The sequence below is a fragment of the Carettochelys insculpta genome, chromosome 2 (genome assembly GCF_033958435.1).
Source record: "Carettochelys insculpta isolate YL-2023 chromosome 2, ASM3395843v1, whole genome shotgun sequence".
In the NCBI taxonomy this organism is placed as follows: Eukaryota; Metazoa; Chordata; order Testudines; family Carettochelyidae; genus Carettochelys; species Carettochelys insculpta.
In genome coordinates this window covers 73,444,568-73,516,656 of record NC_134138.1, presented here as the reverse complement: position 1 = coordinate 73,516,656, position 72,089 = coordinate 73,444,568, and the positions used below count along the sequence as shown (strand labels likewise).

The window sequence follows — 72,089 nt, the reverse complement described above, 5'->3', positions numbered from 1 at the left end:
TTCCTATGCAGCGGGATAGCTTGCTTTTGGGCCCTTAATAATGTCCCTTGGAAAAACTGCCAACTCTCCTCTGTTGTTTTCCCCTCAAACTTGCTTCCCATGGGACGCAAACTACCAGATCTCTGAGTGTACCAAAATCCCCCTTCCTGAAATCCATTGTCTCTATTTTGCTGTTATCCCTTTTACCCTTCCTTAAGATTGTAAACTCTATGATTTCATGATCGCTTTCACCCAAGCTGCCTTCCACTTTCAGATTCTCAATCAGTTCCTCCCTATTTGTTAAAATCAAATCTAGGACAGCTTTCCCCCTGTAGGTTTTTCAACCTTCTGAAATAAAAAGGTGTCTCCAATGCAGTCTGAGAACTTATTGGATAGTCTATATGTTGCTGTGTTAGTTTCCCAACATATATCTGGATAGTTGGAATCCCCCATCACCACCAAATCCAGGGCTCTGCATGACTTTGTTAGTTGTTTAAAAAAAGCCTCATCCACCTCTTCCACCTGGGTAGGTGGCCTGTAGTAGACTCCTAGCAGGACATCACCCTTGTTTTTTACCTCATTTAGCTTAATCCAGAGGCTCTCAACACATCTGTTTCCTATGTCCATCTCCACCTCAGTCCAAGTGTGTACATTTTTAATACATAAGGGAATACCTCCTTCCTTTTTCCTCATCTATCCTTCCTGAGCAAGCTGTACCCTTCCATACCAACATTCCAATCGTGTATTATCCCACCAAGTTTCTGTGGTGCCAACAATGTCATAGTTGTATTTATTTATTAGCACTTCATGTTCTTCCTGCTTATTATCCATACTTCTTGCATTTGTATATAGGCATCTAAGATATTGATTTGATCTTGCCTCCCAGTTTTGCCCTGACCCTCCTTTTTCTCTGCCATTATAGCCCCTGCTCCCTCCCATTTCCAACCCATCCCCCAGGTCTCCATCTTTTCTACTTACCCATGGGCTTTGCTCCCCTGTCACCATCGAGCCTAGTTGAAAGCCCTCCTCACTAGGGTAGCCAGTTTGTGTCCAAATAAGGTCTTCCCTCTCCTCAAAAGGTGAATGCCATCTCTGCCTAGCAGTCCCTCCTGGAATAGCATCCCATGGTAGAGGAAGCCAAAGCCCTCCTGGAGACACCATTTACACAGTCAGGCATTCACCTCCAGGATGCACCTGTCTCTGCCTGGGCACCTACCTTTGACAGGAAGGATTGAAAAGAATACCACCAGCGCCCCAAACTCCTTCACCTGTACTCCCAGAGCCCAGTAGTCACTCTTGATCTGCTCAGCGTCACACCTCGCAGTATCATTAGTGCACACATGGATGAGTAGCATGGGATAGTAGTCAGAGGGTTGGATAATCCTCGACAACACCTCCATAACATCTCGGATTCGGGCCCCTGGCAGGCAGCACACCTCCCGAGATGAAATATCAGGGCGACAGATGGGAGCCTCTGCCCCCCGTCAGAAGAGAATCGCCAACCACCACCACTCTGTTTCCTCCTCACAGTGGTGGCACGAGCCTTCTTCTGTGCTGTACGGGGTGATTCCTTGTCTCCTGCATCAAGTACAGCATAACGGTTTCCTAGTACCAAGCTGGGAGGGTTAGGAGCAGGGGTGGAGCACTGGCTGCTGCCAGAAGTAACCAGCTGCCAGTGTAAATCTTGAGCCATCTCCTCCTCCACCAGACAGGAAAAATAAAATGTATATATTTATTGTGTACCACTACTCAGTTTGTCAAGTATTTTACTGTGTTACTGAATCATTGAGGACTAGAAACTAATATATATTTTTGCAGAATTAATGTGATTTGTAAAACAACATGTATTGGCAGCTGGCTGGAGATGCCACATATCCAGTTGAACATTTTTGGCTAAAAGCAGTAACTATAAAGGGGATAACTCGTAGTCCTCATCTTCTTGATATTTTAAACTGGGTAAGAAAAGTGACCCATATAGAACTTCCTTTGCCCCTACTCTTTTCTCACCCTTCCATTAGGAAATACTTTTCATAGCAGATTATATTGTAAATATTTCTTACTCAAAACACTACTATTTAAAAATCCCAGAGTGTCACATTCAAATACTATTAGCAATACCACAATATGCATTAGTAGGCCAGTGGGACTGTAAAACTGATTGTCTAAAAAGCCTTCAAACTCCCAGTTACTGAGCATATGAACAGACACTTCTGTGTTATACTGTGATGAAATATTTTTTATTAATTTATTATGATTTTGGTTCATGCATTTATTACAAATTTTAATCTATGATGCATTAAGTACGTTAAACTAAAGATCTATAATATTTTAAAATGTGTCCCACATATGGAAACAATATGATAACAAAACTCTCTATCAATGAGAAAATACTTCAAGTTTGAAGCTTCAAGCTTGCCTAGACTCTCACTTTACTAGTAAATCCAATTGTGTTAGAGAATGAAATCCATGAAATTTATTGCCTACTGGTCAGTGTGAAATGCGACATTCCAGAGGAAATAATCTCTGTTGTACTGAGAAGAAAAGTTGACTTTAAATGGAAACTGCTGGTGCTTTGCACCTCTCAGAAAAGCAATCAGGCTATGAATGACTTCTCAAGGTCACATGGCCATATCGGAGGAAATAAAAAATAGAACTAACATCAAAACCATTGCATGGAGTCTGGTTCCCAGTACCCACTGTGACACAGTGAGACTAGGGGAGCAACTCACAAGAAGAAAAGCAGCTCAGTGCAGCCCAGGCAGTCAGGCTTAGTGGGAACAGCTGGGGAAGAGGCTGCCCTAGATCAATTAGGGTCAGCTATTTCCACTTAAGGCTACCTTAAAAAACCCTCCCCTCAGTAGGGCCAGGGGAGAGAATGTAGGAGATGGGTAAGGAAGTTGGAGAGTCAAAAAAAGCAAGGAGGGAGTTAGAGCATGGTCCAAAGACTGGATATTTACCCCAGAGACAGTACAGGCAGGGAGTGGCTCCTTCAGGTACCCTAAGGGTTCAGTCAAAGGTTGAGGGGACTGAGGACTGAGCCTGTTCCAGCCAGGTGAGGCTGTTACCTGCTTCACTTTGGGACTTGCTACCAAAGCCCAGGTCCCTGGGTGGGGCAACTGGCCTCCAAGCTGTGGGACCATGGCCTGACCAGAGGACTGGGGCCCAGGAATTACCTGGATCCTGCTACTTGTAGTGTCAGGAGTGCTATCTTCCCCGCTGTGAGACCCATCACAAGGGACCCACTAGTGCAAATTAAGCCACCTCTGTGAGAAGGAGGGAAGACAGAATGGAGGATGTAGTAAAAGTGCTCATACAGGACAGTACAGCGCAGCAGGAGGCTACCAGGGCTCAGTGGGAAACTAACAAGCTGCTGCTAAGCCAGGCTGCCCAGGACAGAGCCACCCTTCGGGGGTAATGACGGAGTTGCAGGTTTTGGCTGCCCAGGGGCAGGGTCAAGATGGGACACACTGCTGGTGGGCCAGCAGTTACCTCCAGAGGATGACAGGGGAAGGTTATGGGGAAGCAGACCTCCTGGCCTTTGAGAGGACAGCCATTTGGGAAGGCTGGCTCCGAGCCCAGTGGGCCAGTATCCTGGTCCCATTCCCGTCCGTGTCCATGGAGGCACAGAAGGCCTAATTTGACATGCCCAAGGAGGCTGCCAATAAATATCCCCAGCTGAAGGCCAAGGCCCGCAGCAGATCTGGAGTAACTGCCACCATCTGAACCCAGAGATTCTACAAGTGCGAGTACTGGGAGGGCAGAGTTTCAAAGTCCCAGTTATTCAACGTGATCCACCTGGCCCAGAAGTGGCTGCAGTCTGGCTCCCATGATCCAGAGAAGATTGTGGAAATGATTGTCCTTGACAGGTGTAAGAGGGGGCTGCTGTCTGACCTGTGAGGGTGGATCAGCCAGAATGACCCCACTTCATATGATGGCATAATGGCTCTAGTAAAGAGACAGTTAATGGCTAAGGGTCTCTCAGGACACCTTGTATGTGAAACCCGGTGGGGTAAGAAGCTGGCCCCAGCTCCAAGTGTCTGCATCCCTGGGCCCCCAGGCAAGACTTGGCATGGGAGAAAGGAAATGGAAGAGCAGCACAAGGCACTGAAAAGACTTGGGGAGTGGGGAAAGGAAGGGAAGGGGGTAAGATCCAAAGGCTAGAGGGATGCCCCAGCGGGTACTGGGGTTCTGCATGCAGGGAGATGGAGCATATAGCAGCACAATGCCCCAATATGGAGGAGCCTATGCAGTGTGACCCCAGCCTGATAAATCTGGTAGGCATAGCAACAAACCCGCCCCCCCCCCCACCAATAGCTACACAAGACCTGTCAAGATGAACAGCAGAGAGACCACTGCCCTGATAGACTCAGGGAGTGCCATCACTTTGGTCTTAGGGCAGCTGGTGGGGCAAGACCAGCTTTCCCAGGCCGAGTGCACAGGGATCTCCTGGGTGCGTGGAGATGTGAGATACTATCTGGTCATCCCTGTCCAGACAGATACAGGGGAGTGTATCAAGGACAGCAGCAGGAGCAATCACAACTCTCCTATACCCAGTTGTAAGTGGGTGGAACTTCCCCAGCTTTAGGGACCTACTTCCTTCAGGCAAGGGGGGGGCGGGAGAGGGGCCACACCCAGCCTTCTACGAGCTTTCATTGCATCTGTTAATTGAGCCTGGAAAGCCCCAGAAGTCCAGGCATGAGAGTAGGGCAGCCAAGACACTGGGCACTTGAATTCTAGCCCAGAACTGAAGAAAAGCCCTAGCTGGGAGGAGGGCAGAGCTGGCTGATGGATGGGGTGGCACAGAAGGTAGGAGAGCCCAAGGCGGGCCCAGCTTAGCAGGGTCCTCTGAGATGAGAAAGGCCCCCCCTTGAGCTCAGGCCTCTAGGGACCTCGCTTGCTAATTTTGGGCAGGACCAAGCCAAAGACACAGTGTACCAGAACATCCAGGAGATAGCTGAGGTGAATGGGGTCCCCATGGAGGGGAAGACCAAGAGCCCTAGACCATATTACATGATCAGTGGTGACCTGCTGTACTGAGTAGTGACAGTCCTGAACAAGGAGGCAGAACAACTCTTGGTGCCCCAGAAACATGAGAGCTGTGCTTGACTTGGCCCATGGCCATTTGTTTGAGGGCCACCTAGGGGCTGATAAGACCCCGGACCAGGTCATACAAAGGTTCTATGGTCCCCGGGTGTATGTGGAAGTATGACGATATTGCATCTGCTATCCTAAGTGTCAATTACATGGACTCCGACCACACCTGAGGGCCACGCTAGTACTCCTGCCAATCATTGAAGTTTCTTTCAAATGGCTTGCTATGGACCTGGTTGGCCCACTGGAGAAATCAGCTTGGGGCCATCAGACCATATTAATAGTCCTGGACTATGCCACCTAGTACCCAGAGGCAGTGCCGCTGTGGAATACCCAATCAAAGATGATTGTATGGGAGTTCATAAAGATCTTTTCAAGGTTAGGCATACCCAAGGAGATTTTAACAGATCAAGGGACTCCCTTTGTTTCTAAATTGATGAAAGGTCTGTGGGCTTTGCTCCACATACAGGCCCTGAGGATGTCAGTCTACCATCCACAGATGGATGGCCATGTCAAGAGGTTCAACTGCACTCTCAAGAATATGAGCTGGAAAGTGGTAAGAGGGGTGGGAAAGACTGGGATACCCTACTCTCGTACCTCATGTTTGCTGTCCAAGAAGTTCCTCGGGCATCCACCGGGTTTTCTCCATTTGAATTGCTGTATGGGCATAACACTTGGGGTATCCTGGCCCTCACCAAGCGATGGTTTGGAAGTTTCAGGACAGAGATCGGGTGATGATGTTGGTCCTGGCAGCAGAGAGCAAGCTTCTTGCCCGTTCGTTGGCAGGGGACCTATGAAATGATTGAAGTCCTAGGTGAGGTGGATTGTAAGGTATGACAACCAGGCCACTGGAAACCTGGACAAATCTACATCAACCTGTTGAAAACCTGGTGGGACCAGGAGGTGCAACTGGAGGCCCTGGGGATGACGACACCAGAAGGGCTAGAGAAGCAAGTGGGGATCTCCCCAGAAACAACCCTGGACCAGCAGACAGAATTTGTTAATGTGCTGGAGCGACGTGCAGACGTGTTCTTGTCAAGACTCAGCAGGACCACCATGGTTGAATGCCACATTGTCACAGACTCAGGAGTAAGGGTGAACATGAGGCCCGACCAGATCCCGAAGGCAAAACGGAAGGAGGTTCAGAAGCAAGTGAGGAAGATGCTGGAGCTGGGGACCACTGAAGAATCTCATGGTCCAGCCCAGTTGTTCTGGTGCAAAAGTCCAATGGCAGCATCAGATTCTGCATTGATTTCAGGAAACTGAATGAGGTATCCAAATTAAATGTTTACCCCATGCCCTGCATAGATGAACTAATTGATCGGTTGGGTAAGGCCTGATTTTTTTAAATCAACCCTCTACCTGACTAAGGGATACTGTCAGATCCCCTTGGCCAGCGATGCCAGAGAGAAAATGGTCTTCTCCATGCCGGCGGACTTATATCAGTACAAGTTCCTCCTGTGTTCACTGCTTGGAGCCCTTGCCGCATTCCAGCGGCTCATGGATAAGCTACCGTGAACATACAAGGCATACAAAGTGGCTTATCTGGATGACCTTGTCATACATAGCCCAAATTGGGACAGGCACCTAGAAAGATGGAGGCCACGTTGGACACTCTGAGGATGGTTGGCCTCACTGCACACCCTGCAAAATGTGCGATGGGGTTAGTGAAAGCCAAATACTGTGGGTACATCATGAGACAAGGCTTAGTAAGGCCCCAGCTGAACAAAGTGGCAGCGATACAGAATTGGCCACGGCCCACCTGAAATAGATTCAGGCATTCCTGGGATCAGTGGTGTACTACCAGAGGTTTATTCCCCACTTTGCCTCCGGGGCATGTCCCCTGACAGACCTGATGGGAGCCAATGTCCTAGACATAGTGAAATGGACCCCTGAAGCAGAGGCAGTATTTACCAACCTGGAAACAGCTCTGTGCAGCAATCCAGTGCTCATCATGCTGGCCTTTAAGAGGGACTTCCTGCTCCAGACTGATGCCTCAGCAGTTGGATTGGATGCCATAGTGTCCCAAATGACTGGGGACAAAGAACATGATAGTGGAGACAGTGCCTTGCAGCAAAGTGAGCCATGGGGAGTCTGCCATATTACCTTCTAGGGTGACAATTCATCCTTATTACAGATCATTCACCCCTGCAGTGGATGCACCAGAAGGAGAACAGGAACACAAGAGTAATACGATGGTTCCTGTTGCTTCAACTGTTCAACTTCCACGTGTAACATAGGGCCAGAACCCAACATAGTAATGCAGATGGCCTGCTGCAGGTGCACTGTCTACCATCCCAAGTAGCTCAACCACAAAGTGTTGAGCAGGGGAAGGGGACATGTGACAGGGTGAGACCTGGGGAGCAACTTACAAGAGGAAGAGCAGCTTGACACAGCCTTGGCAATCAGGCTGAGTGGGAGCAGATGGGGAAGAGGCCACCCTAAATCAATTAGGGTCAGGTGGTTCCACTTAAAAGCTGCCTTTAGAAACCCTCCTGCCATAGGGCAGGGGAGAGAACGTAGGAGGAGATGGGTAAGGAGGTTGGAGATTCAAAAAAGCAAAGAGGGAGTTCGAGTGCATTCCAGAGACCAGGTATTCACCCCAAAGACAGTGCAGGTAGGGAGTGGCTCCTGCAGGCACCCTGAGGGTTCGGCCAAAGACTGAGCTTGTTTGAGCCAGGGGAGGCTCTTACCTGCTGCACTTTTGGACTTGGAACCAAACCCCGGACCTGTAGCAGGGGCAACTGGGCTCCACGCTGCTGGGCAGCGGCCTGACCAGAGGAAGGGGGCCAGGAGTTACATGGACCCTGCCACACCAGCCATCACCGCACCAAAGCAGCTGCTTTTTCCCTCATTTGCCCTCTTAGTCTGAGGGGGAGACGCATGCTTGAAGTGAGTGCACCGAACAGCTGGTTTCGAGAGCACTGGGGTCCAAGAGAAATGGAGTGATTTGCCACATCCCCCCACCCCAAGACTACTCACAGGAGCTGCCGCTGCGTGGCTGGAGCTGCACCGCAGCTGGAGTTGTCATTGCACAAGCTGTGTGGGGCTGCAGGAGTCTGCAGCTTGAAGCCACCACTGTCACCACACGCTTGTCACAAGTGGTGGAACGCGTGCACAGAGCGGTGCTCCATGTAGGTGGCACTCGAGCTGCATTTTGCTACACCACGTGGCCCCATTCACCACCTGTGCAGATTTGAGCGTACTGGACACTCTAACGAGTGCAATTTATGTTCCAAAGCGTGTTTCAAGGCTCCCGTTACAAAAACAAAATTGTGTCACTGCTACGATATTCAAGCCAGCTCCATTGGACAGGACAGCAATCACAATGATTCTCAGCTTAATTCACCATTAAGGATCACACATGCAGCTCTGATACACACATATATTGTGTGGATGCAGCTCACATACTACCGGTATGGCCCCAAAGATGTCACATGGGCCACATGTCTGCTGATTAGGCCATAAACTGCAAGAACCACCATGCTGTAGGATCACTACGAGAAATTTGGTCCATATTAATCGTAAGAGAAAACAGAAGGATCCAGTGAACAATTTAAACTGAAGCCCAATACAGAGCATTTCTGGCTACCTTGCGTGTCAGGCTGTGGAGTGCCCTTCAAACCTGAAGCCCCTGAACAGAGGCCTGTAGAAGTTTCTTTTGACTCTCATGACAGAGAGTGGTGTATGTGTAATGCTGACACAGGTGGGGTTCCCAGCCCCAGGGATAGAACCAGGGAGCATAGGATCTAAATCCCTGCACTCTACCACATGAGCTAAAGGCCAGCTGGCTCTCAGCCAATGTTGTAGAGCAGAGACTTCACTCACCCCAGATGAGGTCTCAGTACCTCTGGGTACTACATGGCTTCCCTAGGCTGAGGAAGTGCATCCTGAGTTTGAGACCTTCCAGCAATTCTTCCAAGCCAGTGCACCAATTGTGATGCCAACAGACACAGGTTACCAGCCCCTGAGATAGAACCTGTGACTAGAGGGTCTAAAGCCCTGCACTCTACCACATGAGCTAAAGGCCAGCTGGCTCTCAGCCAAGCTTGTAGAGGAAGGACTTTACTCACCCCAGATGAGGTCTCAGTATGTCTCAGTACTGCATATGCATAAGGAGAAAAAAAATTAAAGAGCTGCAGAAAGAGGCAGTACCATAGTTCAAAGTATACCCTGGCCTTAGTTTGACCACATCAGTTTGCCAGAAGAAAGGTGAAGAACCCATTGCAACCAGAGCCATCCCCTCTGCAGACAGAAGATCAGGGTGCTACTAAGCCACAGACTGGGCTGCAACAGCTCAATACGAACTGAAATGGCAGAAAGACAATGTGTTTTAATCCAAATATTGTTGTGCTCCAGGTGCCATTTGTATGAAAGGCTAGCAAGCCAATATCAGTTGAGCAGGCAACAGAAAAGTGGGCCAAGGAGCCCCAAGAGTCTGAAAAGCAGCTAGCTGAGCTGGAAACTGAAAAAGGGGCTTTGAGAAGAGGCCAGACAGCAGGAAGCAGAGTGGGAGAAGGAAGAAAGTGCGAGACAAGAACTGATACATCAGGAAATCCTTGGTGAGCTTAAACTCAAAAGGGATGCATATAAAAAGTGGAAACTTGGACAGATGAGTAAGGAGGAGTATGAATATGCCTGGTGAGTGCTAGGGAGTAATCAGGAAAGTGAAAGCACCATTGGAATTGCAGCTAGCAAGGAATGTGAAGGGCAACAAGGGTTTCTACAGGCATGTTAACAGTAAGAGGATTACCAGGGAGGGTGTGAGGCTGCTACTGGATGAGGGAAGTAACCTGATGACAGATAATGTGGGAAAGGCTGAAGTACTCAATGCTTTTTTTGCCTCAGTCTTCACGGGCATGGTCAGCTCCCAGACTACAGCACTAGGCAATGCAGCATGGGAAGGAGGTGGACAGCCTTCGGTGGGGAAAGAGCTGGTTAAGAGCTATTTAGAAAAGCTAGACCCACAAATCCATGGGTCCAGATTTACTGAATCCAAGGGTACTGAGGGAATTGGCAGATGTCATTGCAGAGCCGTTGGCTACTCATCTTTGAAAACTTTTGGAGACTGGGAGAGGTACCAGATGATTGGAAAAAGGCAAATGTAGTTGCCATATTTAGAAAAAATGAAAGGAGGACAATCTAGGGACCTATAGACCAATCAGCCTTACCTCAGTCCCCAGAAAAATCATGGAGGGGATCCTTAAGGAATCCACTTTGAAGCACTTGGAAGAGGGGAAAGTAATTGTGTAGTCAACATAGATTTACCAAGGGCTAGTCACGCCTGACCAATCTGATTAGCTTCTATGATGAGGTAACTGGCTCTGTGGACACGGGGAAGTCAATGGATGTGATATACTTTTAGCAAAACTTTTGATACAGTGTCCCACAACATTCTTGCCCATAAGTTAAAGAAGCATGTATCGGATACATGGATTCTAAGATGGATAGAAAACTGGCTAGATGGTCAGGCCCAACGGGGAGTGATTAATGGCTCAATATCAGTTGGCAGTGTTTCAAATGGGGTGCCCAAGGATTGGTTCTAGGGCCAGTGTTGTTCAACATCTTTATTGGTGACCAGGATGAGGAGACTGATTGCACCCTCAGCAAATTTGCAGATGACACTAAGATGGGGGGGAAGGTAGATACACTGGAGGGTGGGGATAGAGTCCAGAGTGATCTAGATAAATTGGAGGATTGGGCCAAAAGAAATCTGATGAAGTTCAGAGTCCTGCACTTGGTATGGAAGGCCAAAAGAAATCTGATGAAGTTCAGAGTCCTGCACTTGGTATGGAAGAATCCCAAGCATTGTTACAGGGTGGGGACTGACTGCCTAAGTAGCAGTGCAGCAGAAAAGGACCTAGGAATTATAGTAGATGAGAGCTTGGATATGAGTTAACAGTGTGCTCTTGTAGCCAAGAAGGCTAATGTTATATTCCAGTTCTTCAAGAGAAGCATTTCTAGCAGATCTAGAGAAGTTATTATTCCCCTCTATGCGGGTCTGGTGAGGCCTCATCTGGAGTACTGCATCCAGCTCTGGGCACCCCTGTATAGAAAGGATGTGGATGCATTGGAGCAGGTCCAGCAGACGGCAAAGAAAATGATTGGGGTGCTGAAGCACATGACCCATGAGAAGCTGAGGGACTTGGAGTTATTTAGTTTGCAGAAGAGAAGAGTGAGGGGAAATTTGATAGCAGCCTTCAACTTCCTGAAGGAGGGCTCTAAAGCGGCTGTTCTCAGTAGTGATGGATGGCAGACCAAGCAGCAATGGTCTGACATTACAGAGGGAGAGGTGTAGCTTGGATATTAGGAAAAACTGTTTCACTAGGAGAGTGGTGAAGCACTGGAATGCTTTACCTTGAAAGGTGGTGGAATCTCCATCCCTAGAGGATTTTAAGTCCTGACTTGACAAATTCCTGGCTGGCTGATTTAGTTAGTGTTCATCCTGCTTTATGCAAAGGGCTGGACTAGTTGACCTCCTAAGATCCCTTCCAGCCCTAGGATTCTATTAAGGCCAACCTGGTTCACAAGTACCACAGTCTGGAGGTGACCAGACTCTGACCATGCCGAAGTGTCTCCACTTCACAGATTTTGATGCTGATATGCACTGATGTGTAGGAGCCACAGCCTCTTTCTCCAGGCTCATGGGTGTAGAGGCGATTCCCCTCCCCCTTTAACTTGGGACTCTGTCAGCTACCATTTTTGTATGTTGAGTAGTGTTAACAATGTCATGGAGGCAAATAGCTGAAAAGTGCTATGCCTGAACACGTGCCCCACCCCCACACCTGTACACATTAGCTTCCCCTTTTAGACGCACAGCATATGCCCAGGGCACTCCAGGGACCATGGACACATGCCACCCTTATCCCATTCATTCTCCTCCCCTGGAATGGGCACTGCATCATTCAGCCACTCCATGGCACCTTCAGTTTAAAGCTTCCTCAACTCAGTCAGCTCAATCCTCTGCTCCTGGCTCACTATCTCCTGTCCAATCCCACCCACCCACCACCACCACAAATACCTCATCCCTCCACATATGCAGCACCCTCCTCTCATCAGGGACCCAGAACAAGTGGAGGAAGGCCATAGAGAGCTCATCTTCCTAGCCCCAAAACCTGAACACCCACCGGAAAGATAACTTTTGACTAACCATAACCAGAGTGTCCAGGGTGCCAATGTAGGGCTTCATGAGCCAAAGGAACAAGGGGTAAGCAGGGTCTCCCACAACCACTATGAACATTTCCACTCCCACACTGTAGTATCACTTTTCTCCCTATACCTTCCACTCTTCCTTTAGTGCTCCCTAAATAAAAACATTTTGGAAAAAGTTTCATTTATTGGTTAACATGCTTCAGGGTATGATGGGTAGATATGATTGTGCTGTGGGTTATGGGGGGGGGGTTCATAAAGGGCAAGAAAGCAGCATGGGGGGGTACCAGTTAACACTCTTCATGCTCATTCACAAACATGGTTTTCAAGACATGCTGATTTTCAGTGCGTCTTTCGTAGCTTTCCTGTTTTCTCTTGGGGTCGGCTTCTGATAATTTCTTGATAGAACCTCTACTTTAGCCCTGCCCTCTCCACCCCCACGCATGAAACTGTCCCTCGTCATCTTGAAGAATACAGCAGTCTTTAATGAAAATGTTAGCATTCACTTCATTGAGGTCTAAGCGGGTGAGAAGGCACCTACACCTCACTTTTAAATGGCCAAAGCCACATTCTACTACCATTCTGCACCTGCTTATCCTGTAGTCAAAGCGCTTCTTATTGGAGTCCAGGGTGCCAATGTAGGGCTTCATAAGCCAAAGGAACAAGGGGTAAGCAGGGTCTCCCACAATCACTGTGAGCATTTCCACTCCCACACTGTTAATTTTCTGGTCTGGGAAGAAAGTACCACTGTGGAGCCTTCTAAACAGACCAGAATTCCTAAAGATTCGCATGTCATGCACCCTTCTCCACCACCCTACATTGATATCAGTGAAATGACCTTTGTGATCCACCACCTCCTGCAACACCATAAAGAAGTACCCTTATGCTTTATGTACTCCGAGACCTGGTGACAGGATGGGGGATGTGTGTTCTATCACTGTCCCCACCGCAGATAGGGAACTGCCTAGCAGCAAATTCATCCACTACCTCCTGCACATTCCCCAGAGTCACTGTCTTGCACAGGAGAAGCATGATGAGTGCCTTGGCTACCTGTATTAGAGCCGCCCCCGTAGATCTGCCCACTCCAAATTGACTGCCCACTGCAATATCAGACAGCTATAGGTCAAACATCTAAAGAGCAGTTACAATGTGCTGCTCAACTGTTAAAGCAGGTCTCATTCTGATATCACTGCGCTTCAGGGAGGGGCACAGCAGTTCAAACTTCCCTGAAAGGTGCCTTACGCATGAGGAAGTTTTGCAGCCACTGCTGGTCATCCCATGACTGCAAAACAATACAATCTCACCAATCGGTGCTGGTTTTGCTGCTCCAGAACCTCCACTCCATGCTATACAGTGACTCTACTGCTGCCAGAATATCCACAGTTCTTCTCCCCAGAGATTCATGTCTGTCAATGGCCCCAGCAATAAGGATCTAGTTATGCATGGGCATTATTTTCAGAAGATACTTCAAAGTATGTGAACTGAACACAAAACACTGCATCAAACTTTTAAATATATTGGGATCCATGTTAGTGTTTGTAATGGTAGCTGGCAGTAAAGACAAAAAGCATATCAAAATGCATTTTTTTTCCTAGGAGGAAGCAGGTGGTGAGGAAAATCTTCTGGGATGATATCAGAAACCAAGAAACGTTCAGGGCAGCGGGATGGGGGGGACAAGACATTATCTATAAGAAACTTGTTACTTTCAGCCCTGACCAGCAGTGTGTATAAGAAAAGCCCTCTGTGCATCAACTTTTATAAAATATGTTAAACCAAATGCCTTTTTGTAAGTATAACATTTAACCCTTTTATTTATTTAGAACTATCTGGCATTCAAGGAATGCAAATTAGAATTTTTGGTACAATGCTACGTAGCATTTATGCCACCTTTTACTGCCTACTAAAGTTTTGATTAAAACAGTATATTATAAATCAGGGTATTCTAAAGCTTTAATCACCTGCACTGAACTGGAAAGTTAAAATAAAAACCAGTGCCAAAAATAAAACATTAGCCTGGGCTTCCCTCCTAGTACCTATGGAAAAAATTGTTGTACATTTAAAACTTAGAGGTGCTACTGAAGACCCCAACTGTATTATAAAGGTTATGTTTCAGCAGCATGCCTGAAGATTGTACAGTAGGGTCGCCACATTCGGTGTTGAGAACCCTCACGAATGTTAAATTTCCAGAATATCCTTTCGCCCTGGCTGGGAGAGAAGAACTTGGCAGGCTGCTGGGCAGCTCTGGGCAGCAGCGGGGCTATGGGGAGCCAGTCAGTGGCCGTGCCGTGTCCTGGCTGGCTTTCAGAGCCCTGTCAAAGCGGCAGCCACCGGCGCTTTCAGCCCCAGAGAATTGCATACACGAACATTAAACTCGTGAATGTTGTGACCTTGCTGTATTACCACTATATCACATGGCTCGGTTCATCTGGGAGAGACTAAAATCTGTAAATCAGTGTAAGGTTGTATCCAGCCCTTGTGGAAGATAGCGCTACAGTATGATCCCTTGATATGCTGAGCACATGATTTAGTCTCTACCACATGGGGAATATCAAACGTTACCTCCGGGCTGGGCATGTTTAGGAACAGTGTGAAACTATGATACAATGGAGTATGTAGACTGCACCTTAGTTCTATCATAAATACCCATATGTGCACTGTCCAAATACTTTTAGATACCAGTTGGTCTGTGCAAAAGGCATACTTTAATATGAAAGCATTAGAAAGCTTGCTGTTAACCCAGGGCACAATTCTGCCAGTTTCAGATGCCTCTTTGGGCTAGACTGTGAGAATTTAGGTATAAACTCTGCGTAAGAGGCGTTTTGAGAACTGGTAACTCAGGCGGCACTAAGAGTCACTGTGACTCAGGCATGCCTCAATCATTATTCTTCAATGGCCTTCTCTGTAGACCTAGAGGGAGAAATTTACTGCTGGCCTAAACCCACAATAAGGACTTGATCCTGCCATGTGTTGAATACCCTGGACCTGTAATCACATAGCAGTTTCATTATTTAAAGGCAAGTCACTGAGTTCAGCAAATCAAGGGAGTGAAGATGTAAATTTGCTCATTTCTTGTCACCTGCTCTGGGGAGAGATTAAGCAGGTGAATATCTCCCCTTTCACTCCCTGATCTGAGGTCTATGTAGGGATAAAAAGTGGAGTTACCACCCCTTTTTACTTCCTTGCATAAGCTGCCATCTATGTCCTCTGACCACAAGTTAGTCCGGAGCACAGTTAAGTTGGCAGAAGCAGTTCCAAAGAAATAACTACTTACATACTTACTGGGAAAAGTCTTCATGGTCTCCCAATCCAAACCTTCAGAATTAGTGTTTGCCTTAGTACTGTGCAACCTTATGCCCTCTCCCTATGACACATTCAGCTTTTATGAATATGTTAACTACTCCTATTTCTAGAATCGAGCTCAACCCATGTTCTTTAATTAGTAGTAGAAAAGCTGTGTTTTTCTCAAGCCTTAAGTAGTTGTAACATAGCCAGATAGGGTTGGTGTAGGGAAGGGGGAAAATGCATTACCTTGCTGCAAAATAGTTGATACTAGCTCTTCAGCGACATTTATAATTTTAATTGCCCAGTATAATTCTGCCCACTGAAAAGGAGAATATTTGTTTTATTTTGCAAGAAGTCACTAATGTATTTTATGCTTCTGATTTAAGACGAACTTTAATTTTGTAGTCTGTATAACCTGTCTTACCATATGGATGGTTACTGGAGTGGAGATTAAATTTCTTATCCAGAGAATATAAATTTTGTGTAATTGGCTTTTACTTGTATTGAATAAACTTAGAACTGAAAGGACTTTTGTTTAAATGAAAATTTTAGCTTCCTTATAAAGATGAGAGACTTACTCATAGGTGATAAAAAAAGTAAGTTTTAACTTGCTTTATTAAATATTGTTCTTCCGTCTCCCTGAGATGAATCTCAGACAGCGAGCTACATTTTCAAAGAGAAAGGCCCGCAGATTTTAGTGGTACTGCAATTTTTTAATCTGACCTCAAAGGACTAATGTTTTGCCACATATGAACTGAGCTAAAAGGCTGAAGTGGAGTTCATCGAAAAGTTCCCCCTTTCAGACTGAGGTATAGCAATGCCATATATCTTCAAATATTTCCCCACCTAATTTTTGACTATGAGAAAAATGTAATTTAATGCAGACCTAAATTCCACAGAGAACTTACATGGTGAATGTGGCCACAACTACAGTGAAAGAAAGAATACATCTTTCAAAGGGAATTCAACCTTTAAAGGGAAGAAGCCAGCAAGTTAATTTTGGAATTCTGACAAGACCCTCTAGTTTGAATCCATATTGTAAGCTAAACCACCTATGTGCTATAGTCAAAAAATTGTCGTATGTGTTTATCTGGTATCTTATTAAATCAAAGGATATTAAAAGGAAAGGAGGCGGCTTCTACAAGGACAGACACTGAACTAATTCCACATTAGATAAAAATCTACCACTCACCTTTAGAATTGCACATGGAAATCAAGGACAACAGCTAAACTGGTAAAATCATTCAAGGAGTCACTTTTTTTAAAAAAAAGATATGCAGAAGTAACAAAATTACCAATAAACCACCAATATTCATTTTTCTCATTTGAATTAAACCAGTTTAAGTTTTCAAGAAAAAAGAATTAGCACACCAGTACAGAACATGTCTCATTCAAAAAAAAAATATACTATTCTGTTAAAGATGAACTGTTGAAAGCAGACAAATGTGTATACAACTTGTGCTTTTTATCCAAGGGAATACAGAACTCACAGTCCTAGGTTTCCTGTTAGGTGGATTACAGGGTTATCAAGTGACTTCATAAATCAATCCTGTCTTCTACCTGATTCAGGATGGAGCAGCTACAACACTGTGTGACGTGTTCCAAGAATCCAGATCAAAAGTACCACCTATAATAAACTAAGTACCCAGCTAGATTTTCTTTTCATTTTGGTTATATTCACAAATATATAATGTATATGCACCTGGAGGATACCTGGATGAAAAAGTCACTGAAGATCCAACACAGAATGAGGAAGTTCAGTCACCTTCCTAATTCTGAATTTGTAACCACCACCAATGAAGAATCCTGATGCTATATGTAGTTTCCCCCCCACCCCCACAAAAAGCCACTGAGTTGGCTTGGTTCTCAGAGTCCAGTCCCTGAGCAGGCTTTTTTCATACCTGCTTCCTTAGGCTAAACATTTCAAGGCTGCAGAAGCATTTTGTACTCAGCAGCAGTTACGTTTGTTTGTGTGATGCCTTCTCCAGATCTGGGAGTTTGTTAATCAACTCTTGATGATTCACATCAATACTGGCTAGGAGTCCCCCCTCGTTGCCATCTGAACCAGTATAACTGATTTCTTCACCCGTCAGAGTAGTCATGTGACCACCCAATGCTTTTAGCACAGCATTCCCAGCGCATATATCCCATTTCTTGATGTACGTCACATGAATATACACATCAGCTTTTTCTTGTTTCTTGTCTGGCACATCAAGGAGGGCTAAAACTTTATAGCCTAGAATAAAAAAGGTAATACCAGTTAATGACAACAATTTTCCTAATTCATCACAAAATGACATTTATGATGATTACATGTTTCTTTAGAGTAAAAGGTAAATTATTTTCGTAACTCTGCCATGTTAGTTGAAATTATAATGGTGAGTACAGCAGAAGCCTTTACCTTCTGTTACACTTCCCGCAAGGGGTGGAAATCAAGATTTTTCTACTACATCTCACTCTTGATCACGTTCAAAATGGGTTTGTTAGTTTAACTTCCTCTGCACCATCCACCACTGGTTTGTCATATACGTAACACATCATCAAGAGATGCACCAAGAGAAGCAGACCCAGATGCAGTTAACTGAAGGAAAGGGTTTCATCCTTGGGCTTGTGGGCTATACCACAATTTTATAGCTCATCTCCCTTCTCCTCTCAAATGCACTATTTTGTTAATTCTAGCTGGCATACGTATCAAACATTTCCAGTTCATAAAAATCTCTGAAATTGGATTTTGTCATTTTATTGATTGACTTCATGATTGTACAAAGCCCCCCTATTCACCCATTTCAGAGTAGAGTAATCCTCTTCATTCATGCTAATCTTCTCCCCACCTTACATGCAGCTAAGTGGAATGGACTACATATCATGTCAATTAAACTTTCATCTCTGCTACCAACCACAACCCAACCTCATTAGACTCATTCTCTTACTCACGACTGCTCATCAACATGAGACATTATGAACTGCATCCTTTAAAAACAGATACGGCTGTCCATACAAAGAAATTGGAAGAAGCTCTTTTATGACGTTCAGAATTTACCTCCATTTAGCTGGACCTTAAGGTACATCACTACTTCACATTTGTGCTTCCCCTTCATATAGGCACACACTGCCTACAATATGAACCAATTTTGCAATGACATTCAATATAAAAAAGCCTCCAAGCAATTTGCTTGCTGACAGTTTGATCACTCCTGGGACTATTAGGTTCTTAAATCACTGAACTCCTTCGACTTCAATTTTAAATATTTGGCATAGAGCAAAGCCACCAAAATGCCCCTCTCTCATGTAGCCAGTATTCTGTTTCCTATTGTGCCTAATATTTGGGTACTTAATCCTTTTCCTACCAACTAACCAGTGCTTTTAGTCACTCAGTTCCCACCCCACAATCTGAAATAGGTTTAAATTGGGTTCTGGATGCATGAACTACAATACTGCTACTCCAAGTAACTCCGCTGGTAACATTTTCAATTTAATGATTTCCTTACTATGTAATCCACAAGCAATAAAAACGTCTGGGATGCTTAAAAGTAACAAACCTGCTCCACCTGCTGGGATGATCACAGTTTTATTTCCAAATGTTTGCTGTGCAACCTGCTCTACTTTTCCCGCATGAGAGCGGGACACAATAATTCTTGGAGTTCTCTCATTGTAGGAGGAACGAGCTTTTACGTTTGACCCACCGTCCACCATTGCCCAGGCTACAAAAGAAATACACATTCATTATTGAAACAAAAAGAAGTCAAGTAGCACTTTAAAGACTATAAAAATAATTCACTAGGTGATGAGCTTTCATGGGACAGATCCACTTCTTCAGACCATAGCCATACCAGAACAGACTGGTTTCGGAGGCATCTGCTCTTTTAGAGATACAATTACAGATAAGGGAAAAACAAAACAAAAACAGTGCTTCTTCCTGATTTTTTTCACCTACAAGGTGAACCTGTCTGATCAGGAACTCTTTTGTCCAGCAGCATCCGGTATGAGTTTAGTTAGCCAGACAATGAACGATCATGGGTGCGGCTAAGTTTCCCATGGTCCTATAAAGTTGTTTACAGCCACCACTCCTGGCTCTCAGTGGTCTGTGCTGTTATTTAGCTATAATTTACCCCAAATGACTTCTAAGAGCCCAGTAGGCAGTGGAAGTGTTGGTTGCTGTTGACAATATTGACCTTCCAGCAAATCCTGTCATCCAGCACCAGTCAGGTCCTGAGCATGCTGGACAACAGGGGTGCAACCTATATTAATTGTTAGAAGGAAACAAATAGAAGATTACTATAACAGACCTTATATAGAAGCAAAAATATATTTTTAGAATTTCTGTATTTAGTGCATTTTATAAAACTTTGCCTAGTTAGGTTCAACTGCAGTCTTTCATAAGAAGTAAAATGCTTTAAAAATGGAAAAAAGTGATTGCAAAATTCACAGGTAGATTCAAGGGTGGATGTCAAGGAAAAGATGCATTCTTTTAAATTACTATATTTCAAACAGATAATGAAATTTTACTTCTTTTTCCTTTCCCCCAGTCAAAAAAAATCCATCATATTTCAGAGAGAAAAGAATATGAAAATGTTTATTTTCTGAAAAATATTCACTCAGGGGACTGAATTCAAGATGCTCATCCTTCCACATCTAGATCACCAATTCAAAACCACCCCTTGATAGACTGTCCAAAAACCATTACAATTTGATATTTATGTGGTGGTTCTAGCTGGTGATTTTAGCACAGTAGACAAGGTGATACTATGTGACCAGTAATTATTAAATACATCTCTCCCTTATGGGTTTATATCTATATGGTAGAGCAGAATCATGAACAAAAAAGCATTTTTGGTTTGGAAAGTTACCTCCCTCCTCCCAACACTTAAGTTTCAGTAACAGGATACCTCTATTTTATATGTTAAAAAGTCTTATTTGGATGCCATTCCTGAAGATTTCTGAAGAGTTATCCTTGCAGGTTATTTCTTTAGAGTGGGGTGGGTGCAACAATGTGGCAAATTCCCAGTTGCTATGACAACAGGATTTTTGTTGGAAAGAAAATCAGCTGTTCGACAATAGGTTTGGCAGGTGCTTTAGAAAAAAGCCAAAATACATATAAATGTGAAATTAAAGTGCTAATTATAAAGAACTGGAATGAAAATTTACATTATAAATGCTCAGGGGGCAAATATCACAATACTGAATACTCAGCTAAAGTAGAAAACCTAGTTCGTTTGAAAAAGCTTAGTTGTGGCAGTCAGACCTACTGCATAACTTTGTTGGACTCTAGAGGTCAGTAAGGCTTCAGGGAAACATGTTATTGGCCTCTGTTTTAACTATCCAGGAATATAACACACATTTTCATCAAATATACTCAACACTTGCTTTGTTGTTTGAGCCCTTCAGAAGTTATCAGCAATGAAGTCCTTGAACATGTCTGTTTAAATTCACATCTATTCTCATCAGTGCTTTAACAGACACAAAAGATTCTGTACGCAAGTACTGCATGTTTGGAATACACATTCCTGCCGCCCCCAGGAATGACTTGTGTTTAAAATAATGGTGAAAGATGGATATATAATTATTAACAGTGGCACTTGCAGTCAAAGACACATTAGACAGGGCTCGTGCCAGGGACTATCATGAGCAGTACTGGCCACCCCACTGCCCGTTCATGTTTGGTCATGATGATGGACAGACTGCAGGGCCAAAATTGAATGTGTGGCATTGTAACTGCTATATCTGGGCAGGGCAGCTCTTTGGACGGAACAAGTGCTGCAAGGACTAACCTTTGGGTCAGAAATACCTTACTAATAAGCACAGTCTATAAAAAATTGGCTCTTATGTTTTAATTTAACCTGCAACCTGATGCTTCCAAAAGCTTACTCTTACTTTTATTTGAATCTTTATCTCAAGCTCTGTTAAATAAACTTTGGTGTGGTTTTACTAAAAGCCTATCTAAACACCCTGGGCTAAGAAATTTGTTGAGCTAATGTGAAACCAGTGAATTAAAGTGTACTGCTTTTCCAGAGGCAATGAACTTGTATATGTTGGGGGTGTCCAGCAGATAAGCAACTGGGAACTTGAATGCAACAGTGGATGGCGTCAACTGTTGGCCTGCACTGGGACAAAGCAGGGCTTCTGGTGCTCAAAACAGGGAATCTATAGTGCCTGTAGCAGGTGGTCTTCCAGGGGTGGGCACTGACATGGTTCCTTCTGCTATCAGCTGGAGATAGTGACTCACCACAGCCATCTTGGGTAAACTGTCAGGACGCTATACCTGGACAGTTTGGGTCAGATGGCACAGACTTTGTCAAGTGAGGTACAGAGGCCACAGTGGATACAACAACAAACATTTCTGCAGGTGCCTTGGCCAATGTCCTGATTTTGCTAGCCTTACTGATAAGAAATAATGTGCTCATGGGAGCAGTCACATCAGTTTCACTGAGACTCCTTGTGTGAGCAAGAGGCTGCTCAGTGAAAGGGTGAAAGAACAGAGGCCCATATATTCAATGTTATTTTGCTCTTCATGAAAGAGCTTCATCAACAGCTGTATTTTTGATTAATGTTTCTGCCATATATCCGCCACGTTTTCCTGTGTTTTGTGGGTGTCCTAATCTTAAGAGCTTTGGATAGTATCACAATTTAAATAAGAAACTAAAGGACTTCAGATTTTCCTTCAAGTACAAAACTAACTGTACATCAGTGAAAATGGCAGGGGGAAAAAACATGCATATTGATACCTGTATATGCTGAGAAGGGCTTGTGTATTACTCCTATCACCGGCTCACCATTCACAGCCACACATACCATAGTAGTGACATATTGTCGAAGATCCTCTAAAAGGGAGGACAGGAGAGGCCAGACAAATCATACAAATGAATTAGCTCAGCATCACTTATGTTACGAACATAAATAAACAAATAAGGAGCCAACTTTATAGACATACAGAAATTGCCACACAATAGCTTGAAGCGGCATTATAAATTAATAGATTTATACTGTCATCTTACCCTTCAAGCTTGAAAGCAGCCTGCATTTGAAATTCAAACTTTAAAAAAAGATACAACTTTGTTTTAGCTTGATTTAAGCTATTCCACAGTTACTAAAAGGAGTGAAACACCTGCCCAGTTTTCTCACACCTTCTATTGTTCAGGAGACATGCAATCTGATCATACTGGGACACCTTTTCATTATGCAAAAGAGTCTTAAATGAGGGTAGCAGATTTTGGGCCTATCACAGAACAAATTCCTCCCTCTCTCCACTTCATTTTATACTCTGGTTGCTTTAGAACTGAATATTCTTCCTATTTTTTTAATTTTCATGTACAATTACCATAATAGCAGTGCAATATTGTCAAGGAAAAGAAAGAAACAGGAGTTTTGTTATGTGATAATTACTTAATTAAATTTATACAGGTTAGGTTTTTAAGCGTACTATTATTATATTTTAAATTGTTTGTGCAGCCTCACAAGTCTTTGGAGCATTTTTAGATTCATGTCTACTTCTTAATTCAATCTCAGGAACAAGTCAGAGACATATGAGCAGATACTAGTAATTCCAACGCAATGTAAAATATGTGGTTAAGAATACTGTAGAAGCGCTGTTAAAGCATCAGAAATGGATATTAGTGAACTGCACCCATAAGTGACACATATCCTATGTATTTTAGTGTCACCTACCTGGACAATTAGCAGAGAACTAGGCTTTGAAAACAGTAGCCAAGATATCTACCCGGGCTCTCATTTTTAGGAGGAGTTCAACTAATTCATGACACTTGTGATACGCAATAGATATTGTACATAAATTCTTTTGGAAAAAATTAAATTTGTCTATCTGAAGAAAAAGGTTATAATTAAATATTTATCTTTTTTTTTTTTTTTTTTTTTTAAATATACCTGTGTATTCCTGTGTAGCATCTAATGGATCAATCCACACTGTAACACTTTCTGCAGGGACCATTTTAGGCTGTATTTTTTTCTTTATGTCTTCAGGAATACTGCGATCCCAGAAAACTGCGTCTTTATCAGGTGCATCAACATGTTCTTCAGTATTTATCTATATTAAAAATGACACAGGTAAACACGTTAACCCAGAGTATAATATTAAGATAATCCTTTCTCTTTTAGAAAACAAAAAAGCAGTCCAGTAGCACTTTAAAGACGAACAAAGTAATTTATTAGGTGGTGTGCTTTCATGGGATAGGCCCACTTCTTCAGACCACAGATAGTATATAGACTGACATGGCTATCTCTCTCTGTTACTTTCTCCTTGAGGAATTTTATTTCTGATTTGGAGCTGGGGGGAGGGGGAAGGCAGCTGCACATGTAATGAGTTTGAAAACAAAACAATAACTCTGAACCTTCAGATCTGCCCATGGGCAACCACGTATGTGACAAGTGACTAAAATACAGAATTCCGGTGTTTTGCTGTAAGCCATCCACATTTTCAGATCATGGTGTTTATAAACCCTGTTCTCATGGAAATTTTCATCATGGTGTCAATTAAACAAGCTGCTTTTTTTTTTTTAAAAAGTCAACTGTAGCTACAAAATTCTACTGTGAGTAGCCACAAGGACCTCTCATAAGCGTCATAGCAGGGTTTGAACCCCAAGCCTTACCTCCACTGTGCAGATTTCACCCACTTAAGGATAACTGGAATAAAAGTTATCCAACGGATCAGTTGCTAGGTGAAGAGTCGACACATGCACTTTTTCATTGGATCATATAAATATTTCCCAGACAGCTAAAGAGTGTAGCAGAGCAGGAATCCTGGCTCTGTGAAGGAAGCATTGTCTAGTAATTTGAGCAGTTGTTGGAGATGTGCTCTCTGATGTGGAGTACCCACACTCTTAGGTTTAGTATAGTCCAGTGGTTCCCAAACTTTACAGCATTGATTTCTGAGAAGCCCTCAAGCCACCCCACCTCTTCTTTACCATCATCCAATCCCCCTTTTAACAAAAGATTCATTATATAATTTAAAATAATCACAAAGCTTGACATCAAATGTTATATAAAATTAAAAATAAGCACAAGTAGTTTTTCTTGGCTCGTTGAAGGTGCCTGGTACAGCCCCCGCTGGCCAGGTACCTGAGCCCCATGCTAGCTGCCAGAACTGACCATAAACAGCCAACCATCTGCCTGAGACCTGCGCTGCTAGAGCCCCACGCCACAGGGGTCAGCCACCCACTCACCCGCCAGCTGCCTGCCTGGGCCCCATACTGGGGGGCAGCTGCTCGCCTTCCAGCTGCTTGGCCCAGCTGCTTGGCCCAGCTGCAGGCCAGCTGCCTGAGCCACCCGCCCGAGCCTCATGCTGCCAGGGCCAGCTGCCCACCTGCCATCCCAAGCAGCCCAAGCCCTATGTTGCTGGGTCCAGCCACCTTCCTGCAAGCCCAAGCCACCCAAGTCCCATGCTGCTGGGGCCAGCTGCCCACCTGCCAGGCTGAGCCCCCTGAGCCCCATGCTGCTGGGCCCAGCTGCCAGCCCAAGCCGCCTGAACCCTGCAATGCTGGGGCCTGCCGCCCAAGCACCATGAATCCCACAAGCCAGCTGACCGCCCAAGCCCCCTGCCTGAGCGCCTCCCATCCCACGAAGCCAGGCACCACCAGCCCCCTGTTCTTACCCCATCCCCATCCCACTCACCCAAGCCAGGCACCTGCAGCCCCCATCTAACTCCATTCTCCTCCTCCCCCCACACCACAACCCACATTCACTCATCTTTGCAGAAGGCAGGTAGGTCCACATGCATCTTTGCCACCTGCCTGCTTTTCTACAGTGGCTGTGCCAGGTCACCCACATAAAATGGCAGGGACTGGGAGCTGGAACCAAAGGCCAGCTCTTTCTTGAGGTGGGGTGAAATGATGGCAGAGGAAGGGGGGACTAGGTCACCTCACGACCCCCCCCCCGCCGGAATTTCTTCACACCACCCCAGAGGGGCACGGCCCCCAGTTTGTGAAACTATCATATAAGCATTCTGAAAGTCAGAATGGCTAAGTGGACTTGGATCTGCCATCTAAGAAAATGGATTCTACACCATACTCCTCCTGAAGTGACCTTATAGAACATCTCAGCTAATATTTACAGAATTGGTCAATACCTGGTTGCCCTTGGGGTTCGTTAGTTGAACAAAGAAAAGACTAAAGTGTAGCTTAATAATAATGTTCCTCCTTGGGGAACAAATATAATGATGAGCTCTTCACCCTAAAAGAAAAGAATATAACACAATCCAATATCTGGAAGATGAAGCTAGGCAAATTCATACGGAAAATAAGATTGAAACTGTTAGGACACAGTGGTTAATTACTGCTAAAGGCTGTAATGCTTTGCCATCACTGTCCATTTTTAAATCACTGAGTTTTTTTTTTCCTAAAACTTTAAGAGCTATTGGTAGGGTGTGGGGAATTCTATGTTCTATGTTTTACAAGAGATCACACTAGATGATCACAAAGGTTTCTTCTGGCCTTGGAATCTATGCATCTAACAGGGCTCCGAAATACACTGAAATATAAACAGCACTAGAAGCAATCACATTTTTGACCTTAATAGTAACAGAGAGAAAGCCATGCTAGTCTATATACTACCAAAACAAAAAAAGCACACAAGTAGCATTTTAAAGACTAACAGAATGAATTTGTTAGGTTAGGTCCAGCGATGATAAACCAGGTTATTCACAGAATCACGGGCACATTCTCATGTTCCTCAACTAACATCATATATGCCATCATGTGCCAACAATGCCCAGATGCTTTGTATATTGAACAGACTTCAAACTCTTAGACAAAGAGTTAATGAGCACAAAACAGACATAAAAAAACACTGCTGATCCATATACCGGTCAGCCAGCATTTTACTGGAGTGGGCCATTCTGTTAATGACGTAAAAGTCTGCATTTTACTGAAGAGGAATTTTCACAACCATCTTGAAAGAGAGGCTGCTGAACTCTCTTTTATATTCGAATTCGACACATTAACACATGGCTTGAACTGGGATGGGAATTTTCTGGGTCATTATAAGGGCTCGTTTGCATACTTGGCTTAATCTAATTCTTGACCCCCACTCCGCCCTTCTGCCCCTCTACTCTCTGATTTGCTCAGCTTGATAATTTTTTTTTCTGATTTGTCCACCTTGATTACTATTTTTGGTTTTCTGTGCCTTAAATATTAATCTGTTCTGGTATGGCTACGGTCTGAAGAAGTGGGTCTGTCCCACGAAAACTCATCACCTAATAAATTATTCTGTTAGTCTTTAAAGTGCTACTTGACTGCTTTTTTATTTTTGACCTTATAAGCCCTTTCTCCTAGGCTGGAGAATACTTGAATGGGGAACCTCCATGTCATTCTATGGAACATTGTCTTACTTGGCCCTGCAATGGGACAGGCAATGCATTTCTGCTGACATGAGAATTCTACAAAATTCAGTGTCCCTGACTGTTCTGCTGCAGACTGTAGGTTAAGTGGTACCCAGACAAGGGCCACAGTAGCCACTTGCCAGGAGTGAGACACAAAAATGGAACATAACACAATACCATCACATTTTCTCTGAAAGCATGTGCAGCGAACAATACACATCTCATCACGGATTTAGATGGAACACTTTATGAGCTGTCACACTGCCAGGTAGGAGACACAGCTAAGACCACCAATCTCAGCTCAGACTGCCAAAAAGCAAGACATGTACCTCAAACTGTGGTTTATACTGCTGTAACCAAGATTTGAGGGACCATACTCACTGATTACATAAGGGGAACTGCAAAGAACAGCGTAGACAATCTCCAAAATTACCAAAAACACTGCCCTTTAGTAGGTCTCGAAAGGTTGAATTTGAGTCAGGTAGCCTGCTAGTTTAATTTTTTTTTTTCCGTCTCAGTCTTCAGTGAAATTTAATTTCACTATACCAGTAATAAGTGTGTGCTTCGAAAGCATTGTGCTGGCTATCATGAAGCCACAGACAGTCGTTTTTCAGCCCTCTGATCCCTCACGCAACACCCAGAGAAAACAAATGTATGTGGGAAATGATTTATTCAAATCAGACAAATACATATATTAGGTTCTTCCAATTCAAAAAAAACAAGAGACACCTTGACATTAAAAATATACTTTAGAACCTGCCCAAAAAAAAAAATCACACTGGTAGCCAATCCCTTTTGCAACAAAACCTAAAGGTTTAATAATACACAATATATCATAAAACATGTAAAAAAGAAGAACATTATTGAGAGGTTAAACCAATCAATACACATTACAGTTGATTTCAAAGTTTGTAGATCAGGATAATGGTAGTGATGTTCAATCTGTTAGCTTACAGTAACGTCAGTCCCAGGAGGAATTCTGCAACTTTACTATGGCTTCAAATGTAACAATTAAAGAATTCCCCTAGGGCTATAGATTAAAACTACCACATCTAGCATATTCTTGTCTGGCAACATCCATCATCTGGCAGGGTTGGGAGAAGAAGAGGCCAGTCATACCAGCAGAGGGAGCCAAGGGCAGGGCAGCCACAGCAAAGGGAGTTGGGGGGGAGGGGGGGCAGCGCCCAGGGAGCTGGGCCAGGAGGAGCAGCGGCCCAGGCTCACCGCAGCTCACCTGGCCAGGAGTGGTGGCTCACAGCAGGTCATCCCCTGGGCCAGGCAGGAAGCTGTGACCAGGGCTGTGCGCAAAGCCACGGCTCTGGGAAACTGTGGATGGGAAGGAAGCTGTGACCTGGAGACAGGCGGCTGAGGAGGTTGTGGAGCCCCAGCAACAGTGGGGAGGGGAGACCAGGAACAGAAGCTGAGGCTGGAGGCAGGGACAAAATTGACCACCCCTGGTCTGGCAAAATCCCTCGCTCAGGACTGCTCAGGTCCTGAGGACACTGAACGAGGGAGGAAGAACGTGGGGTAAAATGTCTCTGGATCATCACAAATATTGGGGACCATTAGACATTTGTTCAAAGCTTCCTTTCCTTGAAGCTCTAGTCCAAAGATGAGGTACAGGAATGAAGGCCAAGAATGATATCTAAATCGGTAATTTCAACTGGGTCTGGATGCAATGACAGTTACTGGTTCAAATATGGAGTCCTGAGTCATTTGTCCCTTACTGAGTTATGAGGCATTCATTGCTTACATGCTGCCTGGATAGACTTGGAGAGGGGTCACAGGAAGAGCTGATTTTCCTTAATGGGGCATCAACCAGGTAGATAAGTCGAGTTAAATCTGTCTTGTGGTTTTTCAATTGGAAGTACAACAGGTTTGAGATACAAACCCAGCAGACATACAAATATTGAGAGAGACAACAATACATTAATTGAAATGGGGTAAGAACACTCGGACTAACTTTTCTACTGATACCTTAACATGCCATACATTTTAAACAGCAGTATCAATTATGCAAGGTTGGTGATATTTTACTGCACACAGTCATCTTTCACTCTACACAGTGTCACATACGGACCTGTGATTTGTAAAAGATGAACCTCCCTAAACAAAGATGCTATCAATCATTGTTCCATCATAAAATTGTGTTGGAAACGCTCATCCTCAATGGATTCTGGCCAACTTTACCGATCATCACACAAACTTTTGGGTGTAACTAATGGGTTTAACAAACAAAAAAAGCCCAACACTCTTCAGGGCAGTGAACTCTGATAGAGCTGTGATACAAATGGACACAAGAGTGCCAATGGGCATTTAGCCCGGTAAAAGATATTACCTCATCCAGATTCTGTCTAATATCCTGTAACCAACAAAGCTACACCAATGGCACAATGAAGTGTGCAACTGAAACTGAAAATTGACTGTCTAGACATGAACGCTGCAAATTCTCTCCCTGAAGGACTAACATCCAGCTTTAGCTGGATAAGCCTTTAAAATTTTCATTTCATTATTTGTCCTTGTGTTTCTGTACCATTAAAGACTTCTCTTTAATGGTGATCATGAAAACAAAATTCATAATAATTTCTAGATTATGGTAGTTAAAGTCTTTCCTCCTCTTTATTGGGGTTTCAGATATTGACTAAATAAGGGTCTTCAAAACACATCTGGAAGAAAGTGACCAACTCAAAGTCTGGAAAACCCAAATCTAATTAATGAAAGGTGCTAGCTAGGTTTTCCTTCATGTGACATTTACTTTCCTCAACACTCTTGACAGCAGGCCTACTAAAATTAAAATTGACAAAAATCACTTATCCTAAATTAAAATTAAAGATAAACTGCACTGACACTATTTGTATAACAATCTTCAGCTATGCCAGATGGTATGCCACAAGAGTTTCAATTTACTTCTAATTTGCAGTCATTTGTGGAACAAATAGAGGAAAAATAGCTTATTTACTGATAAGCAGGTAGAGAAGCCTGGAAGCTGTTAACTATTAACTTTGCTGTTTCTCATTTATGGACAAGAAGTCAGCTTTAAAAGCCTCTGTTTGGCTATGGTTTTTCACTCTCACACACACACAAAACTGAAATAGTTTTAAATAAATTTGAAAAGATAATCACAGAATATATTCCACAATAATGTAAAGGGTCTGAATTAAAGCTGATTTAATATATTTTATTCAATGGGAAATTCACTTCAGGGCAGAAGGCCTGCATGAATTCCTAACGCATGGTAAAGGTTTCATTCCCAAAACTATCTGTCAGCAGAATATTGGGTTTATGTTTCAGCTCTTAGTCTCCTTTTTTTGGCAATCTCTAGCAAGTAGCTAAGTAGAACAATGTCACAAAAGTATTGCAACAACTTAACTGCCAAATCAAGGACAGTTCTTCCCATTAAAAAGTTGCCCTGATCTTGGTTTGCATAGTGTAGTGACAGGCTACAGAATGACAGAGGGATGCCTGTAGGGTTTTAATAGCATTTGGCTCTTTGAAACTTCTTCCTTAATATGTACTCATCTTTTCATTGTTGAACTGGTATTAAAAGCATGACTTGCTATCTCAAACTAAACTCCAGTTACATCTTATAATCACTTTTCATGATGTCTGTCTCTGCAAATAGCAGGTTTGGATACAGCAAGCATAACAATAAAAGGATTTCACAAGTTGTGTGTGTAGCAAACTGCTCTGTGACACAGAACTTCAGAAAAAGGAACTGAGCAATACAAACTTGCAAGAAGACAGTTCCTTATTTGTATGTATTGAAGTTAAGTTCTCAGCTCTCATTCAAAAAACTTAAGTTTAGTTTCAATGGCACCAATTACCAGCTATGCCATTATGCATGTACTTAAAAAAACTCGTTTCACAGTGACCTTAATGCTCTACCCATCTTTCTGAGTTTTCTTCTTTCTGTGTCACACAGATGAAACCAAACTCCTTTTCAAGTTAAAATTTGGTTGAACCACCAAAAAAATCCAACAGATAACTGTCAAAATTCAACAATGACTTGCAATTTCTTTTACATAAGGCCCAGGATTGCAAGAGTGGGGTGGATACAGCTAATGTTTGAGCCAAGGATGTTAAAACAGTTAACTAGTAAGCATAAGGGTAAGTATGAAAACTGTACATGCAATGAAGCAAATTATTGGCACGTAAGAGACCACCTACAGAGTGGGGATTTGGCCAGGAAGAGAAGCGGAGAGCAAGGAAGAAACTGTGGAACTACTGGTGCCACTACTACCTGGTTCTATTAGCTGTGTGTCTTACACAAGTAAAAATTTCAGAGTGGTAGCTGGCTCAGGCCAGCAAAAACATTAAGGAGTCCTGTGGCACCTTAAAGACTAACATTTATTTGGGTGTAATATATACTCATCTGTCGGTTAATGAGCACTTGACTTATGAGTACTCGCTAAAACGAGGGATATAAATACATACCTTTGTTCACTAGAAGAGTGAACTTCCCTCATTTATACAAGCCAGCTGTGGGGTCCCTGGCCAGGGCGCGGGGAGACCCGCAGCCCTGCCCAACCTGCTACCAACACCCCTGGCCTGCCATTTTCCCTACACACCCCACAGCCCCGTCCGCTCCCAACACCCACCCAGCCCTGAAACCCCCCAGCCCACCCCCTCCCCCAAAAGGTACTGCACTTTTCCAACATCCCTGCCCCCATAAGGTTCACTTACCTTTCAAGCTGCATGCTGCCACTCCTTCCCTCAATTAGGAGTACTAGGAATCAGAGACTTTTACATGTATTTTACTGGGAATTTAGTGTCCCTCTTACAAGTTTTTGCCTATGAGCAGACAGTTGGGAACCAAGTGTGCTCATATAGTGAGGGATGAGAGTGCACATGTAAAAGTACAAGAATGAGGCTGTCTTGCTACTAGTACTTGGTCTACACTAGACCTTACAACTCACTGCAGATACATAATTCTAGCTATAGCAATTGCATTGCTAAATGTTTACCAGATGTGCGAGGTCAATCTCCTCTTAAGTGTAGACACACCCTAGATCAAGGCTAACTCCCATTCATGTGCACCAGGATCAGGATTTGATCCTAAAGCAATACACACCTTGTTGTTTGACGCTCTGCAGATTACAGAAAGCAAAATTACACTGGGATTTACATTTAGAAGCATATTCAGTATGTTTTCTGTGCTACAAGGAGGACTAAAATTTTTGTTGCTGTTTAAGATTGATCTGAAATACACAAATCCCACTCCTCAAGGGAAGTTCTCTACTTGCCATCGGCAAGTACCTTTGTCAAACCCTACATCTGGTTATGCTAATATGCTCCACAAGAAATAAATGTGTCTATAGAAACAGAACTGATTTAAATGAACATATGACTAAAAATAAATGTAGATTCACAAAAATGTATTTCAACATTAATAGATTTCTTTGGTGTTGGGGGAAGGAAAAAAACCACATCTGTATCCAATGTATCTTAATACAGAATGAGTTCCTGGAAATCATCTCTACTAAAGTAGATTTCATAAAGTCTACCATCTGTTCATTAACATGTGAGAGACATTAAGGATCTGTCTACACAGAAAAACAAACAAAAAACCCTTGTCATGCCTGTGCTAGTCAATTTGGGCTCACATAGTTGGTAGGGTAGACTATTCCTAATGTGTAGACTTCCAGTCTCAACCTCTTCAGTCTCTTTCAGGGGTCTGCAACCTGTGGCTCCAGAGTCACACACAATTTTTTTAAGGACTTCTTTGTGGCTCCTGATGCTATAACTGCAAAGTGAAAAAAACTCTACAACCCTCCTGGTAATTTATGATGAACAGTGATCATCTAAAACCCAAAAAATGAATAACTCATCTAAACAGCAAATGATCTAAAAACTTTGGGTAACTCCCCCTAGCATCCTCCAGAGAGGGAAAGAAAGTCAGGAAGACAATGGAACAAACACACACAAAGTGTGAGGAAATAGAATATATAAAAAGTTTGTGAACATCCTGCAGTAAACATGTATTGTGTTACAGATCATTGCGTGTGCACTGTTCCGAAAATAGGGGTGACAAAAAGTATGGTTTGACATTATCTGTTAAGGACCATCTCATTGACATGCATTGCAGCTCTTGAATTATTGAATTTTTTAACAAACTGGAAAAAAATGGCTCTTCTTGTTATTTTGGTTGCCCACCTGTGCTCTAGTTGCTGTGCAGACATAGTCTAAGTTATATAAGCTATTTCAAGCTGTTGAATTCGCCAAAGGTTAGTAAATCAGCCACACCAGACTCCACTTTTCAGTATGAAGCTTTCACCAGTGAGGAAGGCTTAAGTTATGAGTGGTACAAAACAGTCACTTCATTTAAACTAATTTTGCTTTCATCTTGTCAAAGACGAGCATAAAACAGTTTTATGCAGTAATACACTTTTCGGCTTTATAGAACTTTCCATCAGAGAGGTTCAAATAGCTGTTGTTTATCGAGAAGGAAATGGGAGGGAGGGGAGAAAAAAAAGAGGGGGTTTCTGATTTTGGATGCTCAAAACTAAGGCAAGATTTTCCAAAGTCTGTGATACTAAAACATCCAAGCCTAAGGTATCTCAATTTGCACTCCAAAGTTCATGCAGACCAAAAATAATTCCTCAGTTTATTTACAAACACAAATTGTGTGTAAGTACCAGATCAGACCCCAGATCTCACAATACCCCATCCTGTCTCAATCACAAATTAAATCTTCCTCCTCTGCATAACGAACCCAGTAGAAAGAAAAACATGACTTAAAATTCCTTGCAATTATGCAGCTTTTTGTATTTAACAGCAAGCCTTTCTATAATTTACTGTCCCAGACATATATTACTTTACTACTAGTGTGTAAAACTGCATTCTATTTAGCAGGGAGTGATAGCTCAGTGGTTTGAGCATTGGTCTGCTAAACCCAGGGTTGTGAGTTCATTCCTTGTGGAGGCCACTTAGGGATCGGGGTAAATAGATGTCAAAGATGGTGCTTGGCCCTACCAAGAGGGCAGGAACTGGGCTAGATGACCTCCTAAGGTCCATTCTACACCAATTTGATTAGCTTCTATAACGAGGTAACAAGCTCCCCGGACATGGGGAAGTCAGTGTATGCGATGTACCTCGACTTCAGCAAGACTTTTGATACACAGTTTCCCACAACATTCTTGTCCATAAGTTAAGGAAACATGGGTTGGATCCTTGGACTATAAAATGGATAGAAAGCCGGCTTGACAGTCAGGCCCAACAGGTAGCTGTCAATGGCTCAATATTTGGATGGCAGTCTGTTTCAAGCAGAGTGCCATAAGGCTTTGTTCTGGGGCCGGTGTTATTCAACATCTTTATTAATGACCTGGATGAGGGACTGGATTGCACCATCAGCAAGTTTGTGGATGACAAAAAACTAGGGGCAGAGGTAGATTTGTTAGAGATTAGAGAAAGAATTCAGAGGGACCTGGATAAATTGGAGGACTGGGCCAAAAGAAATCTGATGCGGTTCAATAAGGAGAAGTGTAGAGTCCTGCACCTGGGGCAAAAGAATCCCAAGCATTGTCACAGGCTGGGGACTGACTGGCTCAGCAGCAGTATGATGGAAAGAGATCTAGGGGTTCTGGCGGATGAAAGGCTGGATATGAGTAAACAGTGTGCCCTTGTAGCCATGAAGGCTAACAGCATACTAGGGTGCATCAGGAGGAGCATTTCGAGCAGATCTAGAGAAGTAGTTATTCCTCTTTATTCGGCACTGGTGAGGCCACATCTGGAATACTGTGTCCAGTTTTGGGCCCCCCAGTATAAAAAGGATGTGGATTTGCTGGAGCAGGTTCAGCGAAGGGCAACAAAAATGATTAAGAGTCTGGAGCACAAGATCTATGAGGATAGGCTGAGGGATTTGGGCTTGTTTAGTTTACAGAAGAGAAGACTTAGTGATTTAATAGCAGCATTCAGCTTCCTGAAGGGGAGCTCTAAAAAGGAGGGTGAGAAACTGTTCTCAGTGGTGTCAGATGGCAGAACAAGGAGTAATGGTCTGAAGGTGAAGAGGGAGAGGCGTCGGTTAGATATTAGGAAAATCTACTTCACCAGGCGGGTGGTGAAGCACCGGAATGCGTTGTCTAGAGAAGTGGTGGATTCTCCATCCCTTGAGGTTTCTAAGTCCTGGGTGGACAAGGTCCTGGCTGGGATGACTTAGTGGGGGGTTGATCCTGCTTGAAGCAGGGGGCTGGACTAGATGACCTCCTGAGGTCCCTTCCAGCCCTGTGATTCTGTGTTTATCAGAGAGGCGTAAGTCAGACAGATCTAGAGTTCTCTCATTCATTCATATCTATTCCCTAAATACGGTTTCATTCTTCTGAGTTTCAGCTTACACATAATGCTTCTGTGTCTCTCTCTCCTGTTCAGCTGACCATCAAGCATCACAAAAATGTGCTCCTGGAAGTCATCCATTTCACTATGCTAAGGCAGGACCAATATATCTAGATCAGACGTTCTCAACCCATCAATCACTGTGGGCTGCAAGATGAGAACCACAGTGCCCATCCAAGACCCCTCCACAGACCCATATACCTAGCACATATACCCAGACATCACTGTGGGCCGCAAGATGAGAACCACAGTGTCCATCCAGAGACCCCTCCACAAAGTAGGGCCAACAGTGCATCCTACTGGCCAGCTCGACCCCTTGCCTATTGTACCCCCGCTCATATAGCTGTGCCTTTGATTTTTCCTAAGTATAATACTTTGCACTTATCTTTATTGAATTTCTCCTTGTTCATTTCAGATCAATTCTCCCACCTAATAAGGTCTTTACTCTAATGCCGTGGGGAAAATTCCCACACCTAAGCCATTCCGTCTAGAAGAACGCTGAAGGTATCGGGAGATTTTGGAACAAACTGGTAAATTAAACACTAATGAAACTGAAGAACTAACTGTGGTATATAGCCTTTCACTCAAATCACATTAACTAATGGAACACCAATTTTTAAAAATGGCTCCCAAGGCTAATACAAACCACTCTGACCAGTAAGCCTAACTTCAATACTAGGCAAACTGATTGAAGCGGTGGTAAAGAGCAGAATAATCGGACACACAGATGAACATGATATACTAGGGAAGAGTCAACACAGCTTTTGTAAAGGGAAGCCATGCCTTACCCATATTTTACAATTCTTTGTCCAGCAGTACGTGGACAAGACTGACTCCAAGAATACCATGTTAACAGCAGAAAGCCTTCAGCAAGGTCCTACCCCAAAGGCTCTTATGCAAAGTATGCTCTCATGGCGTAGGATGGAAGGTCCTCTCATGGATCATTAACTCACTAAAGACAGAAACAGTTTTCACAGAAGAGAGAATTAAATTGTGGCACCACCTCAAAGATCAATGCTAGCAAACATTCACAAATGATATGGGAAAGGAGTAAACAGTGAGGTGACAAACTTTGCAGATAATACAAAATTACTCAGTATTGTTATATCTAAAGCTAACCACAAAGAGCTACAAAGGGATCTCTCTAAATTGGGTGACTGGGAAACAAAGTAATGCACATTGGAAAATATAATCCCAACTATACAAGCATAATGACAGGATCCAAAATTAGCTGTTACCACTCAAGAAAGATCTTGAAGTCATTGTGGATAAATCTGTAAAAACATCTGCTCATATTGCAGCAGCAGTCAGAAAACCTAACCATGATAAGAACCATTAGGAAAAGGATATAGAACACAAAATAGCAGAACACTACTATGTAGATCTACAGTATGCCCTCACCTTAACAATTATGTGTAGTTCTGCTTGCCCCTTTTCAAATATCTTGGAATTGGAAAGTGTACATGGAAGGGCAACAAAAATTATTAGGGCTGTTGAATTGCTTCCATCTGAGGACCGAAGTATAGGATTCAGTTTTAAAAAGCAACAAACTAAGGGGGTTGACCAATGAAAGTGTTATTTACCCATTCACAGGACATATGAATCCGGGGGTCACCCAATCAAATTTTAATGGGCAGCAGGTTTAAATATAAAAGTAAGTACTTCTTCACACAGTCACACTCACTCAAACTCATTGCCATAGACCACGAACAGGAGGCTGTCAGACAACTCTCCAACACCACATTTTACAGCCCTCTCTCCTCTGATCCCACTGTAGAATGCCAAAAGAAACTACACCACCTACTTAAGGAACTGCCTGCTTTTACTCGGGACTAAATACACTCAGACACACCACCTGAGCCCCCAACCTGGATTACTTTATTTACTTCTGAAAACCCACAAACCTGGGAACTCCAGACGCCGTATCGTTTCGAGTACTGGTACCTTTACTACTGGACTATCCAGCTACGTAGACTCCCTCCTCAAACCCTACGCCGCCACCACCACTCCCAGCTATCACCAAGATACCACTGACTTCCTGAGGAAATTACAAAACATCAAAAAACTTCCTGACAACACCATCCTTGCCACCATGGATGTAGAGGCTCTCTACACTAATATTACACATGAAGATGGACTACAAGTGATCAGGAACACAATCTCTGACATTACCACAGCCAGTCTGGTGTCTGACCTACGTAACTTTGTTTTCACCCACAATTATTTCCAATTGGGGGACAAATTATACCTCCATATTAGTGGCACTGATATGTGCACCCACATGGCCCCCACAGTATGCTAATATATTTATGGCTGACTTGGAGCAATGATTCTTCAGCTCTCATCCCCTATTGCCCCTCCTTTACTTACTCTACCTCAATGACATCTTTATAAATCGAACCCACGGTAAAAAGGCTCTAGAAGAATTCTACACAGACTAACAATCTACACCCCACCATCAACTTCAGGCTTGACCACTCCACACAAGAGATACATTTCCTGGACAGCACAGTACAAAAATCACTGATGGCCAGACCAATACCACTCTCTACCAGAAACTTACTGACCACGACACTAACTTATATGCTTCTAACTTCCATCCTGCACACACCCAATGATCCATCATTTACAATCACATCTGCTCTAATCCTACTGACAGGCCAAAAACTACAGGATCTCTGCCAAACATTCATAAAACTTAACTACCCACTGGGAGAAGTGGAAAAAAAAAAATTGACAGGACCAGATGAACATCAGCAACCAACTACTCCAAGATAGGCCCAAAACAAAAAACAAAAAAACCCAGTAACAGAGCACCACTGGTTATTACCTGCAGCTCCCAACTCAAACCACTGCAACACTTCATTAAAGACCTATAACCTACCCTAAATCATCATGCCACACTCCAGAAGGCCTGAGGTGACAGGCCTGTTCTCTCCTATAGACAGCCTCCTAACCTTACGAGGATTCTCACTAGCAACAACAGGCAAAACCACAATACTACTAATCCTGGAACTTTTCCTTGAAACAAGCCCTGTTGCCAACTTTGTCCACAAATCTATTCTGGAGATACCATCACTAGACCTAACCATGTTCATTACAGAATCATGGGCACATTCTTCTGTTCCTCAACTAATGTCATATGTACCATCATGTGTCAACAATGCCCACATACTTTGTGTACAGGATAGACTGCAAACATTCTTTGCCAAAGAATGAATGGAGCAGACATCAAAAATCTCCAAATACACAAACCTGTCAGCCAGCACTTTAATGGAGTGGGCCATTCTGTTAAAGACCCAAGAGTCTGTGCTCTACAGAAAAGAGACTAACAACCGTCTACAGAGAGAATGTTCTGAACTAACATTCATATTCAAATTTGACACATTAACACATGGTTTGTACAGAGACAGCAACTACCTGACCCATTATTAGGACTCTTTTACATACTTTGATGTTTGATCTAACACTTACTTCCCCACCCCTAACCCCCTTCTCTTGTTGTTTTATCTGATTTGCCAACAATGATAAAAAAAATTCTGATTTGTCAACCTTGATAATTTTTGGACCTCAGTGCTTTATATATGGAGTCTGTTCTGGTAGGGCTGTAGATCTCAAGAAGTGGGTCTGTCCCACGAAAGCTCATCACCTAATAAATTATTTTGTTAGTCTTTAAAGTGCTACATGACTACTTTTTTTGTTCTGATTGCCAGAAGATACTGTAAATGCCAGAAGTACAGCTGGGCTCTAAAAAATTAGATGAATTCATGGGTTATGGATAACAGCTGTTGATGAGCCTAAGATGGTCAGGGTGTCTCTAAACTTCTGACTAATAGAAGATTAAACTGAATGACAAGCAATGATGGATCACTCAATAATTGTCCTGTCCCATTCATTCATTTTCAAACTTATGGTACCGTACCCTGTTGGAAAATGGGACACTGGACTACATAGACCATTGCTGTAGCTAGTCTAAAAGGTAGATTGTTTAGATTTCTAATCCACTGTACCAAACTTTTTAGAGCCACTCTCAGCTTGGTGTCATTAGTACATTTTATAAGCATACTCTTTACTCCATTATGGAAGTCATTAAATGAAAATATTGATTAGTATTGGAGCCAGGGCCACACTAACCTCATCCCTCCAATTTGACAGACAACCATTGATAGCTACTGTATTCCGTGAATACAGCTTTTTAGCCACTTCTACAGCACTACATTGTAATTTCACCTAGCCCACAGTCCCTTCTGTTTGAGAGGTTCTGGGAAGAAGAGGATACATCAACAGACTGAAAGGAAGGCTACCTCATCAAGAGCCCAAAGAAAGGCAGCTTAAGCAGCTGCAAGAACTATAGAGGAATCACACTTCTGTCAGTGCCAGGAAAGATCTTCAACATAATCATCCCCAAAAGAATGAAAAATGCAGTGGATCCAGAGCTGAGACACCAGCAAGCTGGCTTGGACAGAACAGGCCATGCATTGACCAGATTGCAATATTATGAATTACATTGGAGCAATCTAGAGAATGGAATTCACCCCTCTACACTAACTTCATCAACTACCAGAAAGCCTTCGACAGCGTATGCAGTGAAACACTCTGACAGCTGCTCTTATATTAGGGCACACCAACCAAATTTGTAACCTGTCCTTTGGATCAGCTTCCGTACCTAAGGACTGGCAGATAGCTAATGTGACACCAATAATTAAAAAGGGCTCTAGAGGTGACCCTGGCAATTACAGACCGGTAAGTTTAAGGTCAGTTCTGGGCAAATTAGTTGAAACAATAGTAAAGAAAAAAATTGTTAGGCACGTAGAAGAACAATTTGATGGGCAAAAGTCAACATGGTTTCTGCAGAAGGAAATCATGTCTTACTAATCTGTTAGAGTTCTTTGAAGGGGTTAACAAATGTGCAGACAGGGGAGATTCAGTGGATATAGTATATTTAGATTTCCAGAAAGCCTTTGACAAGGTACCTCATCATCAAAGGCTCTTATGTAAATTAAGTTGTCATGGGATAAGAAAGAAGGTCCTTCCATGGACCGAGAACTGGTTAAAAGGCAGGAAACAGAGGGTGGGCATAAATGGTAAATGTTCCGAATGGAGAGGGGTAACTAGTGGTGTACCCCAAAGGTCAGCCCCAGGACCAATCCTGTTCAATTTATTCATAAATGATCTGCAAAAGGAGGTGAGCAGTGAGGTGGCAAAGTTTGCAGATGACACTAAGCTGTTCAAGATAGTCCAGACAAAGGCAGACTGAAGAATTTCAAAAAGATCTCATCAAAATGAGTGACTGGGCAACAAAATGGCAAATGAAATTTAATGTGGATAAGTATAAGGTAATGCACATTGGAAAAAATAACCCCAACTATACTTACAATCTGATGGGGGCGAATTTAGCTATAACTAATCAGGAACGAGATCTTGGAGTTATCATGGATAGTTCCTTGAAAACATCCATGCAGTGTGCAGAGGCAGTCAAAAAGGCAAATAGGATGTTAGGTACTATTAAAAAAGGGACAGAAAGTAAGACAAGGAGTATCTTACTGCACCTATATAAATCTATGGTACGCCCAGATTGAATACTTGAATACTGTGTACAGATGTGGTCTCCTCACCGAAAAAATAAGAGATATCCTGGCATTAGAAAAGGTTCAGAAAAGGGCAACTAGAATGATTAGGGGCTTGGAACAGGCCCCATATGAGAAGAGGCTAAAAAGATTGAGCTTTTCAGTTTAGAAAAGAGGAGATTAAGGGGAGACATGATAGAGGTATACAGAATTATGACAGGTGTAGAGAGGGTGAATAAAGAGAAGTTATTTACTTGTGCCCATAATACAAGAACTAGGGAACACCAAATGAAATTAATGGGTAGCAGGTTTAAAACTAATAAAATAAAGTTCTTCTTCAGCACATAGTTAACCTGTGGAACTCCTTGCCAAAGGAGACTGTGAAGGCTAGGACTACAACAGAATTTAAGAAAGAACTAGATAAATTCACGGAGGTTAGGTCCATACAAGGCTATTAGCCAAGGGTAAGAATGGCGTCCCTGGCCTTTGATTGTCAGAGGCTGGAGATGGATGGCATGAGACAAATCGCTTGATCATTGTCTTCAGTCCACCCCCTCTAGGGCACCTGGCACTGGCCACTGTCGATGGAGAGGCTATTGGGCTGGATGGACCTTTGGTCTGACCCAGTATGGCTACTCTTATGTTCTTAAGTGAGTCAGCCTCATTAAGAGCTCTTATGAAGGAATGACCTGTACAGTCTACCAGGGGGAACAGTTCACAAGGAGCTTCAAAGTGAAGACTGGAGTCTGACAAGGCTGCTTGTTGGCACCATCTCTCTTTCTCCTGGTGACAAACTGGGTCATGAAGATGACAACTGCAGGGAAAGGATATGGGATCCTATGGACACTGTGGACTCAGCTAGATGACCTGGACTTGGCCAATGATGTGGCACTTCTGTCCCACAGCCACCAACAGATGCAAGAGATATGTTGGACCTTGCCAACACCTCAGCTACAGTTGGCCTGAACATCCACATGGGAACAACTAAGATCTTGAAAATCAACATCAGTAGTACAGAGCCAGTCAGACTTGGTGGCAGGGTTCTGGAAGAAGTTGATGTCTTCAAACACTGGGCCAGTATCATTGATAATGAGCAGGGCACCGAGGCTGCTGTGAAGGAGAGCATTGGAGAAGCAAAAACAGTTTTTCTCCTCATGAAAAACATCTGGAATTCTAAGCAGATCAGAACTGAGACTAAGGTCAGGTTATTCAACTCCAATGTCAAATCAGCCCTACTGTATGGAGCAGAATCTTGGAAATCAACAAAGAGGACTGTAAAAAACAAAATCCAGATGGTGCGCCTAGTTAGAACTGAAAAAGGTCATTCAGGACAGGGGATGCTGGTCAATGGCTGTCAATGGCCTGTGCTCCAAGATGTAGGAGTGGAAGAGGCTTACTACTGCTACAGTCCCTAGTTTGCTTATGAGGATGTCACATTACACAGTGTCAAAATCCTCCCAAAAATCCAGGCCTGTCAGGTCTTCAGCTGCCTCTCTATGCTTAACTAAGCCAACAACACTGTCAAAGAATTAAGCTGATTTAGAACGATTCGTTCTTTACTTGTTGGCTATTTCTTATCACCATATGGCAACGCATGAAAGGTAGTACGTTACCAGGATATTGCTTCTGTTTACCACATCAAAATATGCAAGCAAACTTTTTTATTTCCCCACTCCATGACCAATCCCTACAATTCTTAAGTGTAATACGCCCAGCAGTGCTGACAACCACAGTGGGCCCCAGAGCAAGACAGGAGAGGGTCCCAGCTCTGTGTCCTTGGAAAAGGTGGGTCTAAGGGGTGGGTTCAGGCCACTTCTACTGGCAAAGCAGCGGTGGCTGGAGGTCTGGGCCCCTTTGAAATGCTGGGCCCTTACTCAACTGCCTCCCTTACTTCTCCCACTTCCCTGCTCCCCAGTCAGCAGACTTGAATATGCTTCTTATCATTCATCCTATTGAGAGACAAGAGACTTTATAGAACTTCGCGGGAGAACGTGCTAAAACTGAAAGTTCTATATTTACTGTTTGCCTTACAACTGTGCTTATCTGAAACAGGGGGTTCACAATCTGGAGTTCTCAGCAAGGTGTCCTCCCCTTCTTATATGACTAAGGCCGCTACACTAGAAAACTCTGCTGCTTTAATCGCCCTGAAGTAGTTCAAACAACATAAACATGTTGTGTGGACACAGTTATATCCCCATAAAAGCACCTCAAACTGATACAGCTAATCCCATATAGGAAAGGGAAAAAAATATATTCCTATAAAACACTTTACAATGCTATAATTGCCTCAATCTACGGTTTGTACCTGGCATAACCCAGAGCTGGATGGTATGGCATTCTATCCCTCCTCTTGTGACTAGAGATTGACAGGTCTGCTGCACTGGCCAAGAGAGATGCATCTTTTAGCTCATGCACTAGACAAGGGTGCACAAAGTGTGGGGCACGCCTCCTCTCGTGGGCATGAAATTTCATAAGCTGGGTAGAGCATGGTCAGCTGCTGGGTCTCAGACTCATTAAAAAATGTTGAAATATGTTACTGTTTTTATGTATGTTTATTCATATATATATACACACCGATTAATACAGTTTTTACATTAAATAAACCTATATATGGACATACACATCTCAGAGCTAGAAGGGACCTCAGGAGTTCATGGAGTCCAGTCCCCTGCCCTCTTGGCAGGACCAAGCACCATCCCTGACAGATTGTTTTTTTCCCCAATTTATTTATCCCAGACCCCTAAATAGCCTCCTCAAGGACTGAATTCACAACCCTGGGTTTAGTAGGCCAATGCTCACACCACTGAGTTCTCCCTCCCCCAAAGTACATTCTACATACATATTTTCTTACTCCAGCCACAAGTTTCTTTTTTATATGAACATAACCAAAATTTCTGATGGTTTAGATTACATTAAACAGGTGGGGGTGGGGGCTGCAGGGACAAAAACGGGCTCGAGTAAAAAGTCTGCTCACCCCTCCAACAGGTACATGAGCCCAGGCTTGATGCAGATGAGTACTGTGGTCAGTAATGCCCTAGAACAACTATTACAAAAGAACATAAAAACACACTAATTGAAAGTGCTATACTGGTAGTGACACAAAACTTGGGTGCAGCCGAGACCTTTGCAGCAGCCTCTCCGAGCAAGAAGACTGTCGCTCAAGGGACCTTAAACCATTTCAGGGGCCGCCCAGTTTAAACAAACAAAGTTGTTGTTCCAGGATAGGGTGCTACCAGGTCGGGGTGGGTGTGGGATCTGGAGGCTGCCCCAGAAGGGGCGGAGAGACACGTAGCAGGGAAAGGGGCGCTGGTTCCTTGACCCCGGGGGGAGACTGACCTGCACGCTGGGGAAGGCGTTCTTGAGCAGGTAGAACATCTTGCGGTTGGACAACACGTCCCCGATGGTCATCTTCTCCTCGGCCCCCTCGCGGGTCTTGCCCTTCGCCTGCTCATTGAGCACGTTGCTTTCCCTGACGCGCTTCACTTCCTCGCCCCCCTTGACGGCGGCCAGCACGGAGACGGCCAGCAGCTCCCGGAGGTCCACGCTGCCCTCGGGCGAGGAGCCCGGGGCAAGGTCGGGGCTGTCCCCGGCCTGCTCGCCCAGCACGAAGAAGGCCAGGCGGCCGGCCAGGAAGCCGGAATACAGGTGGTAGAGGACGCCGAGCCCCAGCAGACAGAACACGGCCACCCCCAGCGGGGAGAGGCGGATGCCCATGGGGGCCATGGCCGGGGCGCCCGGCGGGCAGCGGCGGCACAACGGGCTGGCGGGGCCCGAAGGCGGCGCTCACCAGCGTTCCATAGGGGCCCGCCGCGTTCGGTGCGCGGCTCGCTCCCGGCCCGGCCGCATGGAACACGGGGCGCCCAGCGGCTGCCGGCTCCACGTTCGCAGCCAGCAAGGAGGAAGGCTGCGACGGAGCGTGTGTATCCGGGGTAGGCGGAGGCGGCCAGCCGGGCTCCCACTGAGCATGCCCGGAGCAGGCTGCAGGACCGCGCCGGTGGAGGCTCAGAGAAGGAGCCAGACCGGAGTAATGGAGCGCCTAAATTTAGCCTTAAAGCCAGCGTGCAGCGCTTCTCGGGGGGAAGCGGTCGCAGGCGGGCCGACAGTCTGACTCAGGCCCAGGGAAACCATGTTCCATCGGCTTTTATAATTCCGAGTGTGGGTCCTTTTATTTGCCGTTGAGCCTTTCGGGTGGTAAGTGGGCCACAAGAGCGTCCCTCCAGCATCTCAGTGGGCTGCAAGATTGTCCTAACCAAGAGCCAGCCTACCGGGCTAGGGTAGTTTCAGCGGGGGAGTCCTGTCCTTATTATATTTCTAACGTTGAGGACCCCCAGTTGCACTGTAGTAGAGGCAGCAGCTGACTCTCACAATCAGCGTGCACTTCACCTGTCCTTGCTCTACGTGTGTATCACTTTAGTACTACTGATAGGGAAAATACACAAATGGCAACCAGTGACGTAAAGCAACCCTGCACATGGGCAATGGCAAACAAAGTATCTCATGGGTCAAAGATACAATCCTGATTGGCTGGGGCTGCAGGTTGTCCATCACTGCTTTAGGGTGCAACCAGGCCATGTTTTCATGCTTCTGTTATGATTCTTATTAAGTGGAAGCAGAGCTCAGGTGATGTACATAGTAGAGGATTAAATAAGAGTATCACATGAGCTACGTCTACACGTGTATGCTACATCGAAATAGGTTATTTCGATGTAACGACATTGAAATAAGCTATTTCGATGAATAACGTCTACACGTCCTCCAAGGCTGGTGCCGTCGACGTTGAATGTCGACGTTGGGCAGCACCACATCGAAGTAGGCGCTGCAGGGGAGCGTCTACACGCCAAAGCGACACACATCGAAATAAGGGTGCCAGGAACAGCTGCAGACAGGGTCACAGGGCGGACTAGCACTTCCAGGGCAACAGCTAGCTGCTCCCTTAAAGGGCCCCTCCCAGACACACGCAGCCTGCACAGCACGCGGTCTGCAGAGCCATAGGCATGCACACCTCAGCGAAGCAGTTATGGACCCCCAGCAGCAGCAGCAGCAGCAGCCAGAGGTCCACCCAGCTGCCCCTGCAGGAGCAGTGCTCGCCCTGCTCAATGCCATGCAGGAGGCAGCTGAGCACTTTTTAGTCACAGAAGAGGAGCTGCCCCCAGGGGAGGAGGAAGCAACCCCAGACCCTGCTGCCCCCCCCTCCCGCCGCACACGCCGCCGGCTGTGGAGCTACCCCACAAGCACTGACTGGTGGGAGAGGCTGGTGCTCGGCAAGTGGGACAACGACCGCTGGCTCCAGAACTTTCGCATGAGCCGGCAGACATTTCTGGAGCTCTGCCAGTGGCTCACCCCCGCACTGAGGCACCAGGACACTGCCATGCGGCGTGCCCTCAGCGTGGAGAAATGGGTCGGCATCACTGTCTGGAAGCTGGCTACTCCAGACAGCTACCGATCCGTGGGCCAGCAGTTTGGCGTCGGCAAGGCCACCGTCAGGGCTGTCCTCATGGAGGTAAGAGGACCCGCGGAGAGGGGGAGGCAGCCCTGGGGGTGGAGGGGAGCCCTGGGGGTAAGGCAGCCCTGGGGGGGAGGGCCAGACACACCCTGCACACCCCTCATTGGTGCTCTCCCATGTCCTTCCCCTGCAGGTCGTCCGCGCCATCAATGCCCTGCTCCTCCACAGGCTCGTGCGGCTTGGGGACCCAGATGCCGCCATCGCAGGGTTTGCCACCCTGGGCTTCCCAAATTGCTTTGGGGCTCTGGATGGGACCCATATCCCCATCCGAGCTCCGGAGCACAGCAGAGGATGCTTCCTGAACAGGAAGGGCTACCATTCGGTGGTCCTCCAGGCCTTGGTGGACAGCCGGGGCTGCTTCCTGGACATTTATGTTGGCTGGCCTGGCAGCACCCACGACGCCCGGGTATTCCAGAACTCGGGCCTGTGCCGCCAGCTGGAGGCAGGGACCTACATCCCCCAGTGGGAGATCCCTGTGGGGGACACCACCATGCCCCCTGTGTCATCGCAGATGCGGTGTACCCCCTCCAGCGCTGGCTCATGCACCCTTACATGGGCCATCTCTCTGCCAGCCAGGAGTGCTTCAACCAGCGCCTGAACCACGCACGCCAGGTGGTTGAGTGCACATTTGGCCGCCTCAAAGGGCGCTGGAGGTGTTTCCTCACCCACCTGGATGCGGGCCCCACCAACATCCCCCAGATTGTGGGCACGTGCAGCGCCCTACACTACCTGGTCGAGAGCAAGGGGGAGGCATTCTTCCAGGGCTGGGCTGTGGAGGCTGGGAGGGCTGACGTGCAGCCACCCGCTGCCCCCAGTCGCCAGGTGGACCCTGAGGGGATCCGGGTCCGGGAGGCCCTGCGGGCCCATTTTGACCAGGCTGCGGGGTGAACACTGGCAGGCCCCCCACTGCACCCCCCCATCCTCCACAACACTCCCTGCCCCTACGCCCACACCACAGAGCACCCAAGAGCACGCCCCCCCCCACTTTTCTTGCAAATAAAAATAGACCTGTTGTTCGTGAAACCACAAAACGGTGAATTCTCTTATTATATTATTACTACAAATATATTATTATATGATAAACAAACAGTGGAACACAAGGAAGGGGAGAACTATTTACATGGGGGGGCAGGTATCATAAAATAACAGGGGTCTAATACAAACTATATATAACATAAAGTGGATATGTACAAATGGCGAGGGGGGAGGGCCACGTCCTGGGCCCTGCATCCCCTAATGTCCAGCGCTGGGGGTTGGCGGGTGCAACCCTCGTCTCGGCCTCAGCCCTGGCCGAGGCTGGCTGGGGGCCGGGCGAACCGGCAGATAAGGCCGGCGGGTGTCAGCAGGCCCCAGGTCCCCCTCGGCGGAAGGCCTCTCGGTGGCGGACAGCGGTGGGACGGCGGGTGGAGCAGCAGGTGGAGCAGCGGGTGGAGCAGGCAGGGCGGGCAGAGCGGCGGCCGGCGCGGCATGGGGGCCCAGGTAGTCCGCGATGCGCTCAAATGTGCGCATAAAGGCCCCCCTTGCCTCCTGGTGCCAGGCCAGCGCCCACTCCTGCAGTTGGAGGCGCCATTCGTCCACCCACAGGCGCTGCTCCGAGACCTCCAGCTGCCGCCGGAGGATCGCCAGCAGCTGGGGGTCCGTCGCCATTTGGTGGTGGTGCTGGGTCCACCGTCGGCCCCGCCCTGGGGCTGGTCGGTGCTCCGCCGAGGGGCTGGCCTGCAGTGATGGCCCCGGTGGGCTCTCCGGGACCACTGACACCTCGCCGGCGCTCTCCGGGCCCTCCGATGGTGCAGCTGCGGAACACAGTGGGGGAAGAAGAGCGGAGACAGCCGTTAGTGTGGCCCCCGAGCCGTGGCCCTTGTCCCCCCACCCCTCTGCTGCTGGTTCCCCATCCCCGTCGCTGGGAGATGCTGCTGATGATGATGGGTGTCCCACCCCCTTCCCCCGGGGGACCCTAGGTTCCGCTCCCCCCATCCCCAGGGATGGGGCATGGCACTGTCATGCTGGGGGGTCAGGGGCTGATGTACTCTTCTGAGGGACATGCCACTGCTGTCCATGCGGCCATGGTCATCTGGGCATGTGGAGGGCCCTGGTCATGTCTGTTGTCCCCGCCCCTCAACCCCGGGAGTGTGCACCAGGGGGGATACGTACCTGACGGTCCGCTCCCACGGTTGGGGGACACCCGGTGGGCGGATGCCCTGCTGGAGCTCTGGGACGGCAGCGCGATGTGGAGCCCCCCGTTGCTGGGGGAGGATTCCCCCTCCTCCGGCGTCCCAGGGGTGGGCTCCTGGTGGGGTCCCTGGGGTGCGGGGCTTGCCTCCGGGGCGGACTCCGCCTCCGGGGCCTGCTGGGGCTCGTCGGCCGAGGTGTCAAGAGTGGCCGGCGGGGAGGAGGTGTGCCGGGGGCCCAGGATTTCCCTGAGCTCCCTGTAAAAGGGGCAAGTGGCAGGGGTGGCCCCAGATCGGCTGGCCGCATCCCGGGCCTGGGCGTAACCCTGCTGCAGCTCCTTGATCTTACTCCTGACGTGGTCAGGAGTGCGGGCATGGTGACCTCGGGCAGCCAGGCCCTCGGCCAGTCGAGTGAACGCATCCGCGTTCTGCCTCTTGCTCCTCATTACCTGGAGCACCTCCTCCTTGCTCCAGAGCCCCAGCAGGTCCCGGATCTTGGCCTCCGTCCAGGAGGGGCCCCGCTGCCTCTTCCCCAGCTGGCTGCCAGCCTGGGAGCCCTGGCTCCCTTTGGGGGGGGTGCCCTGGGGGTACTTGGGGGGCTGGTGGGCGGCCATTGCAGTGGGGAGGGGTGTCTCTGGGCTTCAGGGAGGCGTGCAGGCTGGCCGTGTGGCTGTGCTGCCGCCTGCACGCTCTCTCAGCTTCCTGCACAGGAAAGCAGGGGGCGGGGAGCTTTAAGGGGCCGCTGCACGCGGCGACCATAGAGCTCAGGGACTGGAGAGAGCGTCTCTCAACCCCTCAGCTGATGGCCGCCATGGCGGACCCCGCTATTTCGATGTTGCGGGATGCGGATCAGCTACACGTGCCCTACTTCAACGTTCAACGTCGAAGTAGGGCGCTATTCGCATCTCCTCATGAGGATAGCGACTTCGACGTCTCGCTGCCTTAAGTCGATGTCAACTTCGAAATAGCGCTTGCCACGTGTCGACGTGGTGGGCGCTATTTCGAAGTTGGCGCGGCTACTTCGAAGTAGCCGGCACGTGTAGACGCGGCTATGAACAGCAATTGCTGACAGTTGACAACAATGCGAACTGTAAACAACTGCCCCCTGGGGCTTCACCCTTTGCCAACCTCCTGATCTGCCCTATTAAACACTTCAGACCTGTTCTAAAAAGAATTTTTGGCCAGAGGAACCAATTTGAGGACACCAACTGTCACACTCTAAAAACAGTTTCTTGATGTAGTAGTAGGCATCCTTCAGTCTGCATAGACTATGGATCGCGCCCTTTATAGTTTCAATTGAGGACTTCATTTACAGTGTCTACTGTGACTATGAAGACCCACACAAGAGTGACAGTCCTTGCTGCATCTCTTGCAGATGTGGTGGGTGTCTGGCAAGTCCTTAGTGTGCTTTCTGTGCGCTCGCTTCTCCTCTGCTAGCTGTCTGATCCTCATCTCACCCTTCTGAAGGCCCTTGTGTAACCCCTGCCTCCATCTGCTGCTCCTAAAGCAGGAATAGTACATCTCCTGCTCTGTTCTGTCTGTATTCCCCTGTATATTTCATGTTAGCAGGCTCAGATGATGACCCAACATGTTTGTTTTAAGGAAGCTTTCACAACAATTTTGACAAAACACAAAGAAGGAACCAATACAAAACTTTGAAGACAGCTACAGCACGACTCAAAGTTTAAGAATCTGAGGCACCTTCCAAAATCTAAGAGGGATGAGGTATGACGAATGCTTTCAGAAGTCCTAAAGGAGCAACACTCTGATGCAGAAACTACAAAATTTGAATAATCGAAAAAAGGCAGCATCTTATTCAGTTGATGAAAATGAACATGTGTCAGTCTGCACTACTTTGGATCGTTATCAAGCAGAACCCATCCTTTGCATAGATATGTGTCCTCTGGAATGGTGGTAGAAGTGTGAAGGGTGGCTGGTAAGGCTTATCCTTGAACCACAAATTCTATTACAGTGACAACGGATGTTTCCAGATACAGCAGGCAGCTGTTGACCATAACAGCAGGCTAATCTCTCCTTCCTGTACCTCTTTTTCTCCTCAGCTTGTCTTGGATGAGAGATGACTTCCAAGGTAGAAGATGTAGGCAACATTCTACAGTATTGCTCCATCAGTTTTAATAGATGGAGCATGTGGTAATTCATTTGGAGAGGGTAGATGGAGCACTTCCATCTTCCTGATGTTGAGTGTGAGACTAAGAAACGTGTAAGCACCGGCAAACACATTCAAGATAGTTTGAGGATCTCTCTCAGAGTGGGCAAAAACTACTTTGTCACCACCATAATGGAGTTCCATAATAGCTGTGGTGGAAATCTTACTCTTAGCTGTCAGCCTGCTAAGCCTGAGCAGCTTCCTGTCCATTCTATAAATGATTTTAATGCCATCTGGAAGCTTCCCATCAATTAGATAAACAATTACGGCACTAAAAACAACAAATATAGTTGGGGCGATGATGCAGTCCTGTTTGACTCCTGTTTGTACTTTGAGAGATTCACTCTGGGAGCCAGTAGTACTCAGAATAGTTGCTTTCATGTTGTCATGAAGCAACTTTAGGATATTGATATATTTATCAGGACATCCAGTCTTCGAAAGTACAATCTAGAGGGCATGGTGATTCACTGAATGAAAGGCTTTAGTTAGATCAATGAGAACCATGTACAATAGTTGGTTTTGCTTCCAATCCTTATCTTGCAGCTGCTGTGCTGTGAAGATCATATCCACAGTCCTGTGACATGGTCAGAAACCATTCTGTAACTCTGGTAAAATTTCTTCTGACAAGAGCAGAAGGTGAGTTGCAAGGATCCATGCCACAGCTTTGCCTGCAGTGGCAAGGGAAGAGATACCATGATCATTTCCACAGTCTGCTTCATCCCCTTTCTTGAAGAGGGTGACAATCAAGGCGTCCCTCATTTCACTGAGTATCTCCTCTTTCATCGAGAATTTGAGGATGAGCAGGAAAAGCTGCTGAAGTAGCTTTGGTCCACCATCATTAAAGATTTCAGCTGAGATCCAGTCTGGACCTGTTGCCTAGTTGTTCTTCATCAACTTAATGGCACTGTGTACCTCATGCAAATTAGGAAAGTCTCCAAACTTATCTCTAGGAGGTTGCTGGGGGATTCACTCAAAGACTTCATCTGCAACCATGGAGTTACAGTTAAAAAGATCTTCAAAATGTTCTTTCCAACAAAAACTGATGGCTTCATTGTCGTTCAGAAGTGTGGTTCCATACTTAAAGACAATTCACGCTATAACAAGCTGGCCTGTAGACAGCCTTAATGGCACTGGAAAAAAAAAACACTTGTGTTGTGGGTGTCTCTGAGATGTTGGAATTCTTGTGCTTTCTTGGTCCTCCATGTGTTCTTGTGTTCTCTGGTTTTATGTTGGGCTTCCACCCTCACCTTGGCGTGGGCTTCTCTGTTTGTATTACAATATATGTAATTCTGCCAAGCTTGAAATGCCATATTCTTCTCATTGATGAGTTGCTCAGTTTCAGCAGTTTTCTCATCAAACCAGTCCTGATGTTTTCTGGTTTAGTACCGTATGATTTCCTCACAGGCATTGATGATTACTGCTTTCAGCTGGCTCTAGCATTGCTCTATTTCTCCTTGAAACTCTGGTGGAAGCTTTTCTTCTAAGACTGCTTCCTTCAGCTGTTGAACCTTCAGCTTGTGCCTGACCTGCTTCTTTTGTAGCCTCCATTTGGGTCGATCTTAATTTTTATTGCGGATCGAATGAGGTGATGATCAGTCCAGTCATCCTCACTTATTGCTCTGTAAGAAATATGTCACTAATTATGGAGTGTGATCTTTTATTGTCTTCTACTTCAGAGACATTTACTCCTGGCAGTGGTGGATTAACGTAAGGGCAAAAGGGGCGGTTGCCCCAGGGCCCCCAGGAGTGAGGGGCCCCTGGACTCCATAACTTCATTTTATTTAGACATTTTGTTTTAATGACATATTTCTTTTGTTTCATTAAACTGAATTGTCTAAGCAAAATGAAGCTATGGAGCCTAGGGACCCCTCTCTCCTGAGGGCCCTAGGACAACTGCCCCCTTTTCCCTTATGATAATCCACCACTGACAGGAGTAAATGTCTGTGAAATAGAAGACAATAAAAGATCACACTCCCTAATTTTATGGGGTAATTTCTTTCAGACCTTATTATGTTTCCACTGTTTTATTTACTAGGAAATTCTAAAACATTTTTTCCATACAGGTATGTGCAGGCAGGGCCAGTGTCCACTCAGCTGGATAGAATCTTAGTATGAGCACCAAATTAATCAGACAAAAACCTCCCAGGGATTTCATATTTAGCCACAGGTTCATCTTTTTTTTCCCATGCATCTTAACAGTCTTCAAATACAAAACCAAACAGTATCAATCAGACAGTTCTCTTGTTTAAGTCCATGGTAATTATTCTTTCAAATTTTTGACTTTATGCTTCAGGCACTTTTAAATCTGTTTTCAAATCTAATAAATCTTGTAATCATATTCTCACTGGTTTACATTAATATTAAACCTTTCATCTGTGATTATTTATATTTCATAACAAGGAATATTTGCCTATCTGATTATTTTCCTGCAATACTAATGATTAAAATGCCTAAGTCCTCCAAAGGACATGTGTTTAGACATACAAAGTATTAATTAGTTAGGAATTAGGAGACAGAAATGATATTTAAAGGCTATCCCGTCATATGCAACTGGAAAGAAAGAAAACAAAACAACAACTTCATCAACAGCATCTGATGAAGTGAGTCTGTGCTCACGAAAGCTCATGCTCAAAACTCTTCTGTTAGTCTATAAGGTGCCACAGGACACTTTGTTGCTGTTATAGGTCTGTAGAGGGAGGTGTCCTAATTTTCACCATCTTGTACAATGGTCTTTTTGTCTGCAAGGAGCAGAAGCTAATGTCTTACACTTGATGGTTTTTCATTAACATTTCTATTGTCAGCAACCTTCTGACTCACATATGGCCCCTTGTTTCTGGTTTTATTTTATTTAATTTTCCCCAGGAATTTATCAATATAATTAAAATAAAAACAGATGAAAATTGGTGGAAAAACTATTAATGATTTTCTTTGGTAAAGATCAGGGCTTATTCTGACAGATGGAAGGAAAGAAGGAAAACCTAGTAGATTAATGCTTTGATGAACACAATTCAATGTGGGTTGCTGCAGAACTAAAACAAAACTCAAAATACAATGATACCTCTGAGTTTAAGAAAACAATACATTTCTAATCCTCAAATAAAACTTTTTATTTGAATAAACAGTTTACTGTTATAGACTTAGTAAAATTCATCTGAATATATTTCCATTTAACAATTGGGCTAAACATTTAAAGGTATTTATAAACCCTCCCATAACATACCTTTTTCTAGGTCTGGGCTGTTAGTCCTGAGCCAGACCACCAACCTGGAGGACCAGTGGATCACACTTAGTCTGGTCTCTACCCTTCAACCTGGTGGGCATGGGTGGCCTTACCAGAAGGACAAAGAATTCTCCTACAACTTTGTGCGGTGGCCTCTTCAAGTCTTCACTGGGGGCCTGTATGACTGACAATAGTGAAAGCCATGAGGAAGCTACTGCCATGATGACAGACAGCAAGACAAAGACCTGAGTTGGCTTCTGGAATGTACAAACCATGTACGATGCTGGCAAGCTTGCACAAATAGTTGCTGAAATGAGACGATACAACCTACGTGTCCTTGGTATTAGCTAGCGTAGATGGACAGGATCTGGGAGACTGAAGACTTCTGCAGGGGAAACAGTGCTTTACTCCATAGGAGACAATGACTGGCATCATGAGGGAGTGGCCATCATCCTTAAGAAGGGGACTGAGAAATGCTTGCTAGCATGGAAACCTGTGAACAGCAGACTGAAAGGAAGACAAGTGAACATCACCCTGATCCAGGTTTATGCCCCAACCAATGACAGTGCTGAAGAAATTAAAGATACCTTCTACAAGCAGCTTCAGGTGGAAATGGAGTCTACATCACACCATGACCTTGTTTGTCCTTGATGGGGGCACTTTTCCTGCCATGATACTTGCCACAAGCAAGCTATCATCATGGGTGATCTGAATGCCAAAGTGGGAAATGACAATGCACACTATGATAAGCCATGGGCAGACTGGTGTGTGGCACCATGAATGGCAATGGTGGGAGACTTGTAGGGTTTTGTTCTGTTAACAATCTGGTCATTGGAGGTACTCTCTTCCCACATCGTGACATTCACAAGCTGACTTCATGTTCACCAAATGGCAGACACAAGAACCAGGTCAACCATCTGATGATCAATAATACACGGAAACTCTGCTTGAAGGATGTGAAAGTGAAGAGAGGAGCAGACATTGGTAGTGATCACCACCTAGTGATGGAACTTGTGAAACTCAAGCTGTAAAGAAAAGGCATTAAGACACCTGTACAAAGAGGCTTCGATATTGAAAAATTATGAGATGTCACCATGAAGACTGCCTTCACCATTCAACTGAGAATCAGATTCCAAGCTTTGCAAGATTTAAGGGATGACTTACCTACCAGTATCACAGATAAAATCCACATGGTATGGGAACAGATTGCATCAGTCTACACAAAGAGCAGGGAGGCTTGTCTGTGCTTCAAGGGCAGGAAAGAATGGATCAAGCCTGATACGTGGAAAGCCATTGAACAAAGATCAGACATAAAGAAGAAACTGGTAGATGCTAAATCAGCCAGAATTCAAGAAGGATTCAAGCAGAATTACAGAGAGGCAAACCAAAAAGTGAAGAAGCTGGTGAGGGCAGACAAACAAGCTTTCATGGAGGACCTTGCAACAAAAGCCAAAGATGCAATTAATTAAGGGGAGCAAGGAAACGTGTACTGAATCGCCAAGTCTGTTTGTGGCAAGTATCATGGCAGGACAAATGCCCCCCATCAAGGACAAACAAGGGCAGTTATTGACAACAGAGAGAGCAAGAAGCACGCTGGACAGAACATTTCAGAGAAGTTCTGAATAGACCACCACCTGAAGAAGAAGCAAACATTCAGACAACTGAAGAGGACCTAGATATTAACATTGATCTACCAGAGAAAGAAGAAATCAGTGCAGCCATCAAATCACTGAAAAACGGCAAAGCTCCAGGACTTGACAACCTGAATGCGGAGGCTGTTTAAAGCAGACTCAGAACTTGCAGCCACTATTTTCCAACCACTGTTTACAGCAATTTGGGAAGGACAACAGATACTCAAGGACTGGACCAAAGGAGTGATTGGCAATATTCCCAAGAAAGGAGCACTCAGCAACTGCAACAATTGACATGGGATCACCCTTCTATCTGTACCCAGCAAGATCCTAGCCAAGGTCATATCCAGTGGATCTTAGGTACTGTCCACAAGTCTCTGAGGAATGAACAAGCCAGATTTCACAAAGAAAAGGGATGTATAGACCAGATTTTCACCCTGAGAAGCAACACAGAGCAGTGTGCAGAGTGGCAGGGACAGTTGTACATCAACATTGTCGACTTTGAGAAGGCTTTTTACAGCATACACAGAGAAATTCTTTGGTGCATTCTGAGAGCCTGTGGAATCCCTCGACAAATGGTCCCGCTCATCAAGAGTTTTTACAGCAACTTCACATTCAGTCTGGGATACTGCAATCTGTTTTTAGAAGTCAAGACTGCGCTCAGACAGGGATGCATTATGTCTGCATTTCTCTTCAACATGGTGATCAACTGGGTGCTGTGGAGAACAACAGCAGATGTGTCAAGGGATATTAGATGGACACCTTTTTCGACACTGGAAGACTTTGACTTTGTGGATGATCTTGCGTTGCTTTCCCACACCCATGAACACATGCAGGAAAAGACATAGTGCCTGTGCACCTTTGGATGCCAGGTTGGACTAACAGTTAGCCAAAAAAACCCAGAGATCATGACTCTCAACATAGATTCACCAGCACCAATCAAGATAGATGATGCAGACTTACCCAGCACAGATAGCTTTACATACTTAGGCAGCATTCTCCGCCATCATGGAGGCACCAAGAATGACATCGAGTGCAGAGTAAGCAAGACCAGAAATGTCCTCAGAAGTATGAACAATGCATGGAGATCTACACAGTACGGTGTCCACACAACTTAAGCTGTACCAGAGCTGTGTCATATCAACACTACTATACAGCTCAGAGTGCTGGCGGATGACAGAGTGTGACTTTGCCAAGCTCTCATCCTTTCACACCACTAGCCTACACAAGATCCTCCACATCTTTTGGCTGAAGACAATCTCCAGCCACTACCTGTTCCTGCGATGCCACCAGGAGGACATGGCCACTATCATCATGAGAACCTGCTGGAGATGAATAGGGCACGTGACAAGAAGGGAGGCAGACACCACTGTAAAGATAGTTCTGCACTGATCATCTGAAAGGCAATGGATACATGGGAGGCCCAAGACAACACAGCAGCGTTTTGTTGAGACAGACATGAAGAGAATCAACTACAACTGGGACACACTGGAGAAAGTGGCCAAAGACAGACAGAAGTGGAGGACCGTTGTTGCTGCCTTACACACCAGAGGGCGTAACAGGCTTTAACTAACTAACTGTAAACCCTTCTTGTCTTATGTGATGTCCATAATTTCCAAAAGTCCTGCATAGTGTTGGCTCACAGCAGGCTTTTTAAGCCTTCTTTTCCAAGGCCTGTTCTCCAGTATTGGATATAGCCAAATTTTGAAACTACTCTGGTCTGCATAAGCTGAGCTGGCTGGAAAAGGGTATGAGATTCATCAATATGTTCAGATGCACATGCAGAGCTTGTGTGTGTGTGCATCATTGTTTATTGTGTTTATCTTCTAGACTAGTACATAGCCTTACTGCAACAGGCAGCTGTGTATATACATGCACTAATGTATTATTGTTAACACATATAATCTGGGATGACTGGTGAGGAAGAATAGAGCAAGGGGTGCCAGCCACATGACTGCCTCCTACCTCATGACTTCCCCATGCCACTACTAGCCCAGGGGGAGGGTCGAGACAATAAACCCTCTGACCCAAGCCCTGCCCCTTCCCTGCCTCTTGCTCTTCCTGCCCATGGCATTTGGGGAGCCTACATGTCCCCTCAGACCCACTTCATGCATCACCCTTGCATCCAATGTTTTGTGTTTTCCTGATAAAAAAAAGTTATTTTATATATACTTGAATGAAACAAAAGAAGGGTGAAAAAAAAATTAATGCATTTTGTCAAACCCAAAGTTGCGAGGGAGGGTTGTTTGCTTTTTGCTTTGGTAAAAGTTGGTTTAAACTGAAAACAAAGGGGCTTCAGTACACAACAGTTCATGGTTAGCTTGTTGTGTTATGTTCTGGTGTTGTAAACTGCTTCCTGGCCCACCTTCACTGAAGTCAATAGAGAAGTGTCCGTTAACCTTAGTGGTCCAGGATAAGCCTCTAACTGCCCTTATAGACATTAACAAAAGAGTCACATTTGCAAAAGTCATTCTCAAAATGTGCCCACAAGTTTGTGGTTCCATCCACTTGCCCATGCAACATCTTATTTGCACAGGAAAATAATATTTTTCCTGCAAGATGGCTGAGTTCATTCATAAGATGTTGCATCCACTCATGCTGTCAAATGCATGCAAATTCTGTGAGTACATCTTCAGAATTTCTTTTGAAAAATTGACCCTAAATATCTATGTGTTGTTTGAACATTGTCATTTTATATTGTCTATCCATATAAACAGTCACACTGATTACTTAATAGTAACAGAGAGAAAGCTGTACTAGTCTATATACTATCACAACAAACAAGAAGTCAAGTAGCACTTTAAAGACAAACAAAATAATTTATTATGTGAGCTTTTGTGGGACAGACCCACTTCTTCAGACTATAGCCATACCAGAACAGACTCAATATTTAAGGCACAGAGAACCAAAAACAGTAATCAAGGTGGACAAATCAATTTTTTTTCTGATTAATCTGCCTTGATTACTGTTTTTGGTTCTCTGTACCTTAAATATTGAGTCTGTTCTGGTATGGCTATGGTCTGAAGAAGTGGGTCTGTACCATGAAAACTCACCTAATAAATTATTTAGTTAGTCTTTAAAGTGCTACTGGACTGCTTTTGTGTTTTGATTACTAAATGTTCGTTATATTAAAATAAGAATAATACGGTCCATTAATACAAGCGATTTTATAGGTACTCTTATAAAAATAAGAATATGAGCTACAGGTATCCAATTTTTGGTGCCCTTGGACAACTCTTCCTATCTATTAAAAGACAACTTGGTAGATTCTGTCCATCCTAACCTTTAATTTCACATTTTAGGCTGTAAAAGAATATGGTGTTATGGGTCTGTATTCTGACAATGGATAACTATAAAGGAGAAAGTTTAAAAAGAGTGACAGAGACAGTTAAATCAGTTCTGACTGTGTGCTGAAAGTATACTTAAGAAGAATTTTAATAAATCAGTGACCTCTCTTTTTATTGCTTGCACTCATCTCAAAAGACATGCATAACTAAGCAGTACAAAAATGGAGTGAAGAAAGTAAAATGTAATCAGATGAAGAGAATAAGAGAATAGCAGTTTTATTTTTACAGGTGATTTAAAAGGATTACACAAGTTGTTTCCAGAAACAAAAGGACCTACAATTTAAGTAACTATTCTTAGCTATTATATTTTTTCTTACAGTAGCTACGTCTACACGGGTATGCTACATCGAAATAGCTTATTTCGATGTAGCGAAATCGAAGTAAGCTATTTCGATGAATAGCATCTACGCGTCCTCCAGGGCTGGTGCCGTCGACGTTCAACGTCGATGTTGGGCAGCACTACATCGAAGTAGGCGCTGCAGGGGAGTGTCTACACGCCAAAGCGGCCCACATCGAAATAAGGGTGCCAGGAACAGCTGCAGACAGGGTCACAGGGCGGACTAGCACTTCCGGGGCAACAGCTAGCCGCTCCCTTAAAGGGCCCCTCCCAGACACACTTGCACTAAACAGCACAAGATCCACAGACCCGACAACTGGTTCCAGACCCTGTGCATGCAGCATGGATCCCCAGCTGCAGCAGCAGCAGCCAGAAGCCCTGAGCTAAGGGCTGCTGCACACGGTGACCATAGAGCTCCACAGGGGCTGGAGAGAGCGTCTCTCAACCCCTCAGCTGATGGCCACCATGGCGGACCCAACTATTTTGATGTTGCGGGACGCGGATCGTCTCCATGTGCCCTACTTCGACGTTCAACGTCGAAGTAGGGCGCTATTCCCATCTCCTCATGAGGATAGTGACTTCAACGTCTCTCCCCCTTACGTCGATTTCAACTTCGAAATAGCGCTCGCCACGTGTAGACGTGGCGGGTGGTATTTCGAAGTTGGCACGGCTACTTCGAAGGAGCTGGCTCATGTAGACGTGGCTAGTATCTGATAGGGATATTACTATCCTTTCCAGAGGGCATATATTATTTTATAGGATGAGCTATTATAGTTTTCAATTTATCAGTCTCTCAAATATTAGAGGACTTGGCTGAAATTTCTGTCAATTTGTTTAAATTTCACCAGTTAGGGTTGACTAACCAAATGGCCTAACTTAATTGTATGAAACACTTTGGCTATATCTATTAGCTTTTTTTTTCTGATTTTCCATGTTTTTACTGTGAACTAGTGTCACCTGGCCACCAGCATTTTAACTGCTTTATAATCTGTTTCTGCTTCACACATATCTGAGCCAACAATTGGCTATTAAGACAGCATCAGAACACCAACCACCCTGCATTAGCATTCCCATTAGTCTTCAGCCAAACCCACCAAATAAACAGTTGAGCATAAATCGAACAAATAAACCAGGTCCTTTCCATTGAGCCAAGGGCTTTCTTGTCAGAGTCATTAATCCAAGCAGTTCTTTTCCCAGCCCTCTTATAGATCCTCTGACTGGGACTCACCCTCTTCTAGACTGGCACAGGAACCATCCTGCTTTCTGTAGTTCTCCCTCCACTGAGCTCTTTCAGCCTTTCAGTCTTAATAGGGCTCCACCTCAGGACAGGGCTGATTTGTCCCAGGCCCTGCTAATGGCATCCCACTCTGCTACACACGCCAAGAAGGAAATAATGGAATGGTAATGAACTAGTGTTGAGAGTTTCAGCATATTGGTGTTTGAGCCATGAAATTAATTTCTTTGTAAACAGCATGGTGCCTCATTTTAGTTTTGTTATGTACAATATCTCAAATATCTGAACAGGAAACAATCAGAAACAATGTCAAATAATTCTATCCAAGTCATTGTTTGCTTCATTTATCTGCTGCCACATTATAAAGTGTTCCTGGCTGACTTCTATTCATTGCCCTTGGTGACAAGAGAATTGGGTTATTCAATCTCTTTCACTTGTGCTTTATATACTTCAATAAAAATTTATTATTATATTTTTATGTGTCACCCTCCACTTTGTAGGCGAGCTCCATAGATTAACATCAGTAATTTTAATAAGCTCTTAAATATAAAAATCAGTTTAAATAGGGACTCCAAACATCATTCCAATAATGTCAAAGCCACTCCCTCTGAACAGGTATTTTTAAAATACTCTTCTACATTAGTTATTTTAGAGAGATCAGGAAAAAATGGTGACATACTTTGCCTAGAGTTATGTGTCTAAATACATATTTAGGCACTCGCACCTTAGGTTGCATCTATGCTTCAGTAATCTTTGGAAAGATGATGTTCCAAAAGAGCTCTTCTGGAAGATCATCTTTTGAAAGCATGCCCACACACAAAAAAGCAGGTCCTTCCTTAGAGAGCATCCACACAACCCCTGCTCTTTCAAAAGAATGGGCCTGTAGCGAGGTGCCCTGGCCTCCCCCAGACTCAGAGGTGGAGGAGGCTGCTCAAAGGCCCTGGAGGGCGGGCCCTGAGCCGGAACACCAGTGTCCTGCGCTGCAGAGGGCGGTGCCTAGGGTCAGAAGGGCCGGGGCGGGGCTCGAGGCCCATTAAATGCTGGGCCGCCATGCCGGGAAGAGCTGGCTGACCGTGCTCCTGGGCGCCGGGGGCAGGAAGCCCGCCGCCGGCCAGAGCTGTCCCCCAGCCACCGAGACCAGCCTGGGCAGCTACAGATAAGGATGCGACAGGCGTACTACCCAGACTTCCCGGACCTACCAGGGCTCTCGTGCCAGTGGAGGGCCCCCTCCCCTGAACCCTGGCCAGGACCAGAGAAACTGTCTGGGGCTAACTACCCAGAGGGCCCGGAAGCACCCCATCCCGAAGTTTGGCCGGACGCCCGCAGCAAAGAGGCCTCCGACTGCCCTGAACCCACAGTTCTGCCACCACCAGACTACCCCAATGGCATTGAGATGTCTGACTGGCTGGAATCCCCAAAGGCAGACTACTTGGATGAGACCTACCCGCCGGGACTGGCCGATCGGGCTGACTGGGATCCCGTGCCAATGGAGGTTGAGGTAGGAAGTGGCCCGGGGAACGCTCCCCTGGGCCAGTAGTGGTGTGTTGTGCTCTGGATCCCCACTGCCAAGCTCAGGTGAGAGCGATCCACAGGGCCCCGGGCTGGGTCTCAGTGGAGCTGGAGGGCCTGTGACCCCTTACCCCCTCCCTGGCGGGGGTCGCCCCTCGCCTCTAAAGCCGGCCCCGGCTAGGGGGAAGTATTGTGACTATTGCCCTGCCCCGAACTAAAGGTTGGGCTTCCCCAAACAGTTGGTTTAACCCTTGCCCTGCCCCAGGCTGAGGGCTGGGGCCTATAAGCTGCTGTTTGGCTGCTGCCCTGGGCTTCCCTAAAACTGTGTGCACGTACCTGCAGCCCCACCCTGCTGCAAGGGCTGGGCGTCCAAACCACTTGTGGAACCCTTGCCCCACCCCAAACTGAGGGCTGGGGCCTGTAAACTGCTGTTTGGCCGCTGCCCGGCCCTGGACTAAGGGCTGCGCTTCCCAGGACAGCGGGTGTGACTGCTGCCCTGCCCTGAGCAAAGGGCAGGCCCCTGACCGTTTGACTGACCGCGGCCCCGCCCTGGACTGTAGGCGGGGCCCTCCAGCTGCTGGCCGACCGACCACTGGCCCTTCAAGGGGACAAAGCCCCGGGACAGCTAGACCCAGTGGGCAAGCTGTATGGGCCCGTGCCGGCCAGCAGGGGCGCAGCTGTAGCACCGGGCTCTTACAGGGCCAGAGACTGAAAAATCTGGCACCATGAGGACTGCTTTTTCAAAACAAGTGTCTACACGTGTCTACAGACTGTCTACACTGCTTTTTTTTTAAAAAAAAGCTTTCAAAAGGAGGCCCTATTCCTGATCTGGCAGCAGAAGAGGGTTTCTGGAAGAAGAACCACATTCTTTCAATTTTGTATTGAAACAGCACATTTTTGTGTGTGGACACTCTACATGTTCTTTCAGAAAGGGCCTGATTTTCCAAAAGAACTTGGTAGCATAGACGCAGACTTACAGAACTTCTGAACATTAAGCATTTTTATTTGGATTTAGGAGCCAAAGCCCTGATCTACACACAAGTTGATTTGTTTGCTTGTCTGTTCTGATTATTTCAGTAAGGAGTGTAATTTTCCTAAGACAGTTATAGGCTGTGTCTACACGTGCCCCAAACTTCGAAATGGCCATGCAAATGGCCATTTCGAAGTTTACTAATGAAGCGCTGAAATGCATATTCAGCACTTCATTAGCATGCGGGCGGCAGCGGCGCTTCGAAATTGACGAGCCTTGCCACCGCGCGGCGCGTCCAGACGGGGCTCCTTTTCGAAAGGACGCCACCTTCTTCGAAGTCCCCTTATTCCCATGAGCTCATGGGAATAAGGGGACTTCGAAGTAGGCGGGGCCCTTTCGAAAAGGAGCCCCGTCTGGACGCGCCGCGCGGTGGCAACGCTCGTCAATTTCGAAGCGCCGCTGCCGCCCGCATGCTAATGAAGCGCTGAATATGCATTTCAGCGCTTCATTAGTAAACTTCGAAATGGCCATTTGCATGTCCATTTCGAAGTCTGGGGCATGTGTAGACATAGCCATAGTGGTACAACCCTTAGTGTAGATTCAGTTGCACTACTGTCAAAGTGCCTTATGTCCAGATAGCTTATTCTCCTTCCCATATGGTACAAGGAATACAACTTGTGTGTGCAGACTCATCTTTAGTCACTGTGTTTAAAAGTATTGACCTTAATTTTTTTTTACTAACATGCAGATTATTTTCTTATTTCTCATTTGTTATCAGAGATAATTCCCAGCTTGTAAAGCTGAGTGACAAATGGCAGGCTTCCATCTTCCACATTTGGGAGCCACAGATACAAAATTTGCCCTTTCTTGGACTGCTTTATCCTCTTGCGCCTTCCCCATTAACATTACTTAAGTCTTGTCTGGTTTGAATCTCCAACCTGTTGCTGACTAAACTGCATTCTCAGCCAGATACATGCATAAATTGTTCTGCTTTATTCCCAGATTAAATGAAATAGAGAAAATTAACTGGGTATCATTATCATATTACTCTTCTAGAATCATTCAAATAGCTCCATTATTTTCTATCTATCCACCCCGTTAGTGAACAAAACCATTTGCTCAGCCAAGCTGACTCAACATATGCAAGTGATCTTTGTTCATGCATTCCACCAACATAAAACAGCAAGGGACACTTACAACGGAATTAGATCAGGGATGCATTTGTGCTGAAAGAGAAATTAAAAGTTATAAATTGTATTTATTTTATCACTCTATAGCTGTGTCTACACGTGCACGCTACTTCGAAGTAGCGGCACCAACTTCGAAATAGCGCCCGTCGTGTCTACACGCGTCGGGCGCTATTTCGAAGTTAACTTCCACGTTAGGCGGCGAGACGTCGAAGTCGCTAACCTCATGAGGAGATAGGAATAGCGCCCTACTTCGACGTTCAACGTCGAAGTAGGGACCGTGTAGACGATCCGCGTCCCGCAACGTCGAAATTGCTGGGTCCTCCATGGCGGCCATCAGCTGGGGGGTTGAGAGATGCTCTCTCTCCAGCCCCTGCGGGGCTCTATGGTCACCGTGGGCAGCAGCCCTTAGCCCAGGGCTTCTGGCTGCTTCTGCGGCAGCTGGGGATCTATGCTGCAGGCACAGGGTCTGCGACCAGTTGTCAGCTCTGTGTATCTTGTGTTGTTTAGTGCAAGTGTGTCTGGGAGGGGCCCTTTAAGGGAGCGGCTTGCTGTTGAGTCCGCCCTGTGACCCTGTCTGCAGCTGTGCCTGGCATCCCTATTTCGATGTGTGCTACTTTGACGTGTAGACGTTCCCTCGCTGCGCCTATTTCGATGTTGGGCTGAGCAACGTCGAAGTTGAACATCGACGTTGCTGGCCCTGGAGGACGTGTAGACGTTATTCATTGAAATAGACTATTTCGATGTTGGCTGCACGTGTAGACGTAGCCTATGGCTGTGTCTACACGTGCCCCAGACTTCGAAATGGCCATGCAAATGGCCATTTCGAAGTTTACTAATGAAGCGCTGAAATGCATATTCAGCGCTTCATTAGCATGCGGGCGGCAGCGGCGCTTCGAAATTGACGAGCCTTGCCGCCGCGCGGCGCGTCCCGACGGGGCTCCTTTTCGAAAGGACGCCACCTTCTTCGAAGTCCCCTTATTCCCGTGGGAATATCTCTTCTAATGTTGTAAAGAAACATACTACATGAGATTTTCATGAGATTTTATTCCCACGGGAATAAGGGGACTTCGAAGAAGGTGGCGTCCTTTCGAAAAGGAGCCCCGTCGGGACGCGCCGCGCGGCGGCAAGGCTCGTCAATTTCGAAGCGCCGCTGCCGCCCGCATGCTAATGAAGCGCTGAATATGCATTTCAGCGCTTCATTAGTAAACTTTGAAATGGCCATTTGCATGGCCATTTCGAAGTTTGGGGCACGTGTAGACACAGCCTATATTTCAGAGGCTGAAGTTCAGTTTCACCGATATATCTCTTCTTTTTCTCTACTGAATAAAAAACAAAATCAGCACAACAGTTAACTCCTGGGCTTTTTGTATCATCAATCTGGGCCCACCGGGAATGCTGCATAATGAGGAAGCAAATTACAGTCCAAATAAATAACCAAAAACTGTTATCTTGTTACACTCCTTGGCACGACTAAAAAAACTCAGGGCACTAACCAACAAGATCAAGATGAAAATCTCATGTAGTATGTTTCTTTACAACATTAGATGCTGTTCAAGCCAACTCTTAATTAAACCTGACAGTGCACATAAAATGTTTAATGAGGCAAACAGTCCAGGCTAATAAAATCTTGTAGTGGAAATATACTCAAAAGCATTTGATTGTTGAACTGGATCGAAAACAATGAAACAACAGATAAGTTACTAACCTGGAACCATGGTGACTGCTACAACCTTTTATACACCATGGAAGGAGTAGTAAAACATAGTATCACAGTAGCTATTTTCATGTGACAGGCTGTCAATGAATGGAACAGAGGTGTAAAGATGGATGATAAAATGACTGTATGCTTTATATTAAGAAGGTCATTGCGTTTTTTTTTATGCTACGTTATTGACACTCCATTGTTATGAATGTCTACAACAGTTCCTATTTGATAGGCACTGGAATTACTGAAGAAATCTAACAACTAGAGATAAATCTAACTTTAATACTGGGACCATATGTACAAAACTATAGGTTGTAAATTAGCAGTTACCAATCATGAAAGGAGATCTTGGTGTCAGAGGGGATAGTTTGAAATATCTGCTCTATATGCAGTAACAGTCAAAAAAGCTAACAGAATAAAAGGAACTATTAGAAATGAGATCTGTAAAATCCATAATATGCCCATGCCTTGAATATTGCATGCAGTTCAGCATCCAGATTAAAATATATTAAAAAGACTGGAAGCAGTTTAGAAAAAAAGACAACTGAAGGGGAATTTAATCCAGGTCTATAAAATCACGAATGGTCTGGAGAAACTGAATAGGGAAGTGTTATTTATGCTTTCATATAACTCAAGAACCAGAGATCACCCAATGAAATTAATAGGCATTGGGTTTAAAACAAAAGTAAGGCAGCACTTTTTTTGTGCAACAGAACATCCAATTTGTGGAACATGTTGTGCGAGGCAGATAGTTGTGAAAGCAAAAAAGGATAAGTGGGTTCAAAAACAAACTGGGTAAATTCATAAGGGACAGTTCTATCAATGTTTATAAACTAAGATAGTCTGGGATGCACTCCCAGGCTCTGGGTGTCCCTAAGCCTCCAGCTGGGACTGGATGAGTGGGAATGGATCGCTCAATAATTACCATGTTCTGTTCATTCCCTCCGAAGCATGTTTTAGAGCCGTAGCGAGCAACCTGAGGCCCTGCATGCAGCCCCTCCAGGTAATGTGAATATGGACCATGGAATCTTTTGCTGACATAGACCATTTGCAGGCACCGCCCCCTACAGCTCCAGTAGCTGCAGTTCTCTGTTCCTGGTCAATGGAAGCTATGAGTGTAGTATTAGTAAGAGCCAGCCTTTGTTCTTTACTGTTATGTCAACGTCCAGATGCACCTGAACATCAGTGACACACTAGAAAGGTTGCAGTCTGCGTTCTGGCTTTTCTCTGGAGTTCAGTCCATGCTTATCAACATGCATGATTTTCTGGTTTTAGATCATGGTCACTTGGGCATTGTGGTTAAGATGGACCTCTTGGAAGTTTGTATATGATTGATCATACTTTGTTTCTTGAATGACAAAAGGACATTGTCCAGGTGACAGGAGGCTTACTTCTGTGGTTTAAATTATAATTAGGATTTAAAATAAATTGGCTCAGTTGAAAAATGGTGTGATAAGAGCTTTCGTATACAGCAGCCTTTAAGGAACCATGTTGCTGATGATATTTCAAATCACGGATGCAGTATCATTGAAATACAGATATATATCTATTACCCTAATGGGCCATACACATTCAGTATCTACTCTGGAACAATGCCTGGATAATATTGCTCCCTGGATGTTTCAAAGTGACCTCATCTTGATCCCCAAGAAAACAAAATTTGCAAGTGGATAGTCTTGTGCTGAAAGGCTCCTCAGAGGGCTGGTTCTTGTCATTAACACCCCACAAGGATAGCTTGCACCTGTCAGAGTGATGATTTCAGGCTGCCCATATCTCTGCCTTGGTCATACCCAGTTCATGTTTCCAAGAATTCTTCACAATCACAAAGTCTATAGACATGTGATTGCTTCAGAAATTGACTCCATCAGCTGGATCCCTAGGCCTGAGCCTTGAATGGCCATGCCATAATCCACCTTTCCTAATCTCTGTTTTCCCTCTCACTCCGATTGAATTGAGCGTCTGTGTTGTCCAACTGCTAACCCAATGAGGAGGAAAGCCCCCAGTCATATTGAAAGGGTCAGCCCTTTCTTCTGGTTTTGTTGTTTTAATCATGTTCCGCACTACAATTGCTTCTATGGAACCAGGAATGGTTAATCATCTTCAGCACCTCCCCTCCAGTAAACTCCCCCACTTCCCAGCCCCCTGACCTGACACCCCTGCCCTTACTTCTGCACCTCCCACCTATCTTCTGCCCTAAGCCACCCATCTCCTGTCCTTCCTCGGAAGCTTCACTCCAGCCTTCATTCTTTTTCTTTTTCTTTTTGAAAAAGAACTGTCTTTGGGAAAAAGAAGCATGTACATTTTTCATGTATTTTCCAAAAATATTACTTCAGTTAAAGTATTGCTGGGTACATCTGCTTGTGTACATTATACTGACATAATTATCTACTATATTTAAATCCATACACACACTCAGTGAAATACTTACTGTTACACTTGCAAGGTACACCAGGTTAACAGTGGTGAGCTTCTGAGTAAAGAAATACGTCTCTGAAAATTGTGAAATTATCTGGGCCCTCTGGAGTTGGCAGAATTTCTCTTTTGAGTAGAACTCTGGCTGAGCTGCAGGAAGATATTTTGTGATTTATATGTTCAATCATAGAAATCGGCTAAGAAAATGCCAAGCATATTGTGTGGTTGTTAAACAGCAATTAAATCATAAAATTTAATGAACACTTAAAAGTGTGGTATAATAAGATGTGCAGCTGATAAAACAACCTCAGCATTAACCACATTAGAAGTGAACAAAATCTAGTTACTTATAAATTTCAGATTCCCAGGGATGTAACAATGTATGTACACAGCTGGCTTGGATCATTTTTCTTCCACCTCTGGCTTTTGCCAGGTTAGGTGCTAAATGTTCTATGGGGAGTAAGTGTTAATTCATTGAACAGAGGAGATTTTTCATCACAAAGCTCATTGGAATGTTCCAGGGGGCAGCCTTTAGAAAGAAACATTTACAAGACTAATTGTGATCAAACTAACAGTCTCAGTTCTGCAACTGAGCCCACATGAAATCCAATCGATTTTAATGGTTTTTTTTCCCCTGGGATGGGCAGGGAAAAGGAGTTAAACTATGTGTACCTGACCGAGGAAGAAGGCCTACGTTAGGCATATTATGCTGAAGTCACACTAACAATCAACTGGTGAGTAGGGTAAGTTAGGAAAAAAAAATTTGGATAAAGTTTTGTTTTGTCATTGGAACACTGAAAGCTCCAAAAATTATTTTTCTTTTTTTCTTTTTAGTTCAGCTGAAAATTTCTGAAAGTGTTTGAAGCCTGTTTGAAAAACTGCTGAAAACTGTTAAATCTTTTGCTGAAATCTGCTATCTTTCTGGTTGAAAACTGCAAAAGACTGATCATTGGCAGATGTCCACTTTGCCAAGCGTAGATTTGGTATGATTTACCCCTGCCTCAGAGTCATGGGGGCAACCTATCTCAGAAAACTGGAAGGGACCTTCAAAAGTCATCAACTCTAGTCCCCTGCACTCACAGCAGGACCTATCAGCATTCTTGACTTTTTTTTTTTTAAAATCTATTTGCCCTAGGTGGCCTCCTCAAGGAACGCTCTCACCATTCTGGGTTTAGCAGGCCAGAGTTCAAACCACTGAGCTGTCCCTCCCCCTGGGAGAAAGCTTGTGACTTGCTTATAATCTCCCTTCTGGGCTGCTCCAAAAGCAACATGACAATGGCTGCTTCCTACTCCAGTCAGACAATTAACTCACAATCTAGTCTTTGTGGGTTGATTGTCAAATTCTTCATGAGGGGTTAAACTAGGAAGTGAGCAATTCCCATCATCCCTCAGCTACAGCTTTCACTTATATGTCATACATGCACAAGGTTATCCCATGCCAATTAATATTGGAGGCTTACAATTTTATTTTATAAAAAGTTAAAAAAAATTTTTCAACTTCTACTTTAATAAATTTACCAAAATGCAACAAACCCTATGAAAACAAACAAGCTTATGTCATCTTGAATATAGGCATTTATGGTAATTTAATTTGCACTGAGCTCTCAAATTTGCATCTTACATTTTAGAAGGAAGTGACACAATGCAATTTATCATTTAGACATTGGCTAACACCACCTGAAATGGTTTTAATTGAGAGAATAAGAAGGTTGCAGTGCAGCTCCTCCATATTATCGGCTACTACAAGCACAACCAACTTGGCCTCTGCTTTCCTATGGAATTTCCAGTCAAGTTCAAGGTCCTGGTATTTAATCCTCAGTGCAATTAAACACCTAAGCCTAGCATACCTAAAAGATTGTTTAAGTTCTGGGATGAAGTCTGTTATTGGCAATTCCATTTGCAAAGCACAGCAGAACTTTCTACCAAAAGGGAAAAGCCCATTTTCAGGAGACGGACCTTTCTCAATGTTTTGCCAATGACTGTATGACAAACTTACCCAGGAGCATAACAGACCTCATCACCTTCTGCTCCAGATACACCCTGTTCTTCTTTGACATTGCCTTCTGTCATATGAACATAGTATATGTAAAAACCCTAAAGCAATTCCACCAAACCAAAACACTCTGCTAAATGTGCAATTGTCTCCTTCAGAGAAGGAAGAAAGGTACGCAGTGTGTTTGGATTAAGGCTTGGAAAACTATTCTTGCACCCATATTTCTTCTAGAGTTTACCAGTTCATCTCCCATGAAAAGCAAGCACTGCTGCAGCCTAGATAACAGAGTTGCTGCAAAAACAGCTATAACAGAAACACATTGTTCTTTCTTAAACAAGATGAAGCAGAATCTGCTCTCCTATTGACTTCAGTGGTCTTTGCGTCAGGCCCTAAATGTCAAGTCACTTCACTGATGGCAATGGACTTACTCCAGATTTGCAATGCTGTACCTGTGAGCAAAATCTGACCCAGTTTATATGTAGCAGGGACAGTGCCAGAGAGGTGTGACTTTCAGTTTCAATTTGAGTTTCTCCTGAACTTTCCCAGTAACCTACAGCAGTAATGAGGTACAGGCCTCTTGAGCTAAACCCATGTGTTTGGTTTTTAGGATTCCTCTCTATGACTGGAGTAGTGTACAGAAGCTGGGGAATATCTAGTACTTCTGCCCTTTGATTTAATTGTGCACATCATCTGGGAAGGTAAAAATACAGAGTAAGCCTCTTGAGCTATCATGGGAATTGGCAAAATTGGGTGTACTAGCAGATGTACCCAGCAATGGTTGGATCTTTAACTGAAGTAATTTTTTGAAAATAAATGAAAAAATGTGCACTTTTTTTTCAATGATAGTATTTTTCAAAAATGAAGAAAAATAAAGGGTTCTGGGGTGAGGAGGGATACAGGGTGGGTAGCTTAGAGCATAGGGTTGGTGGGGGCTCAAGACATCGGGGATGCAGAAGTCTGGTCGGGGTCTCAGGTCAGCAGGCTGGAGTGGTGAGGGGATTACTAGGACAGTGAGGATGGCACTGCTCTGTTGGCACTGATTCTAGAGGGCCAGAGTAGCACTCCACAGTCAGTGGTGCCTCCTGACGGCCAAGTCTGCACTCCTCAGCCAGCAATCCTCCTGGGAGGGAGGCAGGGATCCAGACCTGTGTGCTTGTCAGGTGGGGGCTGGGGCTCTGCAGGCTGTCCAGGGAGGGGGAGCCAGGCTCTGGGGGTAGCCTCCCTCCAGTGGCCTTCTGTAGTGGACAACCTGTTGGGCATAACCAGGCTCAGGAGTGTGCCCCCCCAGAGCTCCCCCCAATGGCCTACAAGTTTGGGAGGCAGGTTCCTGAGGCTACAGTCTCTACAGATGCCCCCCTGCAGTCTGCATGCTAGTGGGAGGGCAGGCTCTGGGGTCTGCCCCCCAATTTTCCCCACCTCCAGCTGTCCCCCCACACCAGCCTGCAGGCTGTCTGGGTAGGACCAAGTTCTGGGGCTGTCCCCAGCCTCCAGAGGCCCCTATCATGGTCTGCATGCTGTCTAGGGGATGTCCCCCCACTCCAGGTGGCCCTGAATGGTCTTCAGGATGTCTGGCAGAGAGCCAGGCTCCGGGGAGCTACTCCACCTATAGGGTTGGGGGTGGGGGAGTGGGGGGACCAGGGACCAGTCAGTATGAAAAGTCCTCGAATAGCATCACCACATAGTCACCTACATTACAAAAGCCAACAGGGACAAGCCTTTTGAATACTCAGATTGAGGCAGGTATCTGTCTTTATCCACTGAGAGATCACTGTACCTCATAAACACAGGAAAGCAAGTGAAGTGACCTTGATAAGATTTCACCAGAAATGCTACCATCTCTTGATAAGAAGAGCATAAAATGACTGTCAATTTTAATATCCTACATCACCCAGGAGAACAAGATGCCAAAGGTATGACAGAAAACTATGCTGATACCTATGCCAAAACCATAAAGAGACCACACCTTTCTAGCTAGTTACTA

The 72,089-nt window shown here is 45.1% G+C and overlaps 1 protein-coding gene across 1 annotated transcript; it reads right to left on the bottom strand.

Moving 5' to 3' along the window:
- Window positions 1–14,780: 14,780 nt before the first annotated feature.
- Window positions 14,781–44,705, bottom strand: BPNT2 (3'(2'), 5'-bisphosphate nucleotidase 2). Its single transcript, XM_074987162.1, has 5 exons — window positions 44,059–44,705; window positions 23,380–23,539; window positions 22,224–22,319; window positions 19,041–19,202; window positions 14,781–17,737 (listed from the first exon to the last, which is right to left on the bottom strand). The coding sequence occupies exons 1-5, from the start codon at window positions 44,443–44,445 to the stop codon at window positions 17,460–17,462; spliced, it is 1,083 nt and encodes a 360-aa protein (XP_074843263.1). The 5' UTR covers window positions 44,446–44,705; the 3' UTR covers window positions 14,781–17,459.
- Window positions 44,706–72,089: the final 27,384 nt, after the last annotated feature.

Coding starts and splice junctions, on each gene's coding strand:
- BPNT2 (XM_074987162.1), bottom strand. CDS start 44,445: ATGGCCCCCATGGGCATCCGCCTCTCCCCGCTGGGGGTGGCCGTGTTC. Junction 23,540..44,058: donor ACGCCTTCCCCAGCGTGCAG/GTCAGTCTCCCC, acceptor TTTTTAATATAG/ATAAATACTGAAGAACATGT. Junction 22,320..23,379: donor TGCTACACAGGAATACACAG/GTATATTTAAAA, acceptor CCTCCCTTTTAG/AGGATCTTCGACAATATGTC.